Source organism: Hydractinia symbiolongicarpus, chromosome 2, assembly GCF_029227915.1.
Source record: "Hydractinia symbiolongicarpus strain clone_291-10 chromosome 2, HSymV2.1, whole genome shotgun sequence".
In the NCBI taxonomy this organism is placed as follows: Eukaryota; Metazoa; Cnidaria; class Hydrozoa; order Anthoathecata; family Hydractiniidae; genus Hydractinia; species Hydractinia symbiolongicarpus.
In genome coordinates this window covers 23,156,378-23,228,466 of record NC_079876.1, presented here as the reverse complement: position 1 = coordinate 23,228,466, position 72,089 = coordinate 23,156,378, and the positions used below count along the sequence as shown (strand labels likewise).

General features: G+C 33.8%; 2 protein-coding genes across 4 annotated transcripts in view; both read left to right on the top strand.

Annotated features, from left to right (window-relative positions):
- The window catches only part of LOC130630230 (polyadenylate-binding protein-interacting protein 1-like), a 57,015-nt gene extending 39,182 nt beyond the window's left edge, over positions 1-17,833 (top strand). Inside the window, exons 2-12 of one of the 2 annotated variants that reach the window (XM_057443639.1) lie at positions 2,369-2,477; positions 3,499-3,578; positions 3,658-3,766; positions 9,515-10,290; positions 12,648-12,763; positions 12,863-12,986; positions 14,061-14,171; positions 14,651-14,757; positions 15,864-16,027; positions 16,383-16,437; positions 17,211-17,833. In XM_057443639.1, the coding sequence (XP_057299622.1) occupies positions 3,670-3,766; positions 9,515-10,290; positions 12,648-12,763; positions 12,863-12,986; positions 14,061-14,171; positions 14,651-14,757; positions 15,864-16,027; positions 16,383-16,437; positions 17,211-17,274 (1,614 nt within the window). In that variant the 5' untranslated portion in view covers positions 2,369-2,477; positions 3,499-3,578; positions 3,658-3,669 and the 3' untranslated portion in view covers positions 17,275-17,833. Of the gene's footprint in view, positions 1-2,368; positions 2,571-3,498; positions 3,579-3,657; positions 3,767-9,514; positions 10,291-12,647; positions 12,764-12,862; positions 12,987-14,060; positions 14,172-14,650; positions 14,758-15,863; positions 16,028-16,382; positions 16,438-17,210 lie in introns of those variants that run through there. The other variant, XM_057443640.1, reaches the window with a different exon arrangement.
- A 10,673-nt stretch (positions 17,834-28,506) lies between these two features.
- LOC130630229 (glycine dehydrogenase (decarboxylating), mitochondrial-like) lies at positions 28,507-65,859 on the top strand. 2 transcript variants are annotated; one of them, XM_057443637.1, is made up of 28 exons: positions 28,507-28,859; positions 38,187-38,265; positions 43,942-44,077; positions 44,173-44,337; positions 44,601-44,678; positions 45,946-46,099; positions 46,357-46,468; positions 47,449-47,533; positions 47,912-48,114; positions 48,805-48,860; positions 49,026-49,112; positions 49,235-49,315; positions 49,905-50,005; positions 52,038-52,122; positions 52,347-52,388; positions 54,637-54,779; positions 57,095-57,170; positions 59,895-60,020; positions 60,275-60,354; positions 60,470-60,539; positions 60,672-60,784; positions 60,893-61,076; positions 61,172-61,247; positions 61,463-61,558; positions 61,633-61,740; positions 62,215-62,279; positions 64,246-64,326; positions 64,520-65,859. In XM_057443637.1, exons 1-28 carry the CDS (start codon positions 28,599-28,601, stop codon positions 64,649-64,651), a joined length of 3,075 nt encoding a protein of 1,024 aa, XP_057299620.1. In that variant the 5' UTR covers positions 28,507-28,598; the 3' UTR covers positions 64,652-65,859. The 2 variants fall into 2 exon arrangements, with proteins under 2 accessions (XP_057299620.1, XP_057299621.1); XM_057443638.1 differs by lacking the exon at positions 28,507-28,859 and adding an exon at positions 33,468-33,794.
- The last annotated feature ends 6,230 nt before the right edge of the window (positions 65,860-72,089 follow it).

Sequence of the window (72,089 nt, the reverse complement as noted above, 5' to 3'; positions counted from 1 at the left end):
TTTTATAGTTTTTATTTTTTTGTAGGCAAAAGAACCATTTGTAAATTATGGATGCCAAATATATGTTTAATAATAAATAATAATAATAATAATTGATTGTAATCATTTGCTAATCTGTACTTTCCAGACTGGTAAACAGCTCGAACTTCTTCAGTTCTTTGTCTCTGAATAATGACCTTCACTTTTGAAATATGCTCAATAATTCCAAGTTTTTTATTTCCAGTTTCCATTTTTAAAATGAAACGAAGTGATTCGATTGCATTGTTGTAGAATAGCCCATCCAGACCAGATCCCTCTCTCGCCATGTGTTTAACACAAGGCAGACTTATAAGATCAGGTAAGACATGTTTAAACCCTTGGAATAATGCTCGTTCAAGATCAGTACCCAAATAAGTTAGGCTACGTAATTTGCTGTTGGCTAAAAGAAATTCTGTTGCAAAACGTGAAAATGTTTCGGGTGTTTTTCTCATATGCAAAAGGACAGGACCATAAAACCAAGGATGATTACCTTTGTCGTTTACAAGTCGGAGGTTTTGATAACCGATATCTGTAAGCCACATATCACACACATTGAATGTGGTATCCATCACAATTATTTTGTTTTGATCTACGCACAATTTCTCGATGTCGTTCAACTGTTGGCCATCGAAAGCGGTGACAATATATTCGTCTGGTGTGAACACTACGTTGCGAATAAATTTTTGTTCTTCCCGCCTCATTTCCACAACAACCTTTAGCAGCTTATCTTCATTAACATCTGTCTCATTATTCGTACAACAATTGGTCAATCCAGAACCTGTGCAATCAGAAAGAGGTGGTCCTAAGAGGTCATTCTCGTATATATCTTCTGAGCAGTTAGTTACACTTGCTTCCTTATCTGATTCTAAGCAACGATATTGTGATCGAGGCTCTCCCTAGTACAAGCAGCGGTTATTAAGTAGATGTCAGAAATAAAACATATACAATGCATATTATAAAAAATTTATTACTTACGATAAAGTTATTTCCATATTCCATCAATATGTTTAACACTGGTACTGGGTAACTTTCAAAATTAGGAATTTGCATCGCTTCAGGTATTAGTGACGCATCAAAATCGTACATTATGCATGAAGGGCGTGGGTTTATATTGTAGCTGCACACCATAACTCATCCTTATCTGACATACACGAAACCAGAAAACTGTGTCTTACGTGACCAACGTCTAATATTTCGTCAACATCCTCGTTGATATACTTCGCTAATGGTCCATATGGTAGTCTTTTAAACTTTGAATGAAAAAGAAATGAAAAATTCATAAATGGGCTTTAATGCCAGAGCGTTTTTAAGATTTTCTTTCATCGTAACCTAAGACTGTCGCAAAATTTCGGATAAATGTTGCTTCTCACAAGCCGTTGATACACTATGGCCATAATACACTATAAAAATTTTGTTAAGATTTTTCCTAGGCATATACTGACATGGTGTGTCTAGCGACATTTGAGCAAAAGTGTTAAAGGCAGAGCTACACTTAGGCGACATTGATAAAAATATTCGATTTTTCCAAAATCGTTTTGTGTATCATAGCTAAAAATATTTTTCAGGTGAAGAAAAAAATCGTTTTCCATTCATTCGATTTTCGAATTGGATTAATTTTTTTCAATTTAATTTGAAATACGCAAAATCAGCACAAAAAAGTCTATTATATTGAAACAGTAATATACGAAAATAAAGTAATATACGAAAATAAATTACACGAACAAGTTTCCTTGTTACTTCAATTTTTTTGCAATATCATTTAAGTGTAACTCTGCCGTTAAAAGCAGGAAAAAAATGATTTGATTTTTTCCAAGATGTTTTCGCGGCAACAAAGACACCGACTGTCTGGGTTTTTTTGAGCATGAAGATTTTTTTAATAAACGAAACAAGAATGAATGAAATGTTTAACTTAGAATGCTCCTTTTTTAAGACATTTTATGGTGTATCATGGCCTTATTAATAGTGTCTTTGTGTTGTCCTTCCAGAATAGCGTTCAGAATTGTAGGTACCCGCACTTTTTCTTCAAAGAAAAAATTAGTATTTTAAAAAGTTTGGGGGATGTTCTCGTCGCATGAAAGTTTTATTAAAACATTGCGCGCAGAGCACCATATTTTAATTGTATAGGCATATTTACATGTTAAATTAATATGTCATCGCGAATTAGCCAAAATAATAAAGTCAAAATAGTTTTTTTCAGAAGTTTCAAACACTTTTTTTGAATGAAAACAAACAACATCCGAGGCTAGCCGAAATTTAGCAATGGTACAAATTACTACGTACAGGATTCTTCGATGTGATAAACATCGAAGAATCCTGTACGTAGTAATTTGTAACCGTTGGATAATGGCAGTATTGAGCAGCGAAGAACATTACTTGTTTACTATGGTTGTTAGAAAAGAGTGCTGTGACATTTGTTTAAACTTTATCTTCTCTTTATCCAGCAGGTCGAATAGCATCAGGTATTCTTTGTTGCTATAATCAATGTCGTCTAATTAAGTAGCTGAACGTGCATAAACAAGTTTTGAAAGCCTTATCGTAGTACACGTCTCAAGGTATGAAGCATGGGTTTTTTTGGTTGGCAATTATAGCTAGCTGTCTGAGTCTGAGTCTGAGTTGCCCTGTCTGTCTGGCTGACTGATTCTGGGTGGTTCTGGCTGATTCTGGGTGATTTTGGGTGGTTCTGGCTGATTCTGGGTGATTTTGGGTTGTTCTGGCTGGTAGTTCCATAGTTTAGTAATACCGAGTAACAAAAGCTTCTGAACCTATGACGTATGGGCCCCCAGCATTGTGTTTTTATATTTATATTTAACGCACTAACATAATAAAAGAATTGGCTAGATCTGCGCCCATATTTTGTAAAAATACTGTAAAAATAATTTGTTGTGTTAATCTCAGGGTAGTTTAATGGGAAAATAAAAGTTAGGGATTTGGACTAAGGCAGGAGACCACTATTTCCCAGTTTTTTGTTTCTTTTTTTTTCTTCTTTTTGGATTCAGGAAAGATCTTTTTTACAATAAGTTGTACTGTGGTGATGATTCTATAACATGCTATTTATTTTTTATTTTTCTTTATTAAATCTTAAAGGTTTAGACAAATTTGGTTGATTGTTTGTTCTGACACAGCCCTGTGAATCCAAAGTACTGAAAGTCAGAATAATAGTTGAGACTGAGGGCCGACAAAATTTTGCTAACCTACGACGAAAAGGAGGTTGGCAAAGCCAATTTAGAGGCACTTCAGGGGCGGCACCTTATATTATTTGTTACTCTTGGGATTTTAATTAAAAATTTACCTGAACTAATGTCTTTTGCAGATGTGTTATTTTTCCTATTCATTGACAACTTTGACTTTGTTTCCCTTCATAAAGCAGCCTAGTTTTTTAAGGTCTGAAATAACAGATTAAAATGGAGTGAAGTGGTTTCCTTTTGTCTGCGACAAACAATGTTTTAGAAACTTGAAATTCTCTTTTTCTTACTTTTTTAGGTTTTTTTAAAAATACACCTTCACCTTGGCAAACATTAGGCCGACATAAAAAAGCTGAGTCAGTATAGCTCAACTTTCAGGTCAGTAATGCTCAATGCCGACGTGAATTCACAAAATGCTTTATTAACAATAAGATTGACCTTTACTTTCTTTTTATAGAGTTTTAAACAGATGGCAAGTAAGCCTGTCTGTAGAGGAAGAGGATTAGGAAGAGGATGGCTTCAAGTTTTCCAACCTAACCCTTGTCCAGTCAATGTGGAAGGAATTGGTAATTTCATTTACTCTAGATGGGGGAAACTTTTCCAAGTTGAAAAAATTGTGTATAACTTTCTCAAATGCTCCTTGATCTTTTGAGAGAATTAACTGCACCATAGGCATAGGGGGTTGATTATTACAGTACAGTCCAGATGTAAGCGTACGCGTACGCTCAAGTTTCACACCTTTTTCTCGGAGGCGGTAGTTGTTTGTCCTTTGTTCTTATTAATTATCTTGCAAGTCTTGTAAGTCATTAAGATTCTTGAAGACAAAATAGCTTATTATAACTGCGCGTAACTATTGTTAAATAGTGTTAACATAACTATTCCCAATAGCATAATTGCAAATGTTATCAACTCTATCAATGTGACACGAAGAGCCATTGTTTAATAGTTTTATTAAATAAAAGTTTTGCGTGGAAACTAAATAAACTAGCGAGAAGGCATTGTTGGTTGCGCGGGTTATATAAAGCTTTTAAGCGATAGAAATAATTATATTTTAACAAAGATTGAAACTTTAATTTTGATAGGAAAACATTTTCAGATCGCGTTTTAAAAGTTTAAAAACGAAAAACGGCGATAGAAATGTTTTTTTAGATCGCATTTCAAAAATTTAAAAACGAAAAACGCGATAGAAATGTTTTTTAGATCGCCTTTTAAAAGTTTAAAAACGAAAAACGGCGATAGAAATGTTTTTTTAGATCGCATTTTAAAAATTTAAGAAGGAAGAGTAAGTATTTAAAATGTTATCGACTCTAACCAATGTGACACTCCGAGCCATTGTTTGACAATTTTATTAAATAAAAGATTTGCGCGAAAACTATATAGACAGCGAGAAGCATTGTTTGTTGGAAGCATTGTTTTAAATCTTTTAAGAGATAGAAATAATTATGTTAATAAAATTTAATATCTGTAGTCAATGCTAGCAATTCATTACTCATAGCACTAGGGAGGCGTGGATTGCCTCCATTTGCCAGTTGATATGAACTGAAACCATGGCAATTGGTGAGGGAATTCTTGACATTGACACACCAAGACAGGGCGATATCGAAATCACAGTCGGTATCTTCCAGAACTTTGTCCAGCATTGCGGATGTAATTTGGTTGTGACGCTCAACAAGGCCATTGGACCAAGGAGATTCAGCTCCAGTTGTTCTCACTTTGATGTTCATTTGTTCACACATTTCCAAAAAGGATTCATTGATAAATTCACCACCATTATCAGATATGAACTTATCTGTAGTGCCATAAATACTGATCCAGTTGGAGAATAAACCTTTTATGATGTGATCAGGACGTTTAGAAGGAATTCTTACACGCGTTGAAAGACATGTAGCATAGTCGATCATATGTAGCAGTATCTTTTGACAATAGAATTTCAGATCCATGGCATGTCTAGAAATTTGTTGGCTGATGGTAAACCAACAACCGGTCTGACTGCAGCAGCAAAATAATGCATCTCTTGCTCCAGCTCTTTATCATGTGCCCAGGGGTCGCCAGCATATTTTACCAACTTGATCAGTTTGTGAACTGGTACATGCGCAACTGACGGTGTATCTTTAGTGCTTGGTTATGCTTTGATGTTGCTTCCTGAACAGATAAGACCATGTTTGGTTCGCATTTTGTATCAACCATGGACAAGAGTTGTGTTTGTCTGGTGAGTGGAACTGGATAGTGACCACTCTTCGTCACATTGAGGTTCACAACAGTGTCAAATACTGACACAGTATCATCTTTGAAGTCAATGGACATGTTTGCTTTTTTCATAGTTTCTCGAGAAAAGAGTAGTGGAATGTCTTTTTCAACAATGTCAGTGGAAATACCTATTTCACGGAGACCAAGAAAGGCAGGTATGGTGGCTGTCTGGGTAGATGTGACTTCATTTCCATCTCCAAGGCGATAGACAGTAGAAACAGGTGATGTTTTAACCTTAGTTTTTTAACGTCAGTTTCGGAAAGGCTTTTGATGAAAGTGTTACACCAACTACAACCACAATTTTTTTTCGTAGCACCACTGTCAAGAACAGCAGCATTCCAAGATTCTGCCACCAGTCCAGGAAGCGGCATTACTAAACTATGAAACTACCCAAAACCAGCCATAACCAGCCATAATCACCCATAACCAGCCATAATCACCCATAACCAGCCATAATCACCCATAACCAGCCATAATCACCCATAACCAGCCATAATCACCCAAAAATCAGACACAATAAATAACCCGACAAACATTCATTCTTGAGCATGGATCTCTCACGATATTATTAATTTTGCTGATACACTATGTACAAAATGCTTTACGGTCAGCAACCTCGTTCCTGGGGCGACCCTGCTTTTTTGACATTCTCATGTTGGAAGACAGAAGGCTCGGTGTACAAGGTTGCATACAAAGCTAATATATAATAATAAAGCTTTTTCTTCTCTTGGGAGCTGCCTTGAATAGAAAGAACAGACGGACACACCAAATTCGCCGATAAGGAGAAGAGGCTCTGAGCACGAGATTGCGTTTTTGAAGATAGATAAAACAGGGGTGAAACCTTGATTCAGACAAGGTGTCATTTTTACGAGGAGACTGGAAAAAGGCTGTGTTTGAGGTTGGGCAAAGGTTAAATCGTTCTCGTCAAACTCGCACGTCAATTCTTACTCTGTTTTGAAATTTTTTTTTTAATTTTCTATAATACTGAACTGTGGAAACGAAAATGAATGTACAAATCGAGAAAGGAAAGACATATATTAAATATAAACTCGTTCTCTACAACTTTTTCAAAAGTTCTATAGAACAATATATATATGAGCAGTTCCAACAAAACAAAGAAGACTACATTCGGCATGTACTTTGACAATTCGTCGGGCAATTTTTTTCCACTATTGATGCGTCAGTTGACTTTAGTTTTCTAGTGAATTGACCTGGTTTTTTGCCAACATCAAGAGGTTTCTTATACATTGTTGATAATGATGGAGAAAACTCACACAGTCTAGAAACATGCTCTCGCCTGCTTTGTTCATCCAGACTATGCCAAGCTGTAGTATTGATCTAAGATAAGACTCGTACATCAATTTTCATGAAGGCAGCGCTTTTACTCTCTGTTGGGAATCATTTCAGTTCTAATACGTATCAAGATGTCTTGTTGATGCTCATTACAACAGACAAAAAATACATTTGCTTACCTGAAAGTTACTGTGGAAAGTTTATCATTTCTTGAACATGATAGTTTATTAGTTTAGTTGCCTACTAAACTATCATGTTCAAGAAATGATAAACTTTCCACAGTAATATGAATACTGAACAGACAAACCGAAATAATATCTGAAAGTGTTTGTAATTGTTAGCAAAACGATATTTACCAGATTGATAAATAGCTCTACCTTCTTCGGTCCTTTGCTTTTTGATGATAGCATATATACTTAGCTTTTTGTTTCCACACTCAACTTTCAACAGTGATATGGAAAGAAAGTACAGAAGTATCCCCCTGGAATCGATGTTGCATAATAACATACTTATTGTTTCAGTGGATTTATTTCACTCATGCAATACGAAGTTATTCCTAATGGTCCAAATTGTAAACGTGTGAACTGAAAAGAGAATGGATATAATCATGCTGTGATAAGATTTCTTATTAGAAACGAAATAAATAGATAGACCGCCGATTAATTCCAGCCTAAACAAGGGGGCTAGCCAAAGCGCCCCTCTACCCGTGAAGTGGTTATAAACAACCTGGTACATATCATTCATCAGTGTTTGTGAAATTAAATATGGTAACCCAAACAACAACAAAACAAACTTAAAAAAAGATGGAAGAAAATGCAGCTGAAACCCCTTGATTATTCTTACCTTTTCTTCGTCTAGTAGGTTGGATAACATATCGAATTCTCCATTCACTTTGACCATTCAATGAGATTGCAAATTTCGAAAACAGAACACAGACACAGAAAACAGACACACGCGATTGAGGACAGTCCACGTGTAGCTAGCAGCGGGGTTGCGCATGGCATTCAAATTTTGGCTGGTTTAGGGTGATTATGGCTGATTATGGCTGATTTTGGGTGGTTATGGCTGGTTTTGGGTGATTATGGGTGTGGTCATAATCACTTTGAAATAATATTATCTTATGATAAGTGTCATGTTCCTCAACTTGATATAGGCTCGGATCATCTTCTTCCTCCTGGAAGTAAACGTATCTGTGAGGAAGAGGTTGATTTCATGGACGCATGGAACGCTGATTATCATTTTGGTGTTTTTTATTGGGGCAATCTGCAGCCCAATGATAAATTGATTCACAAATTCTGCAACGACTGATTTGCCCAGTGCGTGAATTTTGGATTTTTGGAACTTGGCATAGAAGAGTATCTTTTCATCGGTTGTTGGTTGGTTTGTGTTCGTCTGTGAGGATAGCGATAATAATCTTGATTACTATGTCTGCCAGCAAAGTATGTTGGATAACATCGGTCATTGTCAATGTTTTCATAAGGGACTTCATTAATTTCATGGACTTGTAATGAATTGGAAGCTTGTGATAAGCTTTCTTTATCTGGAAAAATTTTCTTAAGTTGGGCTTTCATGTTGATCAATGTAAGCTCTGTAACGGTACCTTCGCCAACTTTTCATCTTGCTTTGAGAGATTTGCTGATTTTAAGAGCTTGTAAGCAAGGAGATCTTCGGATATAGTGGTACCATGGCTCTGCAGTTTGAAATACAACTTTTTAAACTGGTGAATGTGTTCTTGAATATGTCCGCTTGTAAGTGTCAAACTTATCCAGAGCTTCGAACTTTTCTAATGTTGTGTATTTCAAATAAAGTTTATCTAACTTTTCTAAAACCTTTTCCAATCCATCATTGCTATTAATGATTTCTAATTCAAGTTCAAGTACGGCTTCTTAAGCCGACTCATCTAATGTCAATAATACGGCTGCTCCGTGCTTCTTTTTCTCGAGTGTGGTGAATGAGTACCAGATATTCACTTTCTTTTTTCAATCACTGTATAATGAACTTGTAGACAACAAGGGAGGATTTTTGTTTGACAACATTTTGTATCCAAAAACCGTGTAACATCCAGAGTCGGGGATCTTGTTCCAGCTGCTACCACTGTTAAATTGAAATATAACAATTACAGTTAGTTTGATCCTGTCCAACTAGATTGATGCTTTATTGATACTTCTGTTGATATAAACTCAGCGTCCCATGCAGGTGTATTAGTTAGATAACTATTACAGAGAAGATACAACTATCACAAGTGACCTGTGATGGAAGTCTGCTTTTGTGTAAGACTTTTATCTCTAATATATTTGGCAAAATTCTAATGGAGATCACTTTTTAACTTTTTAATTTTTGTTTTTTATTGTTTTTCTTTTCAATATTCACAGATTATAAATGTTATACTATGTTTGATTGAGCTGAGGCAGTATAAGGTTTATCATTTTTTGTTTCTTTTTTGTTCTAGTGGCCCCCAGTGGAAACAATCCACTAACTATAGGTTTTTGTGATTTTCTGGGCTAGCCACTTTAAATATTTATTATTATTATTAATGTTATTATTATTTTATAATCAGTGATCAATCAGTGATTAATGTGTCGGAAATACACAATCTTAAAGGTTTAACTTCTGGCTTTAATTACCCTGTGTATTTAGCAAGAGCCTAGGGAACTCCTCATACTCTTCCTCCCTTTATGTTCTCACTATGTATATAAAGAATATAGTTATGGTCAAAAAAAGAAATTCTATATGTAGGAATTTCTTACCATTCAAAATACATTATTTTTTTTAAGAAAACGTGGATGGTAAATATGAAGACAGTGATTTAGAGGAGTCCAATTCGTCAACTTCAATAGATGAACTATCTGATCAAATAGCAGATGACATAATTGCTCGTAGAAGCAGTAGTGGAGACACAGCACAAAACGACACAATATCTACTCCACAGCAATGTAAAAATGAGGAAAAACCAGAAAACGTGCTTTCCTCTGAGTTACAAGAAGAAACAAATAAATGTGATGAACAGAGGAAATCTTTGCTTTTAAAAGCAGTTCATGCAAAAGAGTTTGTTCCAAAATCAGCTCTTTCGGTTTCTGTTCCTGGCTCTGTTGAAGATATTAATGGAACAAATACAAATGTAAAATATAAACAGTTACAAAATACTTCTGTTGTGATTTTAAAAAAGGAGCATGTAGAAGAATATTTGCCAAAAGCGCTAGTTCCTGATGAACAAGAAAATAAATCTGTTACTTCTGAAGAATATCCCTCTGTTTCAAAAATGAATTTAAATGACGAGCAATTACCAAATACATCTGTTCTACTTTCTAAAGTTGTTAATGTGAAAGAATTTGTTCCAAAAACTTTTACTCCCATGATGGAAGAAAGAAACTCTATCACGTCAGCTGCTGAAGATCAAGTTGTATTAGGTGTGTTAGAAGATACTATATATACATTGATGGAGGATCCTGGAGATTTTGATAATGTTGTCGACCATCTGACGGAACATTTAAAAAATTTTGTTACAAAAGAAGAGACTTTGAATAAAGTTGTGACTACTTTGATTGACCAGGTTTGTATTTTGTTCAACACTATTTCACCATCCAAGAATAAGCCTATTTCAATATCCATTTTCATTCCACAAAATACACAGCGGGACACGAAAACGAGGTTAGTTTAGAGACAAATTTTAATTTTTCAAGCAAATTGATGCACTAGTTTGTTTAACTTTTTTTTTTTCAAATGAACTTATCAAATGGGCTAGTTATAAACTTTTGGTGGAAGATATAAAAAAATGGATTTTATTTTATAGCTATTGAGCTGATTAAAGTAGCTGGTTTACATTCTGTTCTGGTGTGCAGTTAGCTAAGTTGATTGGTTTGGATTTTATATTTATGTTATCCCACCTCGGGTATATATAGCTATTGGTATTATTATCTATTAGTACCTAAAAGCGAAGTTTAACAAATTATGTAAAAATAGTTTTTACAGTGTAATCTGATGGAATTACCTTTAAAAAATTTTTATTATACTTTTTAAACATTCTACTGTAAGAGGGCAATATATGTTTAATAAAGAAAACTATGTATTTTAATCAAATAATAACAAATCAGCATTTTAAGGGGAAACTGATTCCTTTAAAAGCTAAGAGAATTGTAGATAAATAAATCAGTTTCGATAAAATGACATATTTGGCCAGATAGGCTAACATAATGTTTAATAATCAATCAATTTACCACAATAACTTAACCTGATGGCCTAAGAAAGTTAAGAAAGTTATCTTATATAATAATATCTGTATTGTGTTTGTGACGGTCATGGTGGATATCGTCATTTTCCTTTGATGTTGCCGAAATTTTTCTTTAAAGTCGCCGAGAAAAGTATGTCTGAAATGTTAAATTTTATGACGTTACGGCGCGACCTCAATAACACTAATTTAACGTCAAAATCCTATATTAAATTTTGCATAAATATATAAAATACAATATATATCCTATATTAAATTAATGAAGCCATTACAGTGCACTTAAAACTTTGAGGCCAAATAACTTGGAAACGACGCCGTGACATCAGTCATTTTTCACCGCGTGGATAACTAGGGACCACCTAGGACCAATTTAGGTACTTTTCCCAAACTTGGGCCCCTGAAAAAAATTTTTTTTTGGGGAGGGGGGGGTTGACAGGCCATTGCTGAGGTCAGCAAATTTTTTAAACCCTCCTATCTCCTTAGGCGTTCATCAAAAGCACATGATTGTATAAATTTTCTTGAACAGCAGTTTAAGCTTTACACAATGTGAAAACAAGGTTCTAAATTTTTTTTGTGGATGGCGCTTCTTTTTCATTTTTATCCTGCCTCAGTGGATTTTTCCACGGGCCTTATCGACTAGTATTTATATATTATATATATAAAAAATATATTTCTGAAGATAACCCAGACAACATAACCTTTACACGTTTGCCACTGTCATTATCAAAATAGTTTATAGAGGCTTAATCTTGCCTTGTCAAGTTATTTCAAAGAATAAGAACAATTTTAAGAACCTTAAATTTATTTTCGTAGAGAAGAGAGCAACACCAAACCTACTAAGTATTTTTATTTATGGAAATGCATGACCCATGACAAAATATATTTTCTTGAAATTAGCATACCAACAAACAATTTGTGGTTAGTATTGTAGGTTTATTATTTTTTTCATGTTCAAGAAATGATAAACCTACAATAGATATAAATGTGAGCAGACAAACCGAAACAATAAGCAGTTTTACCAGGCGCATTGGGTTGCACATCCTACCTATAATATCTAGCTAGGATGAAAAGCTATGTAAATTAATTAGATCTTACAGTATAGAATGTAAACTTTTTGGAGGAGCAAGAAACAAGATGTTTGTTGGCTATAGCTAGCTAGCCAACATTAAAGTTGCCATAAATAACACTTAATATAAATAAATATTCATAATGTTTTTCACTCTACCACTACCAATACACTCCCTATACTTTTATCCACTACGATCTTTCCATTATGGCAGTTGAAAATTATAAAAATAAAACCCATATTTGTTGATTAACTAAGGTCAGAACAGCAAGTAAACAACTTTGGCATCCTAAACTAACCTTGTTTTCATGCAATGTTTTGATTTTTCGCCACTATGGCTGATTGTGAAAGCCGATAATGATTTTTTTTACTGAGACAGGATTATTCTATGAGCAAAATGCGGTGATCTAAAAAGAAATTCGAAATGTGATGCTTTACTAGCATAATCTTTCAAGTCAATTTTTCGTTCTGTGCTTATACAAAATGGCTAACATTGGGACTATAAAGCAAAGAATTAGGCACAACCACACTCACAGACATTTTAGAAGCTGGGTGACCACTTTGGAGGCAAGGTTTTTATATAATATGTATACGCAATGTTGTGCATCATTTATAGGCAATCAGTGAACCAAATTTTCGTTATACAGCAGCAAAGCTGTGTCAACATTTTAACATTTCGAAAACACTTGAACTTGAGAATGGTGTGACATTCAGAAAGATTTTTTTTCAAAGGTAAATACTCGATTTTAAAATTGAGAGAAGATTTAATCACATCAATAATGTTTTTTTTTTATTAACTTAGCTTTATTGTTGTTGTTTTTTTCTGTGTAGATGTCAAGGACATTTTTATGATGTGTCGGCTCTAGTTAATAACGATGACATTTACACGGATGAAAATATCTGGAGGATTACAAGTACTGCCATGCTGTTTGGGGAATTGTTTTGCAATATGAAAGTATGTAGTTTAGTTTTTTCTATTATGATTAGGTAAAATAGATTAGCTTGTACACTCTGTATGGAAAGTTAGAGAAAGACCTGTAAAAGTGAGTGTGTCTGTCTCAGTGTCATATTTTACAAGTATTCTTTAAAGCTAGAGTTATGTAATCATGAAGATTTTTTTTTCTATTGTGTGCATAATCATGTATTTCATTTACTTTAAAACAATGGGCAGTCAGTATAAGTCTCACCTTTTAAAAGCTGAAGAATAATACCTTCTACAGAGAACCTGGAAGAAGAAAGATTAACATTTAACATGTTGCAAGAAGCTTGTTGTAACTCTATCTGTTGAGACTCCATAGTTTGTTACCAAGAAGCACAACTCTTATTTTCTTTTAATGTATATAACCTAAGTATAAGAAAGCATTAACAAAGTGCAGTGCAGAGCTTTTTAATAAACAGTCAGGTTACACATGCATAAACTGAAGTACGCTAGAATTCTTAAATTGCATCAAAAACTCTCATACACAATAAGAAAACCCTTGTGGTTTTAACACTCAGGGGTTAAGGATAAGGAAAATTTTTTCTACAGTTTACAAATTTAATTTTTTCTTTTCTTTAATGTCCATAATTTTTTCTAAGTAGATCACAACAGGTTGGGTCTTCCAGTTTTTTAACAATGCTGACAAGTGTGTGACACTCTTGCTCTCAGTTTCTTCTTTTACTGGAGTAGCATCTGTGTTTGTTTTATGTGAAAAAAAATTATGGGTAAATGGAAACAATAGTTTTGTTGGACGCCCTATGCATATTAACATTTTATGAACGGTAAACGATAATTGTCGTTTTTTTATCCCACATGAAAGAAAGACACTAAACCAACAAGTGTAATAATATGGGGTACGATAACTTAATAAAAGTGCTTTATCAATACTTTATCCTAGACAAAGTTTCTTGTTAAAATGTGTGTATACAGGACGTGGAGGCATCTCTTTTCGTTTAACTGGTGTTAAACACGTGTTGTTAAATTTAAAATAGATTTTTATTTTATCATTCGTTTTTTAAAGGTCTTTTATTTTTTTATATATGACGATAGTTGAAAGAAAAACCAATACCAGTGTATATGAATGCCATCATATCACTCGTGAAATTGTTTTTGAAGAATGGGAATGAAAAGCTTGTTGTTTCGCTGACAAAATTATTAAAGGTATGTGTGTACAAGTTATTGTTACGACTCTTTCTTTTAGATATAATTTTATGTGTGTCTTTCGATGTTTAACATTCCTTGCAAATATTCATGTGCAGATTTACCTGTTTTTTATTATCATTAAGCTTAAGGCAGTATTCTCATACTGAAATGAAACTGAGGCAAATTGAAATTTCAACCATCAGCGATATGGCTAACTTCACTTGAGGGCTTTTAAATGACTCTTGTTTACATGGCTTAAATTTACGTAAATCTCACTATGATTACTTTGCACGTTCTTTTTAAACAAGTAAACTTCACTTCCGTCAAAATAAAACTGTGGGATTTTCTTTGAAAACAGGATACATTTTATTTCAGATAAATTTAGGAAGAAATATATATTTTTTTTTAATTTGGCAGGTTAACTAATTGTTGATGACATGGATTTGAAGTTTGTAGAAACTTATTTATACAGTCTCTAAAAACCCACTTTGTTTCAGCTTGTTGGACCTGAAATGGATACCGATAGTCCTAAAGAAAGTGAAGCATTGTTTAATGATGTGAAAGACTTTTATCTGGACAAAACAAAGTCTGGGCACTTGTCTGGGTATGTGTTTTGTACTTAGCTTTATTTTTTTGTGTGTGTCTTGATACATACGCTAAGTAATGAAATTTAGCATGTCTTGATAGAAACAGATAGAAAATTAATTTGATTACGTCGCACAAGCCTAAAATAGGCCATTTTCCCCATTTTACATTTTCCTGTGTTACTTGTAGACTTTGTATCAAAAAATTAATTTGATATAAAAAATAAGTTTTGAGGACGTCGTTGGGATCAAAATTGACGTCATATTTGCCAGAAGGTTTGCTATTTTAACGATACATAAAAACACTTATGTTGTTAAACGTGGTACGTATGTATAATATTGCATTTAAGGATGGTTGGTGTAAGAAAAACAATATAATAACGTCATTGAGATTAGAAATGACGACATTTATGCTAAATCAATATCTCCTTTAAATTTGATCTGAAGTTCATCCCTAGTATACAGTAGTATGAATGTGCTTAGCAACCCGTTTGTAACCACCTATACACACAAGTAATAGATATTTACATAAAACAATCCCCACATTTGTCACCAGCTCCACTAAAAGTTAGGTGGAGTTACAAAATTTCAGCACTCAATCACGTACCAACAAAAAGTTAGGCTGAGTTAAACAGTTGTGTAATAGGGTTAAGGGTATTTACAGTTGAGTAAAAAAACAAAAAACAATTCATTTAACCAACATTTTTCTGTTTTGTTAAAAGTAGCGCTTACTGTTGTAGTCTAAATTGCTAAGAAGTACTGCTGCTGTTAGACATCCTGTTAGAAATGTAAAAATCTGACCAAGTTTTTTTTTATGCAGTTGTTTTAAGCTCTGTTTACATCGAGTTCTCTTCTTGGATATAATATTTGTAAAATCTTTTACAGAAGCTATTTTTTAAAAATGGTGCTATAAATTTTCATTCGTTTTAAAAACACCCCTTAAGTAAATTGCTCAGTAAACATATATAAATAGTAAAATGGCTCGACCTTTTTCTCATCCACGGACCCGGCTATTCGAAAACAGTTGCATGTTGCATATGTAAAAATGTTCTTGACAGCAACCGTGCTTGTAAGGTTTAACTCGAAAGTACTTAAAAAGAATCAATATTTTAATCAAATTTTATAGTGACGTTAAAAAAAATATTTGGCATGTGTACAAACTACATAGTCGCGACTGGGATCGCAAAACAAGCGCACCAACTTCTCCAGCGATCGCATGCACTGTACCGCTACAGTTTGTAATGCCTGATGAGAAGCCACAGAGTAGTGATTCAAGAAGAAGTCCTGTTGGTATGAAAATACTGTTTGTTTCTTATATTGGTGTATTTAAAAGTGTTCCCACGCGAGAAGTGATGATAAACTTTGAAACATAAATATTTTCTTTAAATTTTTTTTTGTTTGTCAAACGTGCATGTTTTGACTGTACTTGACTGTACATAAATTACGTTGTAACAAATCCTGATATTTTAGTAGTAGTATTAGAGCTGTGAAGGGACATGCACTCACACTATAAAGGGGTTAAATTCAGTTCATGGAGAAGACATGCAACAACATGGAGGAAACATAATATCAATTTTAGCCTAAAATTGATATTGATTGTCTCAAACTTTTTTTTGTCGATAATATTTCTATTTCTCTATTTCAGATTGGAACGATTATTATGTTGGTAATGATGACGAATTGGAGTTCTACACAGAAGGGTAAGTTGTCACAAGGGTAGATATTTGAAGCATAGTAAAACTTTTTCCCAAATGTAAAACCAGTTCTCCCTTGACCTTAAATCATGTCTTATAAGTGTTAAAAGTTACTGGAACTGATTTATAGAAACCCAAAAAAATAAAAGATGTTGGTTATGTTGTGTTTCAGGACTGATTTCAATAAAAACGGCATATTGAAACTTTTTGTATATGCCTTACATATTTTTTTATTTTTTTTAAAAATAAAAAAAACAGAATAGCGCCGAGGTTGCTTCTTATAGAAAATTTATTTCTTTTCGTCAGGAAACTGCAAAAGTTTTCGCTTCTTGTTAATGCATTACTTCACAGACTATCCTATGAAATTATAATTCTTTTGTTCACGAAATGTAATGCCATATTTTTATTTTCTAAAGAAAAACAAGTGCAATATTTCCTTTTTTTCAATTGTACTGTGCAAAGAGCTTATATTATTTCTCTGATTGGCTGAAATAACTTGCAAATGGTTATATTTTCTTCCTGATTGGTTGAGTAAACTAATTGTTTTCTTGAAAAACGAGATCTTATTGGGAAATTTGTTCCAAATTTTTTTTCTCGAATGAAAAATAATTTTTATGAAACGGTTTAATTATCCTTTTGTTTGCACATAGGCATTAAAGAGTCATTAAGGAGCTAGCTCTCCCTGCCGCCTGGAATGTCTATAGTTAACCTGTCACTTTAGAGATATTTAAAATTGTTTGTGTACGTGCGTAAAAAATGATTTTTTATCGCATTTATAGATATGAAGATGACGAAGAGTGTGAAGCTTATGAAGAATTTTTGCGAAGTTCCGGACAATTGTAACTATACGTGCCAAATACAAGGCTATATTTCATAAACATCTAATTATGGCGCACTTGTTGTGTTACCAAACGTTGAAACTTTTCGCAAAAAGGTTCATATTTCTTGTTGTCACGTTTTTACTTTGTTCTAATGACTTTATGACTTTTACGATCTATACTTTTAATTCTTTTAGCAACCCTTTTTAGTTTGATATGACATATTAGATTTTTAGTATTTTATTAGATCGTTTGGTCGCATATTTTGATTTTATAGTAAGAGCTTCAATTTGAATTATTTCCCGGTAAGCACTTGTTAATTTCAGCTATTCAAATAATTATCCAGACCAGATTTGTCCGAATCCCATCATCATTCTGCACAATTCTTGTGAAGATTGTGCTTAAACTTCTTTCTGTTTCATTTTTCCGCATAATTTTACGGCTTTTTTTATTATGTTTCGACAACCTTGCTGTAGTTTTGTATATTTTCCACGTTGCATATGTAAGCCGAACATAAAGAGAAAAAGATGTTGTATTTATATTAATTTAAAAGTAAGAAAGCTATTGATGTTGTTATTGTTAAACTCGTTTTTTTTGTTTGTTGTCTCACACGAAGTTACACACGCATTAGAAACGAATTACATCGATTATTTTTACTTTTTTCAGTGCACGCGGAATTCTCTCAGCCAAAATCTGTCTGGGAATAACGAGTCCTTTAGAAACGTTTGAATTTCAAATAACAATGGATGAGCTTGTTTTTTTGCACTTAGAAAAAAGAAAATGAAAAGCACTTCAGACTTGCGGATAGTAAAATTTTTATAGAATTGGAAGGTGTTATTCGAAAATTCGCACATCACAGCAAACTCGTAAGACACATTTCGCCTTTATTTTTAGCTTACGGATTTCATGCCGGCTCATTCGCGTCCCTAGAGCTCTTTGAGATTGAAACAACCTTAAGAGCTCTGGGGTCGAAAATGTGCGCGGCTAGCACGAACGGCATATGACTGAGAGACAAAATACGGCTGCTAATATAAAGACTAGCCAGTTTAATCCACAAGTAAATGTGTGATACAGCGTTGAAAACCAGGTTGAGGGCTCATAAGAGCCGTAAACTGTACCATACATCCGAGTTGAGCGTGTTAGTACAGGTATACAGTATGTCATAGTGTAATTCGCACACAGAATATTGTTTTAGGTATTATATTTCTAAAAATAACTTTCTCGTTATTTTAGGTGAAATAAAAAACACGGTTTACAACCCGCAAAGATAGTCTAGTAATCTTTTTTACTTTGCAGATTAAGTTCCCGTGAAAGTTGAAAAAAAATATTCTGCAACCGTGCTGAGCGCTTAGTACAGGTAAACCGTGTGACACATCGTCTTATAACCCTTTTCTAAAACACTTTGGTTCGCAACTTTTGTTTAAATAAAAACACATGAAGCAGTCCGTCGTTACCCTGTCCAGCTAAAACAATCACTTAGGTTTTTTTATTTTGTGGAATAAATTTTCGTGTAATTCGCGAAATTGATTGCCCAAATAAATAAAATCATCCTAAAGCATGCCGCTATAAAATATCGTTAATCTTGTCTCATCAAAAATTTTGTTAAAGTTAGCTATTTACCTTCCTGCATTTAATATTATTTGAAAGTTCTGTTGTAGGCAACTGTATTTGCAGCCGAACTCTTATATTTGGTTTGTTTAAGATTTAAATTTGGCTACAAACGTGACGTAAAAAAGAAACTAATACAAAGTTTTAGGTGGGTAAGCTAACTAACTATAGCTAACAGAATAAACAGAAAAAATACCCAAAAAGTAGTTAATCGTGTTCTATCACGATTTCAATGAAACTGAAATCGTGATAGAACACGAAAAGCGTTCTTAGAATTTTCAAAAGAAAAATAAAGCAAACAGTCAAGGAACTTTCTACACCATTGAGAGGCTTCAATCTTCTTGCCAATTTTCGGACTGTTTGAAATTTTTCAGGGAAGCGTCGAAATGTTTTAAAAGGAAATTAAAGTGCTTTAGTTTCTGATTGGTCATTTCTCTAAAAATCCGCTCCTGGTTTGTCCTTTGTTTTGAAACAACCGGAACCCGTCCCTGTAATTCCGGGGCCACGACAGGTTTCTCGTCCCTGTGCTAGCGGGCTGGTGTTTCGTGCGCGGTTAACACCGTTACAAACAGACGGACGATGGCTTTTATTATAGAGATTATTCGTTAGCCCGGGGAAAGTCCATGGGATCGCCCGTCCTTTATATATCGTATTTCATGTTTCCGTAACACGACTTTTTTCTCGCGCACACACAAACAGACGAAATACGGCTATTATTAAAGAGACTAGTCGTTAACCCGTGGAAAAATTCACGGGGTCGCCCGTTCTTTATATATCGCATTTCGTGTTTCCGTAACAGGACGTGTCTTTCCAGACAGACGGAATAAGGCTATTATTAGACTAGTCGTTGGATAAATCCATTGATTCGACCGTCTTATTTATATTGCACTTCGTGTTCCGAAACACGACTTATTTCACTCGCACAAAACAGACAGACGAAATATTCAAAAAACCCGACGTCGAAAACTGTGTGACTCGACATTGAACGCCATGTTGAGCGCGTAATAAAAAAAAACGATAAACTGTCACATATCCAGACTCTTTTAGTACAGGTATGCAGTGTGTCGCAAATCGAGTGAAGCACACACAGCATATGGTGATTTAGGCGTAATATTTTTTCCAAAGAATAACGTTCCGCGACTTTGGGTAAAAAACAACACCACATTTTACAACCTAGTGTTCCCCTGTCATAACAAAATCAGCTTGGAATTAGATTCCGTGAAAGTTTAAAAACTAATCTTTCCACTAGGCTGAGCGCATCCGTATAGGCATAACACACTTTTTAAAAAAACTGTATCGAAACTTTGATTTAAATAAAAACACAGGAAGCAACCCAACGTTATCACTGAGCTGAGCGATTAGTACAAGTACACCGAGTCGCACATGCGTATAAGTATAATACCTTTTTTAAAAATAACTTTATCGCATCTTCTGTTTAAATAAAAAACGCAGAAAACAGCCCGTCAGTACCCTCATCCAGTTGAAAAATCTCATCAATTATATTTTGTGGACTACGTTTGGGTAAAATTTGAAAAAAGTTGCTCGATTAAGATTAATAAAATTTAAACTTTCATCAAAATGGCAGTATTAAAAAATATCTGCAACTGCAGCTAGCATAATAGTCGAAATGCATGCTACTTTTACTTTCTAGCCAGAGGTAGCTAAAGAGCTAGCTCTATAGCCACAACCCAAACATAAAAATAAATGACGTTGGCTAGAATAAAGGCTCTTACACCATTTGAATAAAAACTTTAAAGAAATAGAAATAAATAAAGCTAGCTACTACAGCAGTATGTCGTATTATTAAACAACAATGTGCTCACTATTCTGAGTTCAGGAAAAATATGGGAAAGACACAGTTAGCTGTAAAAAACACAAAGAAGCTTTTAACGGCTAATTATACTAGGCGTACCGTCCAATTATCTTGCATCGGCTAACTATACATTCTGTTACAGGCTAATCATCAGTTCACCCTGACTGTTCGGTGGAAGCAACAATAAACTTTTGTCACGTTTCGACAACTCTTCTGCAAAAGACATAAAAATAATCCTGTGCGAATATCTGATAGAAGTTAGCCTCTTTTTCCCATAAGAACAGGATTTGGGTGTCCAGGTGGATACAGGAGAAAGGTTTTTTTTTTGCTGGCTCTTTAAGAAAAAAAGGCACTCTAATCAAATCACTATTTTATGTAGCTAGTCATCTGGATAGCTAAGTAACTTCACTTCATAACTCTTACCTGATAAAATACACAAATTTAAAGAATAGTGTTTAGCTTCCCATGACGAAGTTACAACATACGACCAACCATACCAACAAGGGACGAACAACAAAAATTTTGTCATGGCCGTACACAGAATGTACAAAGAATACGAAGAGTACACAAACTCTGCTCAGATTGGTCATTAAATTGGCAAAGATTAAGATGAAGCATCTTCATTGGCTTTCGCAAAAATAGAAATTTTCTCGAGATTTTAGCCTAGACGCAAACTAAGCAGCGTCCATGCTCTGGGCTGTCTCTATCTATCGATCTCTCTATCTCCCCAGGCGATTTTAAACATTCCGACTTCGCCGGTGGAAATCAAAAAAATAATTTATTATAACTATTGTATTAAGTATTAATTAAATACAAAATATAACTTCATATTTTCTAATCCTGAGAATCTGCAGAAAGTGCCTTGATGTAGATTAAAAACTCTAAGCGATGCGATAAATACACAAGGCGCTATTTCACGTACGCTGTTTCTCGTGTTAGGTAGTGTGAGGCAATGGCTGTAAAGCTCTAAATGTAGTGTCGTCAGCCTATTTGAAGCCATTTACCGATCGTCAATTGACTTATATGGCAAAGCAACTATACATGATTTCGATGGTAATTTAACCTGGTTACCGTCGGAGGGAAATAACAGCAAGCCATTGGGATGGAATCGCAAAGGACGTTGAAACTTTACAGTTTTTGAAAAGATGGTTAACAATAGGCTGTGCAGCATTGCCACGTGTAGTTGAAAATATGTTATTATTTAGGTTTTGTATCACAAATAATAAACCCTTTAAGAAATTTTAATTAGACAGTTTATAAATTCTCTGAATATAATTACCAACTCAGTAGATATCTACCGATTTTACAATCCCAGCAATGATTTGAGAAGCATGGTATGAATTTTTTCAAGAAACTTCAAATTAGAATATTGAAGAAAAGAACGGTGGTGAATGATATATCGTGTGTGTATAAAAATGACGCGATATCAAACAAGGTGTTAAATAAGACGGTGTGGAATTTTTAGCATGGAAGCAGCTATGTATTTGATCGTAGCTCGTAGTGAGTAAAGGGACATGCTTAAGAAGTCTCATTTTCTGGATTTTATTTTAATCCGGAACAAGGTTGGTTATATCAGATGAGTCTTTATTGATTTGTCAAGTCGGTGTGTTTTTTTTCAATTGGCAAAAAGTGTCCCTTTTAAACATGCAAAAATCAGTTTTTTGTCCTAAATTAGACATTTTTGCGTTTTTTTGGAACAAAATTTTGGACAAAGAAGATTCTAGTAACGCTTGAATACATTATTTAATAAGTGGGGCGATTTTGGATTTTATATTCCGTAAAAGTCAATTTCGCGAATTTTTATTTTGGGAAATGACCAAAACTTTCTTTTAAGTTTTTATCTTTAAAATACTGTCTAGCATACCTGAATTTTTGAAATCAGGTCTGACTTTTACAACGGCTGTTTTATCTGTTGTGTGAATTCTCAAATGCACTTGATTATTGTCAATCTCGATTTCGGAAAAGGTTCTACGAACGAGGTTCGTCTTCATTTTTGCTACAAATTATATTTGGAAGACGTTGTATTTTTTGAAATGGAAACTACTTTAAATCATGTAGACGTTTTGTAAATCTATAATAATAGCCGTTGTCTGTCTGTTGGCTGGGCCATGCTATTGTTACTGCTTACACTGCGGCATCATACGCTGTTGAAGTTTCTTTAACACCTGTACCTAACCATATTAAAAAAAACGAAAACGAATCCCTGAATTCAAATATTGTTTCTACCGAATCCCTTAATTCAAATATTGTTTCCACTAAATCCCTGAATTTAAATATTGTCTCTACCGTCAATATTCGATCAAGCCCCTCTTTCGAATAAACCTTACTCTGAAATAATTTCTGAAAAATAAGGGCACATTTTTCTGTCAGTTAGCTATTTTATTAGCCGCTAACTCACAGTCGTTAACCCGTATTTGTTATTTTTAAGCTTAAAAGGTTTCGTGCGCAGTTTACATAACCCACTTATGGCCAACAGACAGACAACGACTATTATTATAGAGACTAGTCGTTAGCCCGTGGAAAACTCCACGGGTTCGCCCGTCCTTTAAATTTACCCGTTGCAACAAAGTGGACAAAAATATATCGCATTTGGTATTGGTGCGCATTTTTAAAATTTCGTGTTTCCGTTAAGACGCGGTTTTCGCGGACACACAGACACAATACGGCTATTTTTAAAGAAACTAGTTGTTAATCCGCGGAAAATCCACGGGTATTCGCCCATCGAAACAAAATCGATAAAATTATATCGCATTTGTTATATAAAGCTTGAATATTTCGTGCGGAATGTTCACTCTCAAGTATCTCTTAAGTATCTATTTATAATTAGTTTGTTAGAACTGAAGATGGCAGGTGATTGAAAAACACGATTAAGTAAACTCCAACGGTATTTAGGTGGAATTGCTATGTTTTTAAAATAATATCCGTATTTTAACTGTTTAAAATAATAGTTTATATTCCTGTGATCTTTCCGCGTTACTGTAGAAACCAGGGGGTTATTAATCGCACCTATAATTATAGTAATCACCCCTGTCTAAGCAAATTTGATTACTTCGTGCCACTTCAAATGTAACCTGGGAAAAAACATTCCATGTCAATGGTAGGATAATTTGCTTAGTTTACTCAATTAACAAAGAATAGAAAAAAGCAAATCTTCAAAATGCGCATATTCTAGGATATTCTTAACGTTTGGTCTAATTCCGTCTTGTAAGTTCTAATATCTTTTTACGTATTAAATAGATACCAATTCGAAATGTACAACAAAATACAAAAAATTGTGTATTTTCTTTTAGCTAGTCAGGTATAAAGAAAACGGCGTGATAAGAAAAAAGATTAATGTATATATCGATATCCGTTTCCGATTGGATGACAATCCTTACGATTACCTTCATTCGTTGATTTATTTTACGTACGACCTGCCATAAAAAACTACAAGCTTGAAGACGAAGCCAAATCCCGCGTGCTGTTTTTATTGCCTTTTATGTCAGCACGTGTGTCTATTGTGAGTTTTATTTATCTATAACGTTGCTCGCGAAATAGAAATGGAAAATCATGTAGATAGAAAGCCTTTATTTTAAGAATAGTGCACAATCTAGTCTCAGGGGATTGTCGCCTTGTTGGCAGCTGTTATAGGAATAAGACTACTCAGCCCGAAATCGTTAGATTACCTGCAAGCCTGTTGAAGATTCGATGGGAGCATCTTTTTTCGTACATAATTCCAGCATTTCTATTTTGTGAATCTTTGGCCACCTGCCAGCATGAAGTAATAAGATTTTCCTGGACAATGGCGTTTTCTAATACAAAACCCCTACTTTTTAAATTGGCTCACAGAGAAACAGCGAGTATTACAACATGATACAGTTGATCACAATGATTTTTGATTTTTTTGATTTTTTTTTAATAAAAATATTTTTTAATAATACATGATATCTTAATTAAATATTATGGCATTTGTAAATACATGTAAAAATGTTTAAATTTAAACTTTCGCTTGAAATCGTTTATTTGGGAAGAGGTTTAATCGAAGATTCAATTTCATTGTCATTTGTAACGCTCTTTACGATTGATCTAGATCCTCTCAAGCACGTCGACGTACTGCTTATTAAAGCAAAATTAATTTTTTTTCAAATACAATTCGTTACGACAGATTGTTGTAAATTACGTTTCCAGTAGTGTTGGTTCCACTCCTACATCATTACAAACCTCCTTTATTAACTGTGCAGTGATATCCCGTACTTCATTGCGGTGCAAGCTGACAAGAATGTTGACAAGAACAAGACATTTAATGTTGAATTGTAAAATTGCAACCACACACACACATTGCAGGCAAACCAGGAATTGCCCAACTATACCTTAAACGGATGTTGTCCCATAATTTTTCTTTATTCAAGAGATAATTTGACTTGCTAACTGGAATGACAGTTAACCAAGCATAACTACCAGATTCACAAGATAACTCGTTGGATCTAAGTTAAGCATCACTCAATGCAGCTCGTAAATCATCAAGCTTTATTTTGTGAAACATTTCCTTGCACATTCGAATTTCTGATTTTATTTTTCGTACATTGTCCTTTGGTTACAAAATTGGTGCACAGGTTGATGACATTTTCAGTGAGTTTAGCAGTAACTTCTCTGGAGTCATTGTACACTGCTGTGGAGATTTCAGTTAAAATGTTTATTCCCAATCCTCCAAAACTTAAGGGCAGGGATAAGAGCTTGCGTTCAGAAGCCGAAAAACATCTCCACCAGTGATTGCTGGAATAAACTCTATGCTAACACCTTTTCGATTGGTTCATGATAGTTTTCTACGTTCTCTATCGTCCGCAGAATGTAGTTAAATTTGTGCTGAAAGCCATTGATATAAGCAGAATATGGTGCTTGTGGGTGAATTTCTGCAACTTTTGGTAGTAGTTTTAGTTAAGTAGAAGATACAATCCCTTTACCAAATTTATCCATGTAACATACATCTCCTAAAGCAGTCCCAAGATGTTTTGTTCCAACTGTTGTAATCTTAATTTCACTTCCTTCAAATATATTATTGGCTTCATCCAAGACGGATTCTTTAACAATCAGATAAGACTTGATTGGTTTAGGGTAATACCCATATTTTGGACCATTTAGATTAAGTTTGTTCCACGATAACTTTAATGATATCCACTCTCCTGCACCTGTTAAATCATCTGCAAACGCTACAGATTTTACATTTCCATGAAACTCACGCAATTCATTAATCAATGGTGTCAACCCTACTGCATATGTCCCCATAGCAGTCGGATCACCTTGTGTCGTTCCTTCTTGAGATTTCAATTCTCTTCCACCAATAACAAACAATCTTGCAGTAACAACATAACAATTATAAACAAACGTGGAGATTGATAGACATAAATACTCAATGTTATGAAGTAAAGCCTCCCTGTTGGTCGAGTTAAAGGCGTTATCAGCATCAACCAATAACACAGCTTCTGTTTCAGAATTCTTGAAGATGTCGTGCATTGCATGTATTACCGCTTTATAGCCAGCATCTTGTCCTTCGCACAACTAAGGGAGCCTACAGAGATCATTACGTCTTCTTTAACCACTTCCATCACCACCCTTCCAGCTATTCTTTGTAATGCCTTTCATACACCAATTGGTCTCAACCCCGGATTTTTATCGGGGGGTATAAGTCTGCTGGCAATTAAAGCTTCGAGCAACGTGGTGTTGTTAATCTGATCAACTTCCACCTTTTGAACACAAATCTTTTTCATAGTTTCAGCAAAAGCTCTTCTTAAATCAACATTTACTGTGCCATATTGATTAGATGGAAGTATCTTGCGCCACCCATCAGCATCTAATCCTGATGGTCCAGAGCCTCCTTTAGTTCGTAAGGCAGCCTTTTTTACCATTTCCTCATCAATGACATCGTAAATCACTGAATGCACTCTTGCTTTTTCTCCGTGTATTAATATATCTGCATCTGCTTCTTTGGGTTTCGCATGCTTTTGGTGAATCAATTTCAGGGTTTTGTCGTCGAGCGGAATCACAATAATTATTTGCGTATTTTTGTTTAAAAAAACCGCTTTTATTAGAAGCATGAGTTAGAGTTCAATCCTTAGAGAAATTTTTGAAACTGCAAACCGCAAATAGAGACAATTTCGTTCTTTAGTGATCGGAAAAGATTATGTTTTATTATTGGCGACGATTTTTAGAATTACATATGACGCAATTTGCATCCATGATAAACTTCGCTTTATTGCGTTCCATATTGTTATGTGGTGGGTCAAGAAAAACTGAAAAGACAATTTATTTAGAAATATATGAGATTGATATCGCTAAAATAAACCTCAAAGTAATTTTTAATTAATGCTTTAAAAGGATTCTGTGTTATATAACTGAAACAATTTTGTAAAAAAAATAAAAATTATCCAGGATCTCAAATACATGACTGCATTGGTCCTACAAGAGCATGTAAATTGTGTTTTATACAGTTCCCTGCATTAAGTGTGGATATGTTTCCGTGAAAATGAAATTTACCAAACACGATGAAATTAGATCATGAGGATGTATGTATTACGATTCGTATTAAGAACAAGAAAGTTAAACATATAGTTTTAGTGGAAGGAACTTTATCACGTTTGGTATTTCCAGATTCAGAGCTTAAATATAAATCGCGCTTTTGCGGGAAAAATCTTTAAAACATGATATCTACGGTATAAAATACTTATAAAAAGTGACAAGCTGAAAGGAATGATTCTTCCCAATGTTTTTTCATGTTGATAAACTCAACTTCTTATAGCTTTTCTTTATCAAGACTATTTTTATGTTGTGATTCAAGCAATAACATCTACAATTATTTTTAAAAATTTATTTCTTTTGCGTTTGTGATCTAACATCATGTATGTTATGTAAATTATTTATTTTGGTAATCGATTCATATTAATGACGGGTATAAGCGAGCTGTCAACAATGACCGAACGAGCAAAAAGTTATTAATAAATAGTGTAAAAAAAACGACAGAGAAAAGTTTGGTAGTTTATTTTTTTTATCTTGCGCTGGTGCTTGTGATGGAAACATTGGTGCTGATAGTAAGAAAGAAACCGTGAGAAAACTACTATTTCTGAATCCGGATTGGTTGATAAACTTTTTCGTACAAATGACCAGCCACTTGCAGTATTGTTTTGTTTCGTTGTTGTTTTCTAGAGTGGAGGAGAGTCCTGCCATATTCATGGAGGTAGATCTCCATGTTATGTTATGTTGAATATCTCCGAGAAATAATATTTCTGTTTTATAAGCAGCTTAAATCAGCTATGGTGAAAAATGTTGCTTTTTAGTGCATCAAATATCCGTTAAATGTTTTTGATAAGAACCAAATTAACTTCACCCTGATGTGTTCTTTTTTATTTTTATTTTTTGACATGTTCATCCTCAAATGTTCTTATTTTTTTCTTATATTTTAAGTACATTACAATCATTTGCGAGGTGAAACCTAAGCACAATTTTTGCAAGATCACAACAATTAATTCTGCGAATATTTTTGCCTTGAAAGATATTTTTGTACTAGTCGTTGCCCGTGGAAAAATCCACGGGTTCGCCCGTCCTTTATATTTACCCGTCGCAACAAAGTGAATAAAAATATATCGCATTTGATATTCGTGTTTCCGTAACATCGTTTTCTAACTCAGCGGGGGTTCGCGCAGAGACAGACAGACGACGGCTATTATTATAGATATGCTTCAAACTTTTTTATGTGTTTTTGTGTGTGTGTCATTTTTGCAGGAAAAAAATATTCGCATTGTTTTTACTTTGTTCTTACCAACCAAATTGTTCTTATAGAATTGTTGTTATAAAACTGTTCTTATAAAATGTATACTTTTAGGCAAACTAATAAAATCTGTCTCGAATACACTGCGAACATTTAATAGGCTTTTTAATTCTTTTCGAATGAGAACAAGATGCTTCACTTGTCATTATTGCGTCGACACAATATCAATGCATATCGCCATACAACGCTTGCAGCTTTCAGGTGCCATCTACTTGCAAAAAATTCGAGCAACACTTCACAAGGGAACAATGGAAATAGTTTATCCAGGTTAACCTTAGAAGACAATAACTTTTCAATTGCAGAAGCACTTAAAACCGAGGAATTCCTCTACCGTCATATAGGACCACAGAAAAGTGAAATTAAAGATATGGTTCGTGTTCTGCAGTTAACCGTAAGTTCAACGTAAATTCACGAGATATTAAACGCAGCCTTCGTCATTAATTTATCAACATTTAAGCTACGATAAGATCTTTATACTGCAGTCAATGCCCGTTCTGTATAAAGGTTGATAAAATGTGGAAAGATGTGAAGTTTTCGACTGTTTCTAGCCTTCAAAGAAGATTTTTTTTCTTAATTCTCGAAGGACACAATAAAATTCTCCACTTGATTACAATTGCCTCTTAAAAGCTTAGATATTTTAGTTTTCAAACTTCTGGGTCAACCTCGTCCCCAGGACATCTTGTGTCTTTCTGCAAAAAGATACAACATATCCTATGGGAAGAGGTTGCTTCTGGGTAACTCAAACCTTTTATGCGGTCCCTTGGTGATTTTGCACATTTCCAGGCAAATACTCTCTGAATCTCGAACATGTTCTTGGCTTTTTGTCTCTCGCCGGCGCTGCGCTTATTGACAGGTCAGATGTACAAAAGGAGACAGCATCGCTAAAATCGACGTTGAGTTTCCTGGACAATTTTATTCAGTTGTTAATCTTCAAACTTTCTCCTTATCCTGCTCCCTAAAACAAGATTGGTTGTGAAATTTGACGCAACGACTTATACCTAATCATTTTTTAAAAACTTAAACGCTCGTATTTGTCGCTACATGCAACCCCGTACAGTTCTTTGTGTCGTTTAGACTTACTTACTCTATTCGCTCGCAATTATTTTGTACTAACTTTTAAAGTATACCGTTTCAGGGGTTGAAATTTGGTGCCTTGTCAACATTTGTTATTTGCTTGAGGACAGCATAAACTTTTTGGATTTGACATAAGAGACTAAAGGTAATGGGAACTAGACGGCGATACGTCCACAATTGTTTAGTGATTAATATTTTTATATACTAAGTCCTCATGTTTTTTTCCTAAAAAGTTGCCTACACGATCATTATCTATTGATATTTTTCACCGTAAAATATTAAATTTGATCCAATTTTCGTGGTACAATATGTGTGTCCGGTCAATCAGAACGTTTTAATTTCGCTTGAAATTTTAGCAGCTTTAATCATCATTGACTTATATCTTATATAATAAGTAGCAACTTGAAGGCATCATTTTTACAGTCTAAAAAAAGACGAGTATTAAATATTTTGTGAGCTTATTTTTAAGTTCACAGCTCTTTTTACACATTTCTTATCCTCTTTAAACGGCTTAATTCAACACTTTTACTTTAGTGTGCAAATTGCATTCAAATAAAGAATATTTGGCTTGTTTTACTTAGAAAGTGTGTTACAAACTCGATATTTTTCCGTCTGTACTATGATTTTTATTTTCGTTGCTATTTTAAACAATAAATAGAAATAATACAATTTAACTTTTTCTGAGTTTTCCAGTTTTTTTACCAACAAACTTACGACTTAGATTGTACGTCCATTTTCTCCTCCACACACAACTTCAGTTTTCATCACAGTTGTGCAGAGATGGCATATTTTTTAAACTTTTTTTTGGAATGTGTCAACAACCAATAATGCTTCTTTTTCCAAAGAAGTTGTACTCGTGATCACTTTTTGTCTGGAATAATCCCACAAACCTCAAAAATTGAAAAAGATTTAAAATTTAAAATAAAACATCAATCAATGGACGAACTTTTTTTCCCGTGACTTTTCTCGCCATCCGAGATTGTGAGGTAAAAAAAGCCCTGGTGACGAGGTTGTATGAAAAAAGCTTAACTTTTTAACTAACAAATTTTGTCATTTTATAGCACAGATGTGTGATGACTAAACCGAAAAACATTTAGTGATTTTTAAAATCGTTTGTTTTTAAAGGAAAACTAACGAAAAAATAACATATATGTTTTTTTTGTACTAAATAAACATTCTTACATATCCCAAAAACAACATGGCAATAAAACTTTATTTTTCTTCATTTTTTTGCCGCACTTATCGAAAAGCCAACTTAGTTCGTACATATTTTGTTCATTTGTGACGTCCCGCGGCGAACATAGCCCAACAGGACTCACTTCCCAGTGTGATTAAAGTTATTTGCGATGTTCTGGCGATGAATTCAATTGAATTCACAAAATGAGTTTACATTCCCGCAAAATGTACTAATCGACACTGTCATGGCAGCAACCGTGTGACTACTTTGACCTCAAATGTCTTAAAAACCAAAGCTCACAAATATAAAAAAATTTAACACAGTTTATACTCGCACTATAATGAAAATTTTAAAGCACACCATCAATCGTTCATTCTTTAGATATTTATTCCTAAACTTTTTATGATTGTTATCAACACTTCTTACGCATTTCTGATTAGGAAAAAAATATCTTATTCAGTTTCAAACTTGAGTTGAAACATTTATAACTACCCTCAAACATATAGACAAAAAAATTACGATAGGAAAATTACACGCATGTTTAGAACGTTTTACTCAAGCGCGGGGCAAATGAACGCAACAATATCATCCAACATTTGTTGTTGCAACAATGTTGTGATCGTTTTCCCACTCACACGCAACATGTTGCATGATGTTGGATGATGTTGCGCTACTTCATCCAACATTTCTTTGTTACAAGCTCGTGAGTTTGTATTAAAACGCAAATATGTCCTACAAGAATGGAAATTTTTGCCTCTCTGAGCACCGACACGGAAGTAGTCGTGTGTTCGAATCTCATCTTGTAGCAAAGTTAACAAAAAAAGAGTATGCCAAACATGATGGTGACATTAAAATTTTGATTTTTTGTCACCTAAATGTCATTTTAGGTCAAAAATGGTCCGAAATTAAAACTACTTTATTTTCGACAAAATTTGGCACTGGTAACAAAAAAGTATGCTGAACATGATCAATCGCGCGACTTTTAACCATGAATGATAGGCTGTATTTTTTGTTAGCAGAAATTGTAGAATTGGGTCACATTGTGGATGTTTCATAGCATTTTTAATAGCGAGATTTTCTGCAGCGCCTGCATCTTGTTTATTTTTTAAAAAGATAAGATAAGTGTTCAAAAGCTTTATTTCAATAACTGGTAAAGTAAAGGTGTTTCCACCAAAGTTTTCAAAAGTGAATGTAGGCAGGTCTCCCCAAATCCTGGAAAGTATTCAGCGAAAAATAAAATTTCCGCAACAATACGTACGAGAAAAACGAAGACGCTCCACCATATATAAATAATGACGAGGGGGGATAGGGGTACTGAAATACTGAATTTCGCAAATTTTAAGTGGGGCTTGTGGTCTTTCTACTTCTTGCCAGTCAGTTTACCCCAGACTGACCCAACAAAAGTTGAAATTTTGAGGAATTTTCCGTTCAAGAAGATCTCAGAAATCAATTTTAAAAATAACTGCACAGTGTGTAACAAATATTTTGCCTATCTGAATAGCAAAATATGTTGTGTCTAACTTCGTAACAGAAATCACAATCTAACAGACAGCTTTTTGTAAAATTTATTGGCGAGGTTGTTTACGTATATCATACGTCTTGTTTAAATTAATCCTGCTATTGATTAAATTTTCACACCACTTCTGAGAAATCATACATCAAGGGATGAAAATATGAGAGCACTTTTTGTTTTAGTTTTTTAAAAAAAAAGACATGGCAGCAGAAACGTCCGATTTTAAAAAAAAGTAAAAAAGAGAATAATAAAGTTTGGACAGATGAAAAGACAGAGATATTGATGGAATTATACGAAGAAAGACTGTGTTTATGGAATGTGTTTATTAAAGATTATAAAAAAATCGAGACAAGAGAGATGTTGCTATAAAAGAAATAGCAGAGCAAATCGGTGCTTCTGTTATGACGAGTTGTATGTGTCGGCTTGGAAGTTTTTCGAACAACTACAATTCATGCAAGGTATTATGAAAAACCATGATAGCAAAGACACGAAAAGTTCAGCAGAAACATTTTCTCCTACAAACAATGATGGTTCTGAAGATGAAACAGTTTCCTTCAAAAAACACGCACAAAGGCATCTGAAAGGAGAGGTGAATTAAGCTCACGAAAAAGAGATGAACTTTTTTCCACATGTATACAAGTCCCCAGCCTGCTCCAAAATCTGGAATGGATGACTTGGAAAAAACAGATCATTTTGCAATGTACATTGGGGAAAAGCTGAATACTTTTGATAAGAGAAAACGTACCATAGCCGAAGAGAAAATCAGTGATATTTTGTACGATTTGCAGATGGAAAGTGGTGGATTAACAATGGATTACACGAGATCTTAAAAAAATTTAATCTTAATAAGATTTTAATAAAAATGTTGCATGTTTTTTCTGTTCAAGCGATATGCAACATTTGATCGCAACATCGTCCAACATTTGTTGGGTGATATTGCATCCAAATGTTGCGTTCGTTTGTCCTGCGCTTGTTACAGTCTGTAGTAATCTTTACCTGAAAGGCGCTATTTTCACTCTGCACAAAACCAAAACAAAAAACCTCTAGAAGGGCATTTTTAGTAAAGGTTTGTATTCGTCGTAGTAAGACCTTTAGGGGGAAGGGGTGGGGGGAGGTTGAAGTTCTTCCTTACAATGATGGTCCGATTAAATCCGATTCGGGATGTTTATTAATCGCTAGAATCACCATACGCACCAAATTTGAATTTGTAAACACCAAATTAGGAAACACGAGGGTGAAGCATGGCCGAAAAAACAAATTGGGTTGAAAAAGACCCTTGACTTGTCACGCGAAGTATTATTTAGGAATTGTCCAACATGTCAACGAGAAATGTCCTGGCATTTGCTCGACATAATCCTGGAGTGTTTTTGCGTTGTCCAGTGTTTCAAAGAGTTATTAAACCAGTTGCGTTTAAATGTCATCTCCCGTTATTTACAGACAAAAAGTTTTCTTCGAGCTTTAGCATAAAGGAAATTTTGCCACCTCAGGATGCTTTTGCTATGCGTCATATTGGCCCAAGAAAAGAAGAAACAAATGAAATGATAAAGTTTTTAGAATTAAAGGTTTGCTTATTTTATTTTTTGCCTTAGCTAGCTAACTGCTAACTGCTGCTAACAGCTAACTGCTGCTGCTAACTGCTAACAGCTAACTGCTAAAGTATATATAATAATATACACTGTCCATATTTATGAAACTTTGTGGCACCGCAGCGTAGTGAATATAACTCTCCAACTTTATGCTGGAGACTGGAAGATCTTGACCGTTTAGAAAGGAATGATATGAGAATAGTTAGATTAGGTGGATGTGTAACGCCAGTCTGAGTGTAATGGTTAGGTGGATGTGTAACGTCTGAGAGACAGAAAGAGTTCAGATGAGCTAAGAAGCAGGCTAAGTATCCGCAGAATTAAAGATGTTATCCAGATAAGAAGATTGAATTGGCTGGGGCACTTGGAAAAATGGAGGGGGGGTAATTGGGTAAGAAAGTGTAGAGACTTGATAGTTCCTGGGGCAAAACCCAGAGGCAGACCGAGAAAGACTTGGCAGGAGGTTATAAGGACGGACTTGATACAGAGGAAGTTGAGTTTAGATCTAACACAGTCTAGATCAGATTGGAAGAGGGTCATTAATATACCCTGTCCAACCCATGCTAGCATGGAAAACGGATGTTAAGCCAAGAAGGATGATGATGATGATGATGAGGATGACTGGGGTTCGACTTCCCTTGTCAAAGATTCAATATGGGCGATTGAATGTTATCATAGCCTCACGTTAACTCAGGGGCGAATCTAGAGATTTTATAGCCTGGTTAAAAATAAAACTCCACAGGAGCTTTAATAGTAAACCAGGACAGCTGGAGGTTTTAGGGGGCGCTGTAAGCCCCCCTGATGGGGTCCGGGGTTTATTTTTGTGAAGAAATTTTGCGAAATATGGGCATAAGAAGCCCTCAAATCACTACAGATGCAAAGATAAAGAATAATGAAAAAACTTATTGTGAGTGCACGTTTAAGGTTTTTTTGTCAAAGATACATAGCTATAAGTTGAAAATTCCATATAATACTTCAAATATCACTTACAAAACAAAACCAAAATTAACTATTTTAAAATTTTATTCTCCGTTCCATCATCGTCCAGTACATTTAGCAGCAACAATCTCTTTGGATATCGAATAGCTAACCTGTTGATAATTTCATCTGGATAAAATAAAGTAGCTTAAGAAATGGAAAAAACAAAGTTGAGATTGAAAGCTTTTAGTATTTTCCTACCTGTCTCATGGTAGATCTGAAATACGTTTTAAGTCGTCGCAGCGCTGATATCACCTTTCGCAAGTACATGTAGTGACAGGAGTGACAGCAAGAATCTAAGGAACAAAGAATAAATAATACTGTCAGAAAGAATGAAGATCTGCAACAGGAATTACCAACAATACTTACAATGAAAATTATCTGACCTTCAATACTTCAAAAATGTTTGGATACTCCCTTCATGGTACGACGCATTGTGTCTGTCACAGTAGATGATAATTGATCATGTTGCTCCAACCATAAATGTCCCCAACGATCGATTTCTGCATGAGCTGTATCTATGCTGTGGATATCATCAAGATCATTATCCATAAAAGTTCTCAGCTTAATTATCCATGTTGGATATGTTTCCATGACGGGTAAGTATACAGCAGAAAGCATCCACTCGAGATTTATTTTCGGTTTCAAATCGTGCAACTAAATCGTCACAGTTATACTCCTACGGAAGTAATCGCTAACTAGGTCTGCTGGTGTATTATCCCTGTTGAATTGAATAGAGCTAATGCGAGGCTTTGATGGAAATACATTTATTTGAGCTGCTAACTGGACGGCACTTTGATACCATTTTTCGTGATAAGTCAACATTTGTACGTACAGAATTGATTGTTTCAATGACAGTTGAAATTGATTCTTATGCTTCTACAATTGCTTGGTCTTCTCCTAAATTAGGAAAATATCAGTACTTTTTTGTGGGTATCTTCAAAACGCTGGAGTGATCTAAATGAGCTGCACTGAGGCTGAGCACGACAATTTGCACGTAACTAGCTCAATAATCAGCTGCTTCAATCCAGCAGTCGATACAACAAATTTACATGAAGTTTTGCAGCAGACGGTTTGGTGAATGGTAGCCGGTGATGAATCGATAAAGTGGTGGATTTCACGCAAAAAAGGGTCCAACAAAGTCTTTCGCTCGATATATTTTTGCCCCAAAATGAAACTAGCCCCTCGTCCTATGACGAAACTCGTTTTCAAAGAACTAGTGGATGTGGAACGACCCCTTTTTACCCTAAATTCGTGCGCCGCTGACCGGCGCATGCAAGTTGTTTCTCAAACTTCTGCTCAAGAGAATTGAATCGCACGACAAACTAAGTGCGTAGACGATGATCTTGTTCAATTTTTATTTGTGAGAAGAACGTAAAAAAGCAAAGCTCAATAAAGAAGTATACTTGATAGAAAATAGCTGGTTAGTGGTAACCGCATAACTGGCCTTAATCCACTCCTGTAACTCTCGCGTAAACTCCAGCCATGTGAGAGAAATATGAGAGTTTCCTCATTGTGTGGATCGTTGGATGTTGCAGTTGTCTGGCAGAGCAAGAACCCTAATTGAAAAGCAAGCAAAACTCTGATTGGATCTGCATAGCTAAAATGACTATTAAGCACTCTAGTACTCCTCACTTAAGACATGGTTCCTTCTGGAAATGAAAGGCAGGGTATATCCCTCAATATTTGTGGGTTATCCTTGTAAAATACTTTTTTTACTTTTTTCAATTTTTTTAAAGTATTGTTACTTTTGTTTATTACAGATCCTGCATAAGAACACGATCTTAACAAACTTAAAAAAGGCATACAATTAGGGGGCACTCAAAGCATAAAATATTACATTTCACAAAGAAAACTTTGGATAATGCTAACAAAAATGTTTGCAAATTTAATGTTTTAAAAGTTTGGCAAATTAACCCTTGTAACTAGATATTTTAAAGTATTTTCATTATATATGCAAAATATGTGCATGTTTTTTTTTACATGGAAATTGGTAATGTTTAATAAATTTGTCCTATAAGTAGTTACAAAGAATCCCACTTTACTACTTTGATTTTTTTTTACCACTGAAAAAATAGACTTGACTAGCCATTTTACATTCTCGGTGGTTCAGTCATTGAAAACCCTTAAACCTCACATCTTCTTTCATCAAACGCATATGATCCTATACATTTTCTTAATCAGCATTCCAAAGTTTGTTTGTAAATCAACAGTTCGGTGCTGAATTCGTCAAAATTGGCATCTTTTCCATTGTTCTTCCGCATAAGTGGATTTTCTCACAAATTAATCGACTAGTTAAGGTTATTCAATTGAAGTAAAGCTACTTTGCAATGCAATATCACATATTGTACTTGTCTGTCATGAACTGAGGTACGACCTGGGTGAACGATTCTCATTAGAGAATACACACTTGGATGAGCCGTAATAAAAATGCGTTTATAAAGTTTTCGCGTGTATGTAAACAGTAAAATTTTAGTTATGTTATTTTTTACACATTATTTTCTTTAATTGTTTCCTTAATGTAATTAAACTAGTCTGTAATTTGTGGGTAATACAACTATAGAATCACGCAGAGACAATGTAGATATTAATATAGACAATATAGATTACACAAAGTATTGCATGAGCTGTTTAATGTTCCTGAATGAGACATAAACATGCAAAAATATTTCATGTATTTAACAATAAGTAACAATAGCAATGAAAGTTCTGACACTAGCAAAAGTTCCTGTGAATGTGATAACTATAATGTACACATAAAATTAAGTTCTGTGAAAATTTTATCCCTTGAGGTAGGCCTTTTTTTCTAGATGCAACTTGGAGATAAGTTCAAATAGAATTAGTCTGATGTATAAGTTGCAATTTATTCAGTTTATCTAAGTCCTTTCTTTCTTTTGTTCTTGACTTATTTTTCTATGTAACTGCATATTTGACAGTAGCCACATCAATGTCTCATCAATTAGGTGCATGTAAAAAAAGGTAGTGATAGAGACGTTTATGATTATGTAACCACTTTGCATTATTAGAAAAATAACAGGTGGTTTATGATTATATATTATACATATGTAATTATAATTTATTATAATGCCTCAAAAAGGCCTGAGAATAAGGAAGAAATCAGGTTTAAAATTTACTGTCATGGTTTTTCCCAGGATTGCATTAACACGTCATAGCTGTTCAAGAGTATAATTATTTTTTAAAAATCAAGTGGAACATTAAAAATATCTATGTAAGTTGACCCTGTCTATTTTATTCCTGAAAATTGGATATAATAAGTAAGACAGTGGTAGTGATAAAAAGGTAAAATATTTTTATCAGAGCTTTAAAGAGTTCTTAAAAGTGTAGTTCTGTTTAAATCCATGACTGTTAATGGTGTCTAGTTTTTCTTCATAGAGCGTCGATGAGCTGATTGACAAAACAATCCCAGGTATTATTCGTGTCAAAGAAGATCTCAAACTAGACCCACCTAAAAGTAAGTCTTTGTGATGTGAGTTTGATTGCAAGTCAGTTTAACACATTTTCTTCCAGGGTTCATTTCATTTCAGGCATTTTTTAATTTATTTAAACAACATTTTGTACCTTCTTAAAATATCTAGATTTTTTAGTACCTTTCTGTAGTTCTGTTTTAACATAGAAAGGGTATTGGCCAATTTTCCAAATTTATAGAGAACAAGAATAACATTGAAAAATTGATCACACAGTTTTTGTTTTTAAAAAAAATTAGTTTTTTTATTATAATGATTATAGATTAACTTGAAAGCACTAAAAATGTAGGATGCGTTCTAGCGATGAACCAATAATCAGTTTTGGATATACAAAATAAGCTTTTTATTACTTTACTATGGTAGGTGAGAGCAATCTTTAAGTAGACAAAAAGAACATATATGAACATGGTGTAACTTCAGCAGAAGTTGAATTATTAATTTTTTAACTTAACATGGTCAAACACGCTTTTTTTAGGGATTAGGGTTTGCTCATTAGTGTTTTCTGATTTTTTGCAAAAACTTAGTTACCAATAAATACTACAAATTGACATTTTTTGAGTTTTTTAAAAAAATTATAATATTGGCATTTTTTTTAATTTATATTTTAGTCTTGTATGCCAAGAAGTCTGTTTGCTAAGCAATGGATCTAGAACAGGCAAAAATTAAGTAAAAATAGGTTGGTTCTTTTGCATTCTTAGCTCTGTTTCTCACATCTTTTCTTGGTAACTTAGTTACCAATAAATGGTAGAAAGTGACATTATTGGATTTTCAAAAAAAAAACCATCATGGAGACATTTTAAGTAAAATTAACTAAATCATTTTTTATCCTAATCTTATTAATCTCTTTCCGCCCTTTTAAGTTTATTAAATGATTTATCATTTAATAAACTTAAAAGTAACTTTGAGGTTATCTATATTTTTTTTTGTTTTAAACTGCTTTTACATTTACCAAGTTTTAATTGTCATTGTTACCTTGTTTTACAACTGTTTAAACTGTCTGGGAAAATAATTTTATTTAAAAGGAAGAAATTCTTGCACTATCACTAAATTAATTTTGCGGGTGACAATTTCACAGAAAATAATTTCTCTCTGTGGCCAAAATGTGTATTTTAATAATATTTTTTCAAGATAGTCTTCAGCATTGCAGCCAGCAGTTTTACAATTGTTTGTGTATGGAAAAACCAGGCCTATCAATTAGGGGCCAGTGATGCTCTCACACACCCATAGATGCATCCAATTCTGAGAAATAAGATAATAGCTGAGCCATTAATGTAAACAGATCTTTATTCTCCATTATGGGATAAAGCTGTTAAACCTAAAAGATATAATAATCATAATGACAATCTTGCAACTACATTCTCTGTCAATAAAACAAATTCATAAAGTATTTTTAACAAAAGAAACTGCAAGAAGCAGGAACACAATGTAAGAATGTTCTTAAAGACAATGTCGTCAAACATTTGGAAGTGTCATTTCGCATACTGTTATCTTTGTTCTAATTGACCAAAACTCAACGGTATTTCAACTGTTCCCTACAGGATAGTATAAACAAAGCAGTTTTTCAGCTGAAGCAGTGCCTTTCATAAGGCAGTCAGCAATCTAATCATTTGATTTTTTTTTTTCGACCATCTCACGAAGTGCACAAATATCAATATGCAGTCGTTTATCTTCTATGACGTTGGTATTTTTGACTGCTTCCACAACCGATTTATTGTCTTATACCCAGATAATTGGTATATCAACTGAAAAAATCTCTTTAATTAGGGCTCTGATCAACATAGTAGCATGTTCCACACCTAAGAGAGCCATGGTTTCCGCACCCATGGCGCTTTTAACTACACGTTTTACCTTGTGAGATCTCCAAGTAAGTGACGCAATTTTCCTTTTACCATGCAGAACAAATCCACCTTGTGACCCGCCGTTAATTAAATTCCTATGTGATGCATCACTGAAAAGTAGCGATGATACTTTAACATCTAGCGATGATACTTTAACATTTCCAGTGTTTGAAATAACAATCTTTACTTCCGTTTGCTGCAGACGCTTGAGCTGCTTGTTAGCTTCACGAGTATCAGCAACTGTTCCATGTTTTATGCGAGTGCTTAAATCACAAGGAACGTAAGCATTATCAGGTGTAGTTTTTTTGTGCTGCCCATTGAATTTGACCAACTAAGGCTTTTAAGTGACATGCTTTATATTTTGTAAGTGAAATTGTAGACATACTATTGGTCAAATTAATTGATGGAATGTTACTAATGTAATTATGCTGATGAATAATTACTGCACCACACTCTTGTTCAATTTCTAATCCCAAAAAGTTAAACGACTTTGAGTTCTCTATAATAAGTGAGAATGTCATACGTAAATATGCAATGACAGTGTCATGAAACAAATCACTTCCAATGAAGAAGCATCGTCAACATGACAGTAAATTACACTTTCGAGTGAAGTTTCTTTTCTCCAGAAAAATAGTGCATTCTCATAAATGCTTCTTTTAGCTCCAACTTAATCGAAGTCGTTAGATTATGTCTCATACCAAGCGCGTGAAGCGTCACACAGTAATGGCCATTTGACACGTGTTGTAAAGGAATGTCCCTTCCAAACAGTGACATTATCATTAACAAAATCAAGTTGACTGTTAGCTGCTTTCAGACTCTGTTTTGATAACAATAACAGTAATTCACAATCGACAACATCAGTAAGAATATGGGCTTGCATTCCAGCCATATTAACAGTGATATTAACTTGTTTAACTCAGGGGAAGCTTCCACCTGGCCCAAATTTAAAGGACTTGTTACTCTTACTTTCAGCTAAAGCTGTCCCTTCTGGCAAAGTGTCTATGTAACAGTCAAGCCAATTTTTACCACAAACTGTCGATAAACATCCTGAGTCTCGTAAAGCACAGTTCAAAGACTCAGACACCACTTGCTCCATAAAGCATTGTTCCACACCCTTTGCAAGAAACTGCACATGTACTTCATTCTGTCCTTTTCTTCCTTTATTCTTATCAGGACAGTCATTCATGAAATGCATTATAGATTTGCAATAGTGACATTGCAATGGATGTCCATTAGGACCATTAGGATTTTACCGGCTTCTTTTAGCATTGAAATATTTACCACCTCTGCCATGTCCACGAGTGCTGTTAAAACGTCGTCTGTCAAACTTTTGACCATATAATACTTCTTGCTCAACATCGATATCATTACTGTCTTTACTGTTATTAAGCTGTTCAAATTCATTTACATAATCACCATCCGATATTGTCTTGAATGGTGAAAGGTCTCAAATTTTTCATAAGCATAGAACATTACTTGTTCTATGCTTATCCCCATCTTTAGAAAATTGGGGCAATCCACACTTTTGTGCCATCGTGATTGCTCCAGTTGCCATCTTATTAACTACAACCTGCTACCTGAATGTAAACAGATCTTTATTCTTAATTATGGCATAAAGCCGTGTATCTAAACCTAAAAGATATAATGAACATAATGACAATAAACTGTTCCCTCAGTTCCCCCAAAAAATTAGCTAGCTGAGCGATCTTGATTTCTGAATTTGGTACTCTGAATTGTTTTCCTAATATGTAAATTATTTTAGTTTCGAAATTAAAAAAAATAACCAGTAAAGGATCACATGGCTATAGGTATCAGCTGTAACCCACAGTTATTAACTACAAAGGGGCTGGGGTAATGATATCTTATTCTGCAGAATTCTTTATCTGGGTCAGGAGTGAGTTATTAGCTAGGATGTGCAGGGTGGCTTTAAATACACTTTTGTAAGTTAATTTCTTTACATTTAGAACAAAAATGATTACAATTTCCGGGACCAGGGGGTGAATGATATTTTTTTCTTCGAAAAATATAATCACATGGATTTTGAAATAATCTTACAATTGTCAGGTTTGAAAATGTTATTTGAAGTGCTGCTAATGGTCGTAATTTAGAGCAAAATAAAATAGTAAAAAAGAATCTTTGACAGTAACAAAATATTATTTTAAGCAATGATTTTTATGATCCATTGTTACCCTTGTCTTCGTTAGCAGCCATTCAACTTTAATTTAATTTATATATATTGTTTGCTCCCCAAGTAGTCACAAAGTTTATTAATAACTTGACTTCCAACTTTCAATATCTTGGTTAAAATTCTTAGCCGTAAACATTGCTGGAACTTGTACTGTGATTGTCCCCCACACCAAAACAGCAACCCCTGTACTGTGTACAGGGCCAAAGGAATTTCAACTTTTTTTTGTTTAGGATTTTTTTTTTAGGATTGTTCGCACAAACAAAAGTAACAAAGCTTTAGGCGCGCAATTTATCGGTCATGTTCTTTTTTTGTATTGATAGGCGTGAAGAACGCGATCATAAGGAAAATATAAATTGCCAATGTGAAACACAATTAGTCACCAGTGTGAAGATTTTAAAATCTTTTTTTTTTTTAGAATCTCTTTAACAATGCTGATAATAAGCTTCACCTGATTTCCCTAGATTTTTTTGTCGTAAAAATATTCATCGTTTACCCTAGTCTAGTCAAGTGCCATCCCAAAGGTTAATGATCACAAGCAAGCAAAAAATGTATTGCAAGGTAACAAATAGGTTAGTTTCAATATCTAACTAAATCCTAGGAAAAGGTGTGGACTATATTCAGTTTTCTCATTTTAGCGTGTGCGATCACACTTACACACCTCCACAGAAACATACAATTGAGTGTGCTGCTTTCAGGCCATAATTGCACGCTTAAAACCAATATCACCAGTGTCCTTTTAGCCGGAAAATTGAAAAAATAAAAGTTGCACACCTTATAAACAATTTTGGGAATGTGTTTTGCCACACTCTAGCCTCTACTTTATCAACGAGGCTTTATATCATCAAGTAAAAATTATGAATGCTGTGTTTAATTAAGGAGCAAGGGAAAGTGATAGATTAACTTTGCATTCATTCTTTTTTTGCAGCAGAATTAACTGTAAACAGTTTTCATGTATTCAGTTTCAGAAGGTAATATATGTGGTCCAATTTGGAAATCATTCTGAAATTTAAAATAAGAATTGAAAAACCAAAACTTATCAATTTGTGTATTAAAGCTGAAAATGAAAGGTCATGTTTTTTTTGGAGAGTACTGAGCATGACTGCAAAAAAATATATTTATAGAAACATTGATGTGACTGCTCACTCAGATCAACAAGTGCGAAAGTTACTGATTAGATAAATTGTCAAAAATGACTCATTCAAATATGACATTAATGCAGCACATTAAAATCTTAAAATGTGAATATCTTAGAAAAAAAAAATAGGTGGTTAAACAATTTGTTATCTAACTCTGCAACTTAATTTTAACATTTTCTAATTGTACTTGTAACTCCTTTAAGATGCTGTTACTAATAGGGCAGCATGTCTTATAGAAAAAGGATAAGAAATTGTTGTAGTTTTGTTAATTAAAAAAATAATATTTGCTGTCTATCTGTGAATTCCTGTAGATTTTTCTGATGGGTTAATTCCCATCCATTTTTTCGTTGGCTAACAACTAGTTACCCTGACTTTCTTATAAATCAAAAGAAAAGACAACAAAGAGTCCTATTTATTGAACATATATCTTAAATTCCTTGTATTTCTAAAAAATATTTGTATGTCATACACAAATCCTATTACACTTGTTTCCACATTTAGCTGAGGCTGAATGTCTTGTAAGGTTAAGAGAGTTTGCACGCACCAACCAAGTGTGGCGATCATACCTTGGTATTGGGTACTACAACTGCATTGTCCCGCCAACAATTTTGAGAAATTTGTTGGAGAATCCTGGTTGGTAAGTATTCTACTATCATGTTTTTTAATGTATATTCCATTTACACTATTCCTGTTACAGTTTCTAGCAATTTCTCCAAAATATATTTCGTGTAGGACAACTCAATACACACCGTACCAACCCGAAATAGCCCAGGGTCGTCTAGAATCTCTACTAAACTTTCAAACAATGGTTTCGGATCTCACTGGTTTAGATTTAGCAAATTCTTCTCTTCTTGATGAAGCAACAGCTGCAGCAGAAGCTTTAGGAATTGCTTACAGGTATGTAACCATCAAACACTTTTAAGGTTTAGTAATACAAGATTTTACATTCTAAAGAGGTATGTCAGTATAAGTTTGACTCTTACCCACCCTGCTCAGCCTTCTTCAGTTTGTGCATCATGTCAAAAACAATTTAAAATTTCTTATTCTAAGAAAAAGAACCTGGGAAAGACTGTCAGCAGTAATTTTTTTACTCTTTTTTTATTTTGTTTTTTAACATAGGTTTACTTTTTCTTTAATGCGTTTTGTCTTCTTTGATTTAGATATACAAAGAAAAAGAAATTTTTTGTTGACATCAATTGTCATCCGCAGACAATATCGCTAGTGCTAACTAGAGCAAGGTTAGGAAAGATGTTGATTAGTTGCACTAAACAGACTTGTGTTTAGAGTTTTTGAGAAGAATAAGCGTTCGTTAACTTGTTATCTATAGAGTGCTTGCCTTGGTCGTCATTTACTATCAATAGTAATGCACACAATTATGAACATTGATGTGAAAATTCAGTCATATCTTTTTCAAATTTAATTGGCACAACAGAAAAAAGCCGAATGATTTACACTTTTTAAATAAAAAAGTTTACCTTATAAAAAGCTTTACTGGGTTTGAATTATAATGTAATATAGTTAAGAAAGCATAGTTAGGTGTTTGCTGTAGTTGTGCCCATTTCATGATAATATTGGGTAAATAATTTGTATTTTCTGTTTAAGCAAAGGTAACAAAAAGATTGAAATAACAAGATGCAGTGGTGTTTTGTAAAAGCCTTAGTCAATTTCATTACAAACACAATGGTTGTTTCTATTAAAAAACAAATTACATTGAATTTTATATTTGTTCAAAGCATGTTTTGCAGATTGCTTTTAAAGGAAAATTGTCCTTCGTATCACCAATCAGCTAAAAGTTTGTCTCTTTAACATTTTCAGCCTAGCTCCAGAATCTTCATACTGACATAATACAGAAAAATACACAAACCAACGATATTAATGCAAATAGCTATTCTTTTGATTTTCTACCCAATTTTTTGGTATTGTAAATAAAACTCATCACTACATTCTCAGGAAAAATAAATTTTTACATTTTATTGCCCAAAAAAATGATTTTGATCACTTTCTTTTTAGAAAGTCAAACGCTGTTATTAACAGGTTGCTAAATTACAGTAGATACAAAGGACCAGTGCTGTTATGTGACTTCATAGTAGCAAGCTTAATGTTATGAACTGTTATACTTACAAGCACCAAGTCTTCTGTACTTTCATGCTTGTTTTTAAAAATGGTGTATTTTGAATACGTCAACATTCTTATATTTCTTGCACTCAAGTTAACGTTTTTTCACTTAAAGTTTCCTACAATGGCTCAGCATTGAAGGTTCAATAACTCTTACTTTCACATTAGTTATTCATCTTTTGGTGTAATTAGGTAAAAAGATTTTTCACTTGTGTTTTATTAAAAATTAAAGAATTGGATGGAAAAATATTAGAGGATAAACTTAAGGAGTAGATTCTGCCTAAAATAAATACCTAACAGATATAATAAATTAGAATAAAACAATACACTCCCACACATCTCTTCACCTTTGATATAACAATAGTAATCTCTCTAACTTTTAACTATTAGCACAATCGCAGATGGCATGGAGGTCATTGTTGCCAATCATAAAGATTTTGACTTTTCTCAAAACGACATTGCAGGTGTGTTATTTCAGTATCCAGATACAAATGGAAAAATTGAAGATTTTGTTGATCTAGTGGAAAGAGCACATGCAGGAAAGGTATGTACTTGCTTGTCACAGGACTAAAAAAATACAAGGGAGAAATAAAAAGGAGAAATTCATATGAGAAGGTTACAAAGGATGAACTGAGGTCATAAAATTAGAGTCGAGGGACTATATAAAACGGACTATAAATCAGGCTGTAACATAAATCTTGCTAATTTTAGCAAAAAATCAACCACGTATTTTATTATGTCAGAAATGTATCGGTCAATGTTTTATTCAAGAATTGCGTTATAGTTTTTATTTTGCCATAGGCATTAACTTGCTGCGCTACTGACTTGTTGGCACTAACAATGCTGAAGCCTCCTGGCGAGTTTGGTTGCGACATAGCCTTTGGTAATGCTCAGCGATTTGGTGTACCCTTAGGTAACTTGTTCTCTATTTACAAAAATAAATGTTGAAAAATTGCTGATGTGTACAAATTTTTTATTGTACATTTCTTAAAAAATGAATATGCAATTGGAACTAAATTTCACCGTACAAAAATTTTTAAATATTTTATTATAAACGTTTTTATATGCGCAGGACAAGCTAAATAAAGCACCTAGTTTGATATAATTGGAGTTTTGGTAGACCAGCAACTATTTGGAAAGTTAAGTCTGCCATTTTAAAACGCAAGCTGAGCTAAATATTACTATGTAATGTCAGGTCTTCACCTGTCCCTCATGAACCAATGTGCTAAAAATTGGGAGTAGAGTTTGAGCTGAAGTTAAGTGCTACATTTGTCACATGTTGGATCAATGCTTGATTTTATTCCTCATTCATAAAAGGTTTGAGATAAAGCTTGACCTTAATTAATTTATAGCTAAATTACAGAACATGGTTGTGCCACCGAATATCCTCTAAAAGACTATTAGGCTTCTTCAACCTAATGTTTTTTTGCAGAATACAACAATCTCATTAGTAAAATTAATGGTATTGTTGCATTAAGACTTTAATGTTTCTTAGTAATTCACTTGCTCTGATTTGTAATAACTGAATTTAATTTTTTTGCAAAAACTGATATTTTCGTGAGGTAAAAAAATACATTTCGCAAACGGTAAATTCCCTATAAATAGTCATTTTCTTGCCATTATTATTAATTACTCACAGACCATTTATATAGATTTTTTGAGAGAATTACTTTTACAAATCTATTAAGCAGTTTATTGTATTTTATATTTTGTATTTTAACGACAACAAAAATTTAAGTCACAAAAAAAATAACGACCGACTATGGACCAACTTTAATTTTCAAGAAAGTCATGAAATTTGCAAAATTCACTTAAAGTGAACTGTGTGAAAGATAAAGTGAATTAAAATACTATTATGTAACAACGTAGTAGTGCTGTAACATTGTGTTTCAGGTTATGGCGGTCCACATGCTGCTTTCTTTGCTGTTTCTGACAAATTAAAACGTTTAATGCCAGGCAGAGTTGTGGGAGTTTCAAAGTAGGTTGTCATTTTTCTTGGATTTCTACTTGGTATGCAGAAGATGGATAAATCAGTAATAAATGGTTCAAAATGCCTGTACAGGGTACTACATGGTCTTTCCAGTTTAAAACCAAAACAAAGCCATGTCTAACTTTATGTCTTACTATATTGCCATATTAAAATTTAATATGTATATTTCGAATATTAGGATCTGAAAATTTAATTGTGTTCACCTCCTATTTTTAAATGTAAATAAACACACCCTGCCACAGACGTTAAACAATATATTGGGGTAGCCAACGAGAGTTTTTTTCAGTTTTTCTTCTTGTAGCAGTAATAAGTCTGAAACAAGCCTTTGATATTCGTATTTGTTATTTTCTGCACTTGTAAATATAGAGATTCAAATGGAAACCCATGTTATCGCCTAGCATTGCAAACAAGAGAGCAACATATACGAAGAGATAAAGCAACAAGTAATATTTGTACTGCTCAAGCCCTGCTAGCAAATATGTCTGCAATGTATGGTGTTTACCATGGACCAAAAGGGTTATTAAATATTGCCAAAAGAGTGCACAATGCTGCGTTGATACTAGCAGAAGGTTTGTATTTGTCTGTTTGTTTGCTTTTTCAGAAATATTGTACTTGACACATGCAGCAAATCTAGCGTATTAAACTGTGAACATCAGTAACGTTACATGTTTTTGTCAGAGTTTTTGAGTTTCTGTATTGCCTTCTGATCTTCTGTTGTAAAATGTTTGAATGGTGAAATTAGTTCAGCATTCTAGCTAACTTAAAACCAAAAAAACCAAAACGTTTTTGCTTCCTTTTTCCCATTAAAGCGAATTTAAGTGTCACTACGCAATGCTCAAAAATTATTGACCACCGCTGCAAAATGTTAATTTTTAGTATCTTTTTAGGGATCAAATTTTGTAATTCTTTTACATCAATATAATTTAAAGCGCAGAAATTTCCTTGGTAGAAACAGAAAGTTTCTGTCCATGCAAATTTCTGCACTTAAAGTATTATATTTATTTTGTTTATAAGAATAACTGAGGTTATATTTTAGTTCTGATTAGATCATTAAAACGAAATATACATTTTGAGATTTGATGTGAATCAGCAAGTAACAAATGCTTAATAAAACATAAAACTTTTTGCTTGAATAGTAACCTTTTAGTAACCTTTAAGGCTTTCTTAGTATCACTCCTTAGGGATGCTTATTTAGCAGGGCTCCCTGGCTAATTGCCTCCATTAATTCTCCCCTTCCCAGCCTTTTTTAATTTTTCAAGGGATGAAAGAGAGTGGACATGAACTAGCTGAAGGTGAATTCTTTGACACTGTTAAAGTAAGTTTTTATTTACTCTGTCTAGACTATTTACGTCGATAAACAGTTTGATAAGACTTGTTATTTAGATTGTGGCAAGCACCTCATGTATAACATGCTGTTGCTGCTGTTATCTCAGTAATTGTATAAGCCAGTTAGTGAAATCATATTTTTTCTGGTTCAAAGGTTCTCAACGTAAAGGACATGCAATGGATTTTAGATCGAGCTGCGTCAAAAGAAATCAACTTAAGAAGATTCAGTGATGGTACATCAGTAAGTCTTGTAAACATGATTGTGTACAGAATTTAAGAATGATCCAAAATGTACTTTGGATTAGTATATATATATACTTTACAAAAATCGTTTGTTTTTATTTTTCAAAAAAAATTATTTAGCTTGGTATATCAATGGATGAAACTATAACAGAACAGGACTTAGATGACTTGTTTTGGATATTTAGCACTGGAAGTAAAGCAGTAAGAGGCATTTTTTTAAAGTTTTTGTCCAAAATATTTGCAGTATTTCCATCAGTATGACAAGCGAATTAGAATTGATGTTAGCTTATTGAAATACTTAATGCTTTTTCAGTCATAGCTGTAAATAAAATGCAGAGGCTGATTTTATCGAGCTCCTAAGGAAGTAAAGGTGTTGACATTACCCTCCTACTGTGAACGTGAAAATAAGTCAATTTTTTTTCTATGAAAACTATAACATTTAACTTGTGCTTGAATTTTTTGTCGTCATTTTTCTGTAGCTAATGCAAAAGAAATGTCAATGCAAAACTGTTTTAAATACGTACTTCGCACTAACGTGATATTGGAAATTTTAAATTGCATTTTCGAATTATTTAGGTTGTAACGAAAATTTGTTGTCTGACTACCTGTTTTTATGAGTGTGGAAGTTAGTAATGTGTATTAAACAAGGGGCAGTCTTTTGGGGATATCCTTACTCATAAAAGTAGGAGTTGCTAAGATGATACCTTGTTTCCATGGCCAAAGTTATTTTCTTTAAGTATTTGGGGAAAAAATTATTTAGAAATAATCATTGTGTTCTTCTATTTTGTAGGCTGAGATTGCATCAAACATGAACAGTCCGCCAAGTAAAAGTATTGCTAACAGTGAATTGAAAAGAAAAACAGAGTTCCTTCAGCATCCAGTCTTTCAAAGGTACATTCTTGCAACAGTAACTTTACGCAGGGATTTAATCACCAAGATGGAGAATATGTTAAAATTGTTTTCTTGGGAAGACAGAACAGTCAATATTTTAGTAGATGATTTAGTAGATGTAAATAACGTGCTTTCTGTAAAAACTGTACTTTTCTCATTTTTTTCTCCTGTAAGGAAAAGAGGCCGGTACACAATGTGTTTATTAAATGCATTTAGCTATATGTGATTTTTTTTCTTCGTACTCTTGATCAACTTGTTGACAGTATTACAAACAATTTTACAGCGTCATACAACAACACTTACAAATTAGATTGCTCACCTTTTTTTTCTAAAATACTCAAAAATTGTAGACCAAGATTCTTAGCATAGGATTGACGAAGTGTAAAATTGAAAAATAAGAAAACACGTTGACGTTTAAGCTTGGTTTCCACTGGCGACTTACGTAAAGTAACGTGAAATAGTTTTTAGGACACATATTTTTATTTTGCAACATCTTGTTGATTATGCATAGTTTCCACTGAAGAGAAAGCTTATTTCACGGTAAGAAAAACAACAAATGCATGGCATTTTTGAAAAAGAAATGTCACTGATAATGTTGTTTTCGTTAAAAATATAAAGAAAACAAAACTTAGTTAAAATAGTTGTCACGCCATGGAAACATCCACAGGTATTTTCGTCTATCGTACATCGTTCTTTCGTGTGTTTCTGAAGTACAAAATTTTCGCAAACCTACACAAAATATAACCATACCAAACTAACGTTCTCACCTCCAGTTCTAATAAGGGTCATTTTCAAAAAAGTGAAATAAGGGGAGTACCATTGTCTTTTCTAAATTCTGTTAGGAAATGAGGTAGAAGTCATGTTTCAGATAAAAAAACGATCCATAAAATTTTAAACCTTAAAAATGCATTTTGTAAACGCCTTTATCTCACAGTTTCTCCCACTGCATGTTTTGTAATTCACATTTGCATGAAAATATTGGTATACCTTATGAAATAAAAGTGAACTTGCTATCAAAAAGTTTTGATGTCCGATCCACGTTATTTTATGAAATAAAAATGTGAGTTTGAAATAATTAAACATGTTTCCACTGTGAACTAAAATGAAGTAATAAATTATGTTCAAAAATTAATTCAAGTTATTTCACCGTAGAAACCAAGCTTAAAAGGTAAACTCTGTATTATTTAACTTTTCCAATAAAAAATTATTGCACACTGCACATTGTTTTATTTAGTATAAGGATAAATCGACCCTAATCGACTTGGGTTTATTGTCAGTGCTGTTTGAGTCATCTGATTATCATTCCCTTTCTAGCTGTTATTTCTTGTTGTGGCGTTATTTTTTTAATAAAATTCTATTACAAAGTTTTAATCTCAATAAATCAATTTTTGTTTGATATACCTCTTACACTAAAGGATTTATGAATATAGAGGCAAAACTAAAATTTTAGTGTTCTGAACATTACTGAGCTTTTAAACGTTGTCTGTTTTTTCTTAAAAATTGTTAATTTGGTAAGGTATCACAGTGTGAAGGAGAAAATGTAAAACGGATAGTACGAAAGCAACTTTTTGATATAAATTCAGGACTAGACATTAACAAGGAAGTAGATTTTAATGGTGCGATTTTTATGCGAAAACCTTTAAATGCCTGCATCTTTTAAACAGCAAAAAATTTTGAGAATTATATAGTTTTATATACTTTGTATTTTACTGTTTATGAAATATAGCCAGTATTTTCAGCATGAGTAATAGGTTTTCGCGTTTCGTCTTAAAAGAGAGAGAAAAAAAATCTTAGATAAATTTTACTGTATTAAAAAGTTGAAAAAGTTCAGTGATACTTATGTTATATATGACAAACTCTCGCAGAAATATTGATTTCTTTCACGCGATTTTAAAACAGCTTTTTTATGTAGAGGTTCTACATAAAAAAGCTGTTTTAAAATTGTCTGTATTTCAGTTTTAAAGTATTTATAAAAGCCTCTCATTTGTGGTATAATACCGAGCCTAACATCGTAAAACGTCCTAATATTTAGTTATCAAAGTGAAACGAAGATTGTTCGCTACATGAAAATGTTGGAAAATAAAGATTTATCTCTCGTCCATTCCATGATACCACTTGTGAGTATTTAACCCAATTTGTTGTTGTTGTTGTTGTTGTTGTTTTCATATTGTGTAACATTTTGAAACTTGCACCGTTTCGAGAAAGGTGACGAGCCTAATCAAAGTTGATGTAGTATTCAGTATTTAATATCAATGCTTATTTTTTACTAAGTCATATCAAATGTAAAGACACGTTCAATATTTCTCATAAAGTGTGTAATATATTTTCTCTCTTTTAAAAGGGATCATGCACAATGAAATTGAACAGTACTACAGAAATGATGGTGAGTGGTTTCAAGAAAAACTTTACCATTTCTGGATATTTTATATCGTATTTATGTAATATAAAGTTTGCCCTATGTGGCGTATTCCACTTTTAACACCTTTTTAAGCTCCTTTATACATTTTGTAGTAATTTCACCCTTTTTTTATATATTTTTTTTATTTTTTTTATCAAAAATAGTAATAATTAATGTGTGTAAAAAAATTTATTACCTTATTAAAGATGACCTATTTGGTACAAAAATAGTTATTATGAAAAAAACCCAAAATTTTAAATCGTTTCTAAGTCTTTAAAACATGGAGCCATACTAACGGGCTTGGGAAGCCATCACTAAAATGGTGCCGTAAAAATATAAACAAATAAAAAACAGAAAAAAATGGAAGTCGCTCAACTAAAACCATCTTCTCGTTTTAATTCACATAAACAATAATTACAAGCTCGTGAGCTTGTATTAAAACGCAAATTTGTCCTACAAGAATGGAAATTTTTGCCTCTCTGAGCACCGACATGGGAGTAGTCGTGTGTTCGAATCTCATCTTGGTCACTATTTTTACTTTTTTTTTTCTTTTTACTATCTTGCCTGCGAGGGTGTGTTTCCAACTTGTAACTAACTAACCAAATGGTCAATCGCAACGTCACAGATTTAAACTTCGTAACTAAACTCTCTAAGTACTTGGAATTCATCTAAATGACATTTCAGGCCAAAATAAGTATTATTTTCGACAAAATTTGGCACAATTAACAAAAAAATTATGATTGTGACATCATAATTTGGATTTTTGTCACCTAAATGTCATTTTAGGCCAAAATTTGTATGAAAATTAAAACTACTTTATTTTCAACAAAGTTAAAAAAAAGTATGCCGAACATGATGGTGCCATCAAAGTTTTGCTTAATGTCATTTTAGGCCAAAGTTGGTCCGAAAATTAAAACTGCTTTATTTTCGACAAAATATAGCACAGTTGACAAAAAAAGTATGCTGAACATGATGGTGACATCAAAATTTTGATTTTTATCACCTAAATGTCATTATAGGCCAAAATTGGTCCAAAAATTAAAATTACTTTATTTTCGACAAAATTTGGCACAGTTAACAAAAAAAGTATGCTGAACATGATAGTGACATCAAAATGTTAATTTTTTGTCAACTAAATGCCGTTTAAGGCCATAAACGTTTCAATCGCGCAACTTTTAACCATGAATGATAGGCTGTATTTTTTGTTAGCAGAAATTGTAGAATTGGGTTGCATTTTCGACGTTTCATAGTTGTGCATTTTTAATAGCGAGATTGCTTAAGCACCTCCTGCATCTTGTATATTGTTTAAAAAGATAAGTTTTGAAAAGATGTATTTAACTAACTGGTAAAGTAAAGGTGTTTCCACCAAAGTTTTCCAAAGTGAATGTAGGCAGAGTTAAGGTCTCCCCAAATGCCTGGAAAGTAGTCTGCAAAAAATAAAATTTCCACAAAAATACGTAAGAGAAAAACGAAGACGCTACACCTTATATAATTAATGACAAGATCGAAATTCTTTTCGCTACGCTAATGACACGCCAACATAGTGAAATATGATTTCGGAAACACTCCGGAAAACGTAAATTTTTCGATTCCCTGCCTCTTATTTGTCTCTGCGTCATAAGCGTACAGGAGTGACAGTTCTGGTAATATATTTTTTTAACTAAAGCCATTTCCTTTTTTAAACAATTAAGATCGTATATTATTTTTCTTTATTTTTCTTTTTCTCACTGAGTGACTTTCTTATACCCGGTCCTTTTTTTTGAGGGGGGGGGGATTACTGAATTTCGAAAATTTTAGGTGCAGCTTGTGGTCTTTCTTCTTCCTGTCAGTCAGTCAACTCCAGGCTGACCCAACGAAAATTAAAATTTCGAGGAATTTTTCGTTCAAGAAGATCTCACAAATCAATTTTTCAAAATAACTGCGTAGTGCGTAACAAATATTATTGCCTGTCCCAATAGCAAAATATGTCGTGTCTAACTTCGTAACAGAAATCACAATTTGATAGACAGCTTTTTATAAACTTTCTTCGCGAGGTTGTTTACGTGTATCATACGTCTTGTTCGAATTTGTTTTGCGAACTGACGAAAGTTTAAAATCGAATGATCTTGAATTCCAAATTATAAAAATCGAACATGTGTGTATTTTTCTTCTTCAGTGACGTGGCAATTAGAACTTTAATTTAGCCATCTGTCAACATCACAAGTATTTATTTAATCGTATTTCGTTTTATTAGGCAATTACCTGGCCCAAATTTACTGACATTCACCCGTTTGCACCAAAAGAGCAAGCACAAGGATATTACAATTTATTCAAGGAACTTGAGGACGATTTGTCAGAGATCACTGGTTTTGACGCTACCTCTCTACAGCCGAACAGGTGGGTTTATGCTTACTACTGTAGTTCTGTTTCAGAGAGATTGATGATTAATGATAAGAAATTCAAGTTTTCAAGAAATTTTTTTTTTCACACTTGCAGGTACTTTAGGGAAGAAACTTTTTGTGCGATTTTGTGTTTTTAGCCTAAATCTCGGACCTGAACCTAACGCTCGTGAAATATTTCGAAATTCGATTTCCCGATTTTCTCGGATATTACATGATAATCAAGGGAAAATATGATTTTCGGTCGATTTTTGACATTTTTTTACGCGAATTATGTAAAACTGGAAAATATGTTACAGAAACTTCAAACAACATGTTAAAATTCATTCTGGAATTAATGTAATTAAATTTTCAGCTGATAGAAGCATTTTGGACAAATTTTCTGCTATTGATGACGTCATAAAAAAGTACGGACGTAAGCAAAAAAAATTGTTGCTATTTTGTTCCTTTTTTATGACGTACTAAATAGGTATGCCAAAATTGAGTCCATTTTGAAATGCCTATAAAAGGTTTTGAGGGGTCGGAATAGACGCCTGGTCACAATGTTCGAAATACCGTCAACCGAATTGGGTTACTTTAATGGGATAAATTTTCGCTGGATTAAATTTCGCGCATTTCACGGATTTGGGTACTATCCGCAAAAATATCTTCCTTCGAAAATTTGCAAACAGGCTAAACCACATTTTGTTTCGGTCGGTGTAGAAATAAACGGTGCAACGACGGTCCATGAGACAGCGCCATTCGGCCCCGAACCCTTTTGACAACTTAATTTACTTTTTTTAAAAATTTGCTATTATGACTTAATCCACGAAATTAAGTTCCCGCAAAAAATTAGAACATCCCTCAACCGCGAAATTTTAACCCCGCGTAAATTTATCCCATTAAAGTAAGTTTTCGTGTTATAACTGGTAATCATCACTTTAAATCGATTCAAAATCCTTTATCATTCCTTCTATGGTCCTATGCCTATGCCTATCGCAGGGGTCCCATCCGGCATAAAATCATAAAAAATCATAAAATGAGCAATTTTTTCTCAAAAACCATAAAATTAGCATAAAATTGATTTTTTGGCATAATAAATCATACTTTTTGTACATGTGTTCTCCAAAATTTTGTTTACGCAGTTATTTTTAATTTTGTTTGCTCTTTACTCAGCATTTCTTATTCTTATGACATTTCCCAGAGTTTGTAGCAATTGTTTATGTCGAGAGCAACTTTTTTCAAGGTTAGTAATTACAATAGTGATTGATGAAACACCGTCCAGAGTGGGGAAAAAGCTATCCTAGGCTCAGTGTTGTTAAAAATGATAAATTTTCAGCTTATTGTAAATTTGTGTTGAAGCATTCAAAATTGACAAAATTGTGTCATGACACTTTGCTTTTGATTTTACTTGAGATAACCCACTGTTGTCATAAAAAGATCTTATCAACCGGAGGACATTTACAACCAAACCAAAGATGGCAAGTTAAGTCTTAGTCAAGGCAGTTTATTCCTAAGCCTAGAAAATTTGGTAACGAAGGCAGAAATGTTACAAGCTTTGCAAATAGTTGATAAAAACCAGAAACAAATTTAGTGGCAAACCTTTAGACTTGATTGATTTATCCCATTGTTTAGCAATGAACCTTGGTGGTAACTGTTGTCAAAATCCAAAGCACTTTTTATGTGTACCCAGTTTTGCAAGGGCTATCCAGTTTATGTAGGAAATTTGTCAAATCTGTGAGAAATTAGTAAAAATTAAGCATTGGCATAAAGTCAGCTAAATTTTTATAACAAATGGCATAAAATTAGAAGTAAATTGGCATAAAATCATAAATAAAATCTGTGTTTTTGCCCTGGGACCCCTGCTATCGCAAAAGTTATTTCTCGTAAAAAAAAATATAAATCCGGCCAATCGTTATTTTTCGTGATTTTAAATTTTCTTTTTTTAAACTTTTTTTAAATGAAATAATCAGTACGATTCATTTTCTATTCGTTCTACTGCTGCTAGTGCATGCTATAGAAAGGTTATAAAAGTGACATATACTTTGAATGACCGATTAATCGTCCAGGTTGGCTGTTAATTTTTTACTTTCATTAATCGCTTACTAAAATCAGCTCTGTTTTATTGCTTATACCACTAAAACATAATTATGTCTAAAACAATCAAAAGACGCATAAAAAAGACCCACTTTTTCGCATAAAAAGGCAAAAAACTATATTTTTATGTGTTTTCTAAATAGATAATTAGTTAAAACATATTTATCCATCCCTTACAGTACAACTAAAGATAAATACCCTGTGGTATGTTTTATTTGCTTCTTTTTTTGATCGTAGTGGTGCGCAGGGCGAATACGCTGGCTTGATGGTTATTAAATCGTATTTGAAAAGTACAGGGGATGAGCATAGAAACGTATGTATACACTGTCATTAGAAAAAAATGCTTTTTGGGGGAAAGTAAACTAGTACTTTCAATTCAAAATTGTCCATCTGACAAACAAAATATTCCTTACAAAATGAGGAAGTGAGTTAAAAACATTTCATTAGTACTCTTAATTGTCTGCTTAATTGTAGTAGAGAGGGGGGGGAGGTTGAATTGCATTCTTTTTAAATATTTAACCCCAAAAATTATTTATAATTTTATAATGACCCCCCTATTATGCCAAAATGTGAATATAGGGCGTAATCCCAATTTTGTTTTCAACCCCCACATATTAGGCTTTTTTGTATTTCACAGGAAACGTTCAACTTTTAAGATAAGACAAAACTCCTTTTTAATAAGAACAAACAAAATATCAAGTACTCTTACTACTCCAATATAAACAAATGCTACTTGGTAAAAATGTCAAAAGCATTGTTGTTGTTGTCATCATATTGTTTTCCAATGCAGTAAGTTTTCTTGTCTTTCTTTCTTGTGCTTTACGCCGCTGTCGTTCTCCAGCTAACATATTTTCAACTCTGACCAAAAGTGAAAGAAGGTTGGGATAGTTACTTCTCTTCTATGTGTTAATAGAAGTTTCAATTTGACTTAAACAGTCCAAGTCATCTTTAAATTCAGGATCAACGATAATATCTTCTTCATCGTCACTGTTAACAACAGTTTCATTCTTATTTTTATCCCATTCTTTATTCGTTAATTCTCCACCAAGCACTTTATTGTCCTCCTCAGGTGGAACACTGTCAGCCACTCCATCTAATTTACCCCATCATCACCCCTTCAAATTTGTTTAGTGTTGTTGGGTGTGGCTTGCATAACAATTCTTAACGGAATTCTCTCATTTTATTCCAGACCAATGTTTTTAGCTTACTTGAGAACAGGTGGCCTTCGGAGCCATCAATTTTGATTGTCAAACTATTTCTTTTGAAAGCATTACGGACATCAATTTTTGATGTTGTTGTTGTTATTGCGGTATATTGCGGGTTTTTGCGGGGATAAGGCAACCTGGTAACAAAACTTTACCACATGTTTTGCCTGTAACACCCTTTGTCATTAAACGGTAACACCAGACGGGGGATTCAGCTTCACTCGTTTGCCGACTCTTTTAAAAACGAATACCAACTCAGGTGCAGAAGATTGGCGTCCAGAAGCTAACGATCTCATAGCGTAATTCGCTCTTTGGAGAGAGAATATTTTTCTTGACATATGTGGTCTGTCGTGCATCTTTAAAGTTGAGTTTTTTTTAATTTGAGGACTCATTCCTTCCAAATGCATTTGGTCAGATATCACGATTTTAAAGTATATCTAACTGTCCCAATGCTCTTTAAGAAATCCGTAATTCTTTTTTTTCTTGCACTTGCTGTGATGGATAATCTCTTGTTTGGTTTCTTAATTAAAATTTGGTACTCTTGCACTAATCTTTTAACTATCGATTATTAAAGCTCAGTTATTCAGCTTCAACACCTTTACTTTTTCACTCACAATAATCGCAGTGTAAAGATTCGGCTTTCGCTAGGAATATCTTCTTTGGCAATCTTGCCTTGAGTAAGGATTGTATATCAATAAAAAAGTCAAAAAGTTCCTTCCTCACACTGAGATAATTTCTTGGGGCGCTCCAATATTGCGAAACTTGTTCTCAACAACATCCCATTCGACTTCGAATTTCCTTCTCACTAATAGATCTTCTGACAAATTGCACGCAACTTTTGAAGTAGAAACATTCACACTTTTTTTTGTGTGTCAGAAAACAATTCTCGTACTGTCATTGCTTTATAACCCATTTGATTGCTTGCTTTCGTCCATTTGCCTTTCTTTCCATTCCAAATATTGGCAGGCCTTCGGCTTCAAGTTTCCGTTTATTGGCAACAGCAGCTTCTCCCACTTTTTTCTTAAATGCGAGAGAGAATTTTTTCTTGTTCGTTTTATACTCCATCGTTCTTATTAGTTCACTACATATAGAAGGAAGCAGACTTTTCATACATATGATAGTAAATGATACTTTAACAACTGTTCTCACCAACACAAATCTCACCAAACACTAAGCAGAAGAAGAGAACACCCAGTGTGATTTAGTGTGACAAACAATGCACCAAAAAACGCCTAAATAAAATATCTGTGTTTATAGCATCGCTAACCAAACGCATTCAAGTTACAACCCGCACATGGCACATGATCGAAGCAAGAAAATTTACACTTTTTGCCACACAGTATGTTTCATTCAATTGCACATTGACCTTAAACAAACAGAACAACTGCGAAGATTAGATATTACATTCACACACATTTTCAATGGAATGTATTGCGCAATTGTAACATCACCTGTTATTTTTTTCCCGCCTGGACTGTAATAAATTATTTCGACACCAAAGTACCGTTTACACCATAAAATTGCACTGTAAGGTCGTCCACTTCCAAATAGAAAGAATTATTCACCCTTGTATTTTATTTTGATCCCCTATTTTAAGGGTACTTTTGCGATCTCTTCCCACGAACATTTTATTATGACCCTCCAATTGTATGAAAATTTTGAAAAATACCCAACCATTTGCTTTTACACCCCCTACTACAATCAATCACACAATAGTATAATACTTCACGACATCTTAATTGCATGATGTCGCAATTAGCCCTCCATGAATCTCGATAGTATTGGTGTGTGCATTTTCATAAAATTCCCTGCTTGCTTCTATTTATTCTTAGGTGTGTATTATTCCTAAAAGTGCGCATGGTACTAATCCTGCTAGTGCAGCTATGGCTGGTTTTAAGATCATAGCAGTGGAAATGGACAAAGTAGGAGGAATCGATATGACTGATCTGAGAAAGAAGGTACCTTTTTTCTGTTTTCCTGTTTAAAATAATGAACAACGGTCGGCAAAATAGAGAATTTGAATGAGTTTATTTTTAAGTCCTCTAGACTTTGAAAATCAAGAATACCACTGTGTAACTCATTTCCTGTGAATTAGTTCAACGCATTTGCTATTTTTTTACTCCATTTTTTTCTCACATCTATGTTTCTTCTTATGCGTAATTGTTAATTCATTCATTCATTTGTTCGTTCGTTCATTTATTTACCGATTTAGGTTGAAAAATTCAAGCACAACCTTGGAGCAATTATGGTGACCTACCCATCAACAAGTGGTGTATTTGAAGAAGATATTAAGTACTTTTTTTCTTTTTCTTTTTCTTTTTTTTTTTGAAAGTGAATATATTTTTTTGTGATGGGGATACATTTTTCCTCTGCCATAGTAACTAAAATAATTGGCCGTGTTTTTTAGAGAACTTTGTCAATTAATTCACGACAATGGTGGGCAAGTGTATTTAGATGGAGCAAATATGAATGCACAGGTGGAAAAAATATGTCCCTCTTGTTAAAATTGTTTTGTTCTTCTAATTTATATTTTTTGTTGTACTCGTATCCAAAATTTTAGCTGGACTGTCATAAAGATGCTTTCAACGATGAAATTTTATTTTATTTAGGTTGGTTTGTGTCGTCCAGGCGATTATGGTGCTGATGTATGCCACCTCAATCTTCACAAAACCTTTTGTATACCGCACGGCGGCGGAGGACCTGGCATGGGTCCAATCTGTGTGTAAGTATTCCCATAACATGTCATGTCGGGCAGTTTTTGTTGCATGCATGCTTCGTCCATTTTAGCAGTCTCTTTCCCATTTGTATAGTTAGTACGATTTCGTTTCAGGAAAAAACATTTAATTCCATTTTTGCCGTCGCATCCAGTCGTCCCTCCAGTGGGCACTGATTTACCGTCAGCCAAACCATTTGGAACGATATCTGCAGCGCCTTACGGTTCAGCTGCAGTACTTAGCATCTCATGGGCGTACATAAAGATGATGGGACACAAAGGCTTGCGAAAAGCTACCCAGGTAACGGATACGTGTTGATGAAAAAAAATATTTACACATGCGATTATAAAAATTCACCAACGTCGTCGTTGTATCCGGTTTTTAACTCTTTTTAGTTAGCCATATTGAACGCAAATTACATGATGGCAAGACTTAAGGATCATTACGAGCTGAGATACCGTGGAAAAAATGGTTAGAGTCATTTCGTATTTTGTTTTTCCTTTTTCTTTTCTATTGCTATCATAGTTTTTCTACAATGTGATTTTTTTACTTCGCAGTAGCCATTGCAAACACTCTCCATATGTTCAATTGATGTCTCCTTGTTAGAAAAAATCAAAACAAGCAAATCACGATGTTTTACATATTTTTATTGTTATATATTTATTCGTTTATTTATTTTTTCTTAGGTTTTTGCGCTCATGAGTTTATACTGGATTGTCGTCAGTTTAAAAAATCTGCTGGCATTGAAGTTATCGACATTGCAAAACGCCTTCAAGATTACGGTAGGTGGCTATTACAACAATATACATTCTTTTTTTTAGTCTGCCGTAAATGCTATAATCATACGTCTTATCAGGTTTTCATGCTCCCACCATGGCTTGGCCAATCAGCACAGCTCTTATGATTGAACCAACTGAAAGTGAAAATAAAGCCGAATGTGATCGACTATGCGATGCATTGATATGTAAGTCAACCAAGTTTCCAGTTGCTTTTGCTACTGATTGTGTAAGAGTAAAGAAGTATTTTCGACATTTTTTATTACGATTTTTTACGCTTTAAAGTTTTACTCCTAATTTTCGAGGAACTCCCGAAAACTTTCTTTAAATTAAAAACCGTATTAGTACGAAAATCTTTTTTTTTTTTTTTTTTTTTTTTTTCAAAAAAATATTTACAATACCTTTCTGCAGTACGTACTTCTTAGTCTGGTGTTTATCATTTAATTTTCAATATTCTGTTAACTGTAGATGTGTTACCGTGTATCTGGGATATTTTTAGTAGCAAACCTGCGAAAATGCAAACAAATATTCACTCATTTTATGTTTGACAGTAAATTTGAGTTGGTTGCACATTGGCGGTTGGACTGCATGTCGTGTGCCTGCATTATTTGACATCCTTAAGGTAATGAGGTAACAATTTAAAAATTATTTTTATTTCGTAGCTATACGTGAAGAAATCAGAGATATCGAAGAAGGTCGCATGGACACTGTCAACAACCCTTTAAAGGTAAGTCCTCCATCGCGGTTCTGATGACTTGTGGACTTCAATGACTTTATTTTTGCAGAAATTACTTTTGGTGAAATCTGTAATTTTTCCTTTGCTTTTCTAAATCTACCTCGCATGTAGACAATTGTGGACAATTTTTAATTTTTTTATGGTAGTTTAAACTTAATACGCCGCTTATGTTAGTCGACTGAAAAAACAAACAGGGCGTCAAGATTTTTAGAATTGAGCCAGTTAACAAATACAGTGCCAAACTTACAGCAGCAATAAAAGCAGGAACACACATAAAAAGCCCGTTACGTATTAAATCTGGATTTAATTTTCATATCTCCTGTGACTGTGAGATTTCGATTTGTAAAATTTAATTGTGTGGCTTTTACAAAAGCCATTTAATTAAAACTGCGTAGCTTTGTATGTAACATATATTTATGTTTAAAACCATTTCTGCCATGATGTTCAAAAATCTAACTTTCTGAATTTTTGTTGCACCGCTAATGAAATTTTCTTCACCAATGTTTACAATAAGACCTTCTCCGAAACTACTAAAAATACCCTTCTCATACTGCTTTGCGAATTTATTTATTTTTTAAATTATAGCACTATCAGTAAAAACGTTTATTATGTAGGATTAAACATCAAATAAAATGAATTCCGAGTAAATTTAGGTAACTTTTCACAGTGTTCTGTTTTCAGATGTTAGATGTTGTTTGTTCTTCATTGAAATTTCAAATTTAAAAGCCTATAATATTGAGCAGCTCAGATACTGGGTCAAAAGACAAGCTGCTTATGAAAATACGTTTAACATTCCACACATGAGTAGAATATCTAGGCTGACAGAATACCTCTTGCACCTCTAGGTTAAGTTAATATAATCAGGTTATCCTTCTTGTTACAAAGTTTATGTGCTGCTGCTGGTCAGTCGTTTCAGCAACTGCAACGAAAAAGACATTTCTAACTTATTTTAGATTTACAAAGTAGAATAATTATTCATAGTCCTTACACTTTCTAGAAATAATTTCGCGCGTAGCAGCTTCGTCACGATATTAACGAGTTTTTTTACAGTTGACGATTTACCCTTAGGATATCTAAACAGCGGGAATCGTCCACTCGTCTGTTACCGCTATGCACAACTGTCTACAAATGTCTTTAATTAAATAGGGCTTGACTTTTTATTTTTAAGTACATTTGAGTTGCAGCTACTTCTGGTGGCAACGACTTCTTGTGACAACGACTTCTTGTTACTATTACAAAATGATTATTTGGACTTGCATCGTGTCTTTTACGCTGGTTCACATTTATCGTGCTAAATTATAAAGAATTTGACGACGATGTGACGATCACAAACCCTACGAAAGTTGTATAGCAATATCAACGTATTTTGCGAGTAATAAAAGCGAAATGAAAATAACGCTGCAAGACATTTCATGCTAGCAATCAAATCTGTACATGGAACTACACTGACTTTATGCCAGTATAAACTTTCATGACTACGTAACCATCCAAAAAATTTCTGGCCATACTAGAGCTTATAAAAAATGCAAGGGTAATTTAAAAAACAGGTAGTTCACAGCCATGAAATAAAGATATAAAATATTTCTTTTCAGCGAAAGGATTACATTTTCCATTACTATTAGGCATTCCATGTCGGTGATTGCTAGTTAACTATTTATCTCCATACTGCTTTCAGATTTGTTAGACAGATTCTACCCATTTTTTGTTCGTATGTCCTAGGGCAAAAACTAGACAAACAAAGCAAGTGCCTCTTTTAAAATACCCACTATAGGTGGGTTTTCTCACTGGCCAGTACCAGAGCTTTTAATACTAAGCCCTTTGTACTTGTAAAATAGGTGGGCGTGAATACTTTATTTTACTAAAGCAAAAGTCTTAACCTTAACATAAATTCTCACAAAATCTTAGAAATTGACTGATTGAATCAGTTTAAACAACGTATTCAATTTGTTTCTTCTAGAACTCACCCCATACGCAAGCAGTTCTTCTTGAGGAGAAATGGGACAAACCATACAGTCGTGAAACAGCAGCCTTCCCAGCAGTAAGTTTGTTACCATGCGTTTTATGAAACCAGTGTACTTTGTAACAGACCTTATTAAAGGCCAGACCCCTGTTTATAAAATTCTTTTTGGGAAGATTTTTCAATTGACTTTCAGTAACTTAAAAAGTCAGCAGTAATGTCGCCATTATTATATAAAAAATCGTATAAGAATAATCTGATGTGTTTTTTTCAGCCATGGTCTTTGCGATCCAAATTTTGGCCTAGTGTTGGTCGGGTGGACGACGTGCATGGAGACTCTCATTTAGTCTGTTCCTGCCCACCCGTCGATGCGTACGAATATGATCAAAAGCAGGGAGGGTTGTAAGATCAAAATGTTACTTAACATTTGCAGTTAATTACCTTCAGGAAATTAATTTTCACAGAAATTGCCTTTTTAAAAAACGATTTACACTCATTTCTTATTCTTCTGATTTACCTGAAACTACATGTAAGATATATACGAATATCAACTTGAGCAATTTTTACTCAATGCCTCCCGCATAGAAGTCTTTGAAAAACGAAATGTCATCAAATTCTTTTTTTTGCGGAATTAAAAATATAAAAAAAATATTCGCGAAAATAAAATATTGTTTTCAAAAAATTTCTCGCGAAAATTAATCCCTTAAGTTATATAGTTCTATAATTTAATGTTATATAAATAAATTGTAAATGTCCTTTGTGTAGGGGAGGGATGTTGAATTCTGTGAATCGCTGAAACTTATGCTACTGTACTAATAATGTTTTCGTTGTAAGCAAATATTCTCTTTTGTTGCGTCTTTTTGTGCAACTGGAGCAAGATAAAACAAATTATAATTGGTAATAATATATCTATGTAAGTGGTCCATGATTTAATTTCAAGAAAAGTTACCTAGCAGAGTTTGATATTTATAATTTTTCATGTAAATTATACACAATTTAAAAGGACAGTGTTGTGATGTGTTTCATAGGATGATGGCCCACCACTTTGAGTTTTCTTTTCCTCCTTGACCTCCTTAAATTTGAACTTTTTTCTTTTCATATTTCGAAATTTAGCACGTGCATCATGTTGCTCTATATTAGTACTGTTCCAAAGTGTATCAGTGTTTTGTTCATAAAGCTGTGACACAAACTTTAAGTGCGCTGTTTGTTTCCAGAGGTAATACCAGAAAATAAAACGGAATCACCTCTTTAAGTATCACGTGGTCTCTTTCTTCCCAATATTACTGTCTTCGACACCCTTAAATTTTTATTGCAATTAACACTTCGGTAAAGTAAGGTGGTTATTGGATTACGGCGTTAATACAATACTCTTTAAAATAGGAAGAAAACATTAATTTGGTGTATATATATCTTGTAATTTTATTTTGACTTTTTTTTAATTTTCTTTTCCATACTTGTATAAGGACTATAATTTCGTATTTACTTTTTTTGATTTATGTGAGGCATAGGAACGTAATTTTTTTCTAGCTACTTGGCGAAAGAACTGAGATGATTATTTTTTGGATATACTTACTTGTAACAAGATCTTTCTTTATGCTACTATGATAATGGGAATATTAACTTTCTTTATTCGTCCTCCTTTCCTAAAAATACTTCTTCACGAATCGAATTATGAATGAAGAATTCGGCGGCGAAACAAAAAAAAATTAGGATGAATGTGAGCACTCTTTTGGGGATTAAAAAGAAACAATGATTTTTAATTTTTTTTTCAATGATTAGTTTTTCTGAGAACTAAGTTTCCGTCTGACGTTAATTAAACCGCATTAATTTTTTCACGCTAATTTCTGACCGCAGAATTAATCATATTTAGCGCGTTTCCATTATAAGTAAAATTAATGCTTATTTGATTCGCATAAATCATTGTAATTTGATATTTGGTAGACGATTGTTCATTAATTTTGTTGTTCAACAGCCAATAAAGTTATTGCAAGATAACATTTGGTTGTGTTTGTGAAAAAAAGGGAATTGAAAGTTTTTTGCTAATATTCCATTTATAATGTCAGCAAAATTCCTAAATGAGTTTATTCTTAGGATATTCTTAACGTTTTGTCTAATTTCAGCATGAATATTCTTATATTGCTATATAAAAAAGCGTGTAAAATATCGCTTTTTCAGTCATCATATAGGTTGATAAATTTAGGCAGAGATTGCTCGATTAGATTACCAGCATTTTACTGTTGCAGGTTTCAAAAGACCTTATGCGAAAATTGATTTCAGATGAAAAAGCTGTTGTTAACAAAATAAAAAGATTCATAGCCCACTTTCCAAGCTCCTTCATATGAAGTCAACTTGATTTTTCGTAGGTTGTAAGCTTTGAATTAAACTATTTACGTTAATGTTATTGACGTCGATTAACATTTGAGACATGCTTTTTTGGGCAATATTGAAGAAAAAAAAACATCAATTATCTCGGCGCATTGTAAAAAACTGCATTGCCATAGTTGATTCTGCTTAAACTAATACTTCGACTAGTTTCCGCAGACGATATGGTGTGATTTTTTTTATTCTATACAACACTCGGAGCGTTTAGTTTGAAAAGGATAGCATGGTTAATAGGCTGTTTCCACAACAGATTTTCGCAGAGAATAACACCGAGAACTTTGAAACTGAAAGTTCGTTCATAAGCTGTGCAATTAGCACTCATTTTCTACAGGTTTGGATCATCCATGTTCTCAGCATTTGTGTCAAATAAGACTTTGTCTTTGAAGTGTTGAACATGAGGTTATTTCCCCTTGACTATTCAGCAACTTTGTTAATATCTTTGTTTATGTATTGTACATTTTGTACTATTTCGTTTGGCTTGAACGAAGCATGCATGTTTTTATCCTTTGCATGTTGTATGAAATCTTCTCTTGTTTTTTTCATTAAGTCCCTGAAGCACAAGAAGGTGATATGATACATAAGAATCGATCGGTACGTACGCGTTGCGTTTTAAGCACCCAAGCAGTGCGAGTAAAAAATGCATTTGTTTTTCAAAAACTTGTTTAATCATCTTGTTTAATCCCCAGTTGTCAAAAAACCTGCATCCGTTTTTTGTTTGTTTAGTGTGCCATTTTTTTGAAGACAAAGCAGTTTTTGCCTTCTCCGCATGCTCCCATTATGTTTATGTTTAGCTTCTTCTAAGACGATATTAACAGCCTTGTTTTCATTAAATCAACTGCCTTTCGGAATACACAACAACAAAAATGGTGGTAGTTAGGCATAATGCCAGCATCCGCGAAGGTGGTATTTTTTGCGTGTCCTTTTATTGCACGGTCCTGGTGCTACTTCCTTTGGCGATTTAAGGCATTTGCAAAAACTATATATAATTCTTTTAGGAATGCATGCTTAGCACGAGGATTGCTAGCTGATGACAATCTTTGGTTTCCAACAAATGGTGATAGGCAAAATTCAAGGTGTTATTCAGAAGTTTGATAAAAATTATACTGATTTTAGTCTTCCTGCTTGAAGGAAGCTTTGCCTGATGATTTGCCAAATGCAGAAGAAATGAGACAGAGGAGGCTCTAAACATCAGGCCTTCTGAGAACCTTCGTATAGCCGATTTCATTCTGAATGCGCCGACTAATAATATCAATAATATTACCAATGTCTTTCTACTAGATGGACCAGGTGGCACAGACAAAACTTTTACATATAACTAAATTATTAAGGAAGTTATTGCGAGAAGTCTTTGTGTTACTGTTTATGCCTGGGAAGTATTCCTGCTACGTTTTTGCAGAATGTTAAGACTGTCAACATGCTGTTTAAGTATTAGTCCCTGTTTTAGAGAGGTTGTACATGTAATTTCCATTCCAATATTGACGAATGTTATCGATTCTGAACTCTTACTGATATATGTGTGTTAATTCCGAGAGTATCCCTCTGGCTAAATGATACTAATAAACCTTTTTAAATCAACCGCACTCAATTTCCTTTAAGATTGCCTTATGCGTTGGCTATAAATAAGAGTCCGTGCCAAACACTTAAGAAAGTTTTTATATTTTTACGTAGAGCTTGCATTTTCACGTGCTCGGTCATTTCAAGCCGTTTAAAGTACAAAGGCTATGTAGGAAATATGTATTTCACAAAGGATGTGGTTTTTCCACAAGTTTGTAAATATTTCAATGTTTTGATTTCATGCAATACTATGGTACCAGGTATCGGTTAGTGCTACATTGTTATATGTAAGCAATAATCCAATTTTAACACAATTTTATTGGGAAACCTAAAATAACGATTTAGTGTCAGTGCTACACAAAGTTGCTTCTGTCCTTTCACTTTTGTTTATAAAAAAATTGTGAATTGCATACGTAAGCGTTGTACAATCTTTGCCTTATACACTTCCCTAGTTGTTTTAAGTTTGTGCTAAACTTGTATATCGTCAAAGCGATGGTAAAATGCTTTCCAGGTAACTACTGTCTTTACCGGCACGTGGACAGTTTTAGAAGGCCTCATACTTTAATTATGCAAAGTTTCTCAATTGAAATGATTAAAGCATATGTTTTTCCGCGTCTACTTGCTGTTTTGCGATACAAGATTGTCGAACGGGGTCTTGCTGCAGAACTCCTCTATCTCCGACACTTACAACAATGTTGTTCTCTATACAACACCTGTGATAGCTGGTACCACATTTCATAGTGAATAATTTTTTCTCTCGTAGGTTGGGTGTAAAATCCTATGGCTTACATCTCGTGGTGCACCCTGTTTTACCGGACCATGTTTTTGGAGAATTACATTTTTACATATGCTTTTAAAAAAACCTTTCTCTAACGACGAATGTTACTATACAGGCGCGACCCTATCGCACGACATAGTAGAAAATGTCCGATCTATTACGCTACGAGAAATAATCTCCGAGATAAATCCCAGTTTTTAAAATGAAACCCGGAATCCCGGAACTGAAGCTACGTTTTGACATATCTGCAGTTATTTCTTATCAGAGCTTGTCGATTATTCCATCTAAGATGATAAAGAATAGTCTTTTTTGGATGGAAGGACAAGTTTACTGCTTTTTGTAAGTTTATTCTGATGATATGCCAAACTATTTAGCTCTTGATGCAGAGTTAGATTTTCGGCAAAAATAATAGCTATCCTGATAATATTTTAGACACTATTGAAGCAATACCATCACTTCAATTTAATAATTTGACTGTAGCATTAACAATCCTTGCAATATTGTCCGTGACGTCCTGCGAATGTGAACACCCTTTTTCTTTGAGAAGGTTAAAGAACTACAATCGCAGTACAACGGTGGCCGATAGGTTGAATGGTTTAGCTTTGTTACATATAAACAAAAAGTTTGTACCATCTATCTCATCAGTCATCGATGAGTTTGCTGTTAAGAGCAGGAGATTAGATTTTAAGTAAGATGCGCTCTCTCATCAAAATTTAGTGTTAGAACTTCATGTAACTGAACTAATACATACATTTTCCTCAGACAATCAAATATCTTTAAAAAATTATACTAAACTCCATGGTATACCTTATAAAGTTATGTCAAAGTCAAGTCTAAAATGTGGTATTTGTTTTTAATATATTAATTCTAAAATAGTAAAGTATTTTTTGAAATTATTTTTTAACCTCTAAACGTAAACATTAAGTAATTATATATTAAGTTGCTTATAGACAACCCCCTTCCCTTCCCTTTTTGGTAATCACAAACTTGCTTGACTTCAAAATTGTCCCCGGGCTCAGTAACTCCGATGACAGTACCGGTCAAGGAGCAAGTAAGTTTTTTCCAAGTCCAAAACCGCTAACATTCTTTTCTTACGGAGCGTCATATCTGCCAAAAAACGCACCACTACTTTCACTGTTTTTTTATAACGTCCTGCGAATCTCCAGGACGTCCTACGGGTGTCTAGGACGTCCTACAAATTCTAGGACGTCCTAAAAATCTCCAGGACGTCCTGCAGCCCTCTAGGACGTCCTAAATACCTCTAGGACGTCCTGAAGATCCCTAGGACGTCCTACGGATCTCTAGGAAGTCCTAAATACCTCTAGGACGTCCTGAAGATCCCTAGGACGTCCTACGGGTCTCTAGGACGTCCTAAATACCTCTAGGACGTCCTGCAGACCTCTAGGACGTCCTGTCACGTGGAACCAGGTTTAAAGTATAGCATTTTAGCTTTCGACCAAAGGGGATATTATCGGCAGTGCGTTTTGTCTGTTATGTCGACTTCGTGTATGGATTTTGATTAATGTAAAAGAAAGAAGAAGAAGGGACTTACAAGGAACGGATTGTGGTGAGCGGTTTATCATGATTTTTCCAGTTTCTTTTCTTCAATCAGTAAATGCATCATTTGTATTTTCTTTAACTTTAGAAAAAGGTATGGATAGTTCAGATATTGGGAACTCCAAAAGAAACATTATCATTCATCTTTTTTCGTTGTGGATATCAGTATAATGACAATTTAGAACTCTGGCGCCGGTACCATGATATTTCAATAAGTATGAGAACTTTGCATCGCCTTTTAAAGGAGCTGATGTATCAACATCCACAATATTAGACAAAGTCAAACAAGAGATTCAGGAAGTTAGAGAAAACCGTGGATACCGTAGTATATATCAGCATTTGTTAGAAAAAGGAATACAAATACCAACCAGGTTAGTTAGAGCAGCTTTAAAAGAGCTAGACCCATCTGGTGTTGAAAGGAGAAGAAAGTATCGATTGAAAAGAAGGGAATATAGAACAAATAGTCCGAACGATGTCTGGCACATTCACGGGAACGATAAATTTAAAGCCTTCGGTTTTTGTATCGGTGAAATCGACAGTTTTAGTCGAAAAAACCTCGAGCTATTCCTTGTCAGAATGAGTTTATAGAACTATCAAACATTTTGATGGAAGAGCATAATTTGCAGCATCCGCGTTCACGCGAAGAGGCTGAACATCTTTATTTATACCTTGTATTGACAATAGAAATGTTGCAATTTTAAATTTTATTTATAAAATAATGTTTTCACCTGCTCTAGAAGATAAATTTTGTGTGAAATAGAAATGAAAAATACGTACAATTTTATATCTTAAAAAAATGTATTTCAGTAGTAAAAAGAACAAAAACAAAATGATACAATCTTTGTTTTCCACAATTGTTCTAAGAGTGGACATGTATGTCTATAGATTGGGCAGTCCAGTCTTAAGACTGGCTACCCATTTGTCACTGTCAGAAGATTGGCCTGGCCAGTCTTAAGACGGGGCACGTTCCAAGATTGGGCAGAACAATGCAAGGGAGAAACCAAATAAACTTTCATTTACTGTAAATGCTGTTTTGCAGAACTTTAATGAGAGATTAAAAAAATATTCTTATGTGAAATGTACTGGTGGATCCAGAAAACTTTCCTTACCTCAAGACATTACTATGAGTGGTATAAAAGAAAAATTGCATAAAACTTTTTTTTCAAAGGATAACAATCCAGTTTTGGGTTCATTGTCACTGTTTGAAACATATGTTGGTAGTCTCTCTGGTGACAAGCTAAGTGATGATTTGACATTAGAGAGTTATGTTTAAGAACATAATCTGAAACTTATTCGCATTTATCTCAAAATAAAAAAGAAATCCATTTTGTCCAGTTTGTTCACAAAGTTAAAGAGCAATATCTTTGAGGATGACCAAGACGACGATGTTTTATTTGAAAGTCCTTTCAATAATCAATAAGTCGCTAATATTAATTTAGTTGGTGATGAAGATAATAACCGTCCTATTCTGTTAGGTTCACCCATAGAACGCAAAAGATTGAGAGATGAAATTGATGAAGCTTATAATACGTCACTAGAGGCCGATAAAAAGAAAAGTGATGTTAAAAACGAA

Bases quoted from the DNA above. Each gene is read 5' to 3' on its own strand.
- LOC130630229 (XM_057443637.1), top strand. From the start codon at position 28,599: ATGCTTCACTTGTCATTATTGCGTCGACACAATATCAATGCATATCGC. The intron at 44,338-44,600 runs GTATGTAACCAT...TCTTTGATTTAG, and splicing joins GCTTTAGGAATTGCTTACAG to ATATACAAAGAAAAAGAAAT. The intron at 61,559-61,632 runs GTAGGTGGCTAT...ACGTCTTATCAG, and splicing joins AAAACGCCTTCAAGATTACG to GTTTTCATGCTCCCACCATG.